The sequence below is a fragment of the Lygodium microphyllum genome, chromosome 1 (assembly GCF_053477565.2).
Source record: "Lygodium microphyllum isolate KBCC chromosome 1, Lygodium_microphyllum_v1.1.10, whole genome shotgun sequence".
NCBI lineage: Eukaryota > Viridiplantae > Streptophyta > Polypodiopsida > Schizaeales > Lygodiaceae > Lygodium > Lygodium microphyllum.
Window position 1 is genome coordinate 23,746,222 of NC_141135.1, and position 72,089 is coordinate 23,818,310.

At 42.4% G+C, this 72,089-nt stretch overlaps 1 pseudogene across 1 annotated transcript; it reads right to left on the minus strand.

Moving 5' to 3' along the window:
- Positions 1 to 7,827: 7,827 nt before the first annotated feature.
- LOC148040920 (pyrroline-5-carboxylate reductase-like) lies at positions 7,828 to 42,363 on the minus strand (annotated as a pseudogene). The gene is made up of 8 exons (XR_015690303.1): positions 42,041 to 42,363; positions 9,906 to 9,954; positions 9,697 to 9,788; positions 9,521 to 9,593; positions 9,322 to 9,442; positions 9,073 to 9,178; positions 8,403 to 8,481; positions 7,828 to 8,288 (listed from the first exon to the last, which is right to left on the minus strand). The product of XR_015690303.1 is annotated as a pyrroline-5-carboxylate reductase-like (transcript).
- Positions 42,364 to 72,089: the final 29,726 nt, after the last annotated feature.

Here is a 72,089-nt window from a genome sequence, read left to right on the forward strand (position 1 = left end):
TGCTTTGTGACAGTCATTATGCATATGGTCTATGCTTGACCCTTTGGTACATGCTTTGATGCATATGTCAAAAACGCATGCTCTTTACATTATCTGTGATTGATTGCCACTTGGAGCTTCAGTTGTGCATTCATTTGCATAATTTGGAGCTCTTGGATGCTTATTTGCATTGTCAGAGAATTGACATTAACTATTACATGATCTATCGGATGTTATAGGTGATGCTTGACCGATCCCTTGCTCTAGATACTCCATTGATATACGGTCTTGGCTCCATGATGCCTTATGTATTCACATGCTATCTTTGAGCTTGGTTGCCAGTGGGAGCTCCATGCTATCTCTTGATATTATAGAGCTTGTGGTCTATGCAATTGAGCTTCTTGAGTAGATGAGACTAGGATCTCTTACATGTCTAGGCTCTTGATAGATACATGTTTGCATTGGATGCTTTTGGGCTGATTTGATTTGTCTTCTCTTTGAGCATACTGTCAGGTCCTATCAGTATGGCTCATGGTTCTTCGCTGCTACAATGTTTATTACATGCTCGCTTCATGCAGGATCTGACCTGGCAGTCATACTTGACTTTTGATCACTCTTAGCTCATTGTTTGCTCTCTTTTTTTATTGCTGTGATTTATTCAACAAGTTGTTTTATGCGGACTGTGATGTATTTACTAAGCTGAATGGTGTTAGTTTGATGTACTTTTGGTACTATTCGGTGGACAACTGGCCATTTTAGCAGTTTCTCTTATTTTCAGCATGTTTTGGTAGTGGTTTTGGCATGTTTACAGTTGATTACACCAAGCAATTTTTTGCATAGTCCTTTGTTTGACTCATTATGGCTAGTCATCTCAAAGATACAACGCCAAGTTGGATGGCACCAACTATGGCTACTACTGGAAGTCTCAAATATGGCAGGTTTTGGTGCAAAATTTGCAGATTAAACCATTGACTTTGCATAGATTTTAGAAAACTCAATAAATAGATGGTCAAAGATTGTTATCCATTGTCATTCATTGATCAAATTCTAGATCACTTAGCAGGTAGGGATATCTATTCATTTATGGATTGCTTTCCCGGTTATAACCAAATGGCTACCACATAGGAAGATAATTTGAAAATAAAATTTATCACTGTATTTGGCTTAGCGTATCATGTTATGGCTTTTGGATTATGCAATGCGCCAAGTTCTTGGCAATGTACGACTAATAAAACTTTCGGTGGTATTTTCCCAAAGGAGCCGAAGGTCTTCATTGATGATCTGGGGCCAACCACCAAGGAGAGACATGTGATCATTTTGAGAAAATATTTTGAGCATTGTAGGCAATTCTATATTTCTCTCAATCCAAGAAAATGTGTCTTTGGAGTGCCCTATGATTGCTATTGGGCCATGTAGTTAGTTTGGTTGGTATTGCGACCAATCTTAAAAAGATAAAGGTTATTGTTTCTATGAGTCCACCAAGTACTCCTAGAAAAGTACATAGGTTTTTTTCATTGGTCAAATATTATTGATGATTTATTAATGCAGAAATAAAGGTATTAAACCCGAGAGCATGGATGACAATGACTAGGTTGATTTAGATGCAATATGCAAGTCCACTGTCATTTTATCACTCTCTGAAGAGGTCCACAATAATGTTGTTGAAGATGAAGATCAAAGTGCATGGAATCTATGGGAAAAGATTCAGGAACCTTATGCAAAGTAGAGCCATGCTTCACAGTTGTATTGGCTTAAACAATTGATAGATCTGCACATGAAGGAGGGAACCCCATTGTCTTCTCACTTTAGCTAGTTTCATTCTATCATGAAGAATATACTTCAACAAGGTATTGAGTTTCACGATAATCTGCATCCTTTGTTTCTGCTTGGCACTTTACCTGAGTCTTGGGACGTATTTCACACTGTGATCGGTACCAAAAAACTTGATGGGATGAAATTGAAAGATGTAGAGAGTGCTCTTTTGACTGAAGAAATTAGCATGAAAAGCAATTATGCTTCCCGTAGTTCACATGCTTTATCCGTTAGAGGTGGTAGAAGTGGCAAGAAAAATAATGATCATCATGGAAAGGACTCTCAAAAGTCCTCATCTAAGTCATGTGGATGCAACAAGTCTCATGGATGTAAGTCTGATCTTACATGACATTATCATGGGAAACAAGGACACATACAATCATAGTGCCATAAGATGCGCGATAACAAGTGCAAAGAAAAGGGGAAAGAAAAAGTGTAGGAGAAATCCAATTATCGCAATATTATACCTACAAAGTCCAGCGTAAAGATTGAGGAGATAAATGTCATACAGCGTGAGGATTCCGATGGTGACTACATCTTAGCAACCTCTTCATGTGATGCCTCTCAGGTGACCGAGGCTCAATCTATGCATGCATGCACAGTGTTGGCTCTTGGATTCGGGTGCATATTTTCATGTGACCCTCTACCATGAGTGGTTTCATACCTATGGCAATGTATCCAATATTGTGCGCTTAGGTGATGATTGGTCTCTTGCTATTGTTGGCCTTGGTGATGTCACTCTACAGTTTTCCTCTGGTAGCACTTTTGTTCTACATAATATACATCATGTACCCGCCCTGATTAAAAGCCTTATGTCTGTTGAGTAGCTTGATGATGCAGGTTATCATATATGATTTGGTGATTATGCATGGAAGATAACTCGTGCTAGGCTTGTTCTTGCAAGAGGTGCCAAGTCTGGCAACCTCTACCCCTTCGTTATATCTAGTAATATTGACCATGTTTTTTTAATGGGTTTTATCCCACATATATCTCTCTGGCATGCTCGTCTTGGGCATATGTTGCTTAAGGGAATGAAAATCCTTAGTGCTTTGTAGTATCTTCCACCTTATGACTACTCGCATTTTGAGTCATGTGATCATTGTTTATATGGCTGGCAGACTAGGAATTCGCATAAAAAGTTTGGTATTCCACACATGGGTAAGCCTTTGGCTCTTGTGCATTCAGATATATATGGACCCATGCCCTGTCAATCATTAGGGGGTGCGAAGCACTTTGTCACATTTATTGATGATTATTCACGTAAGGTTTGGGTTTATTCCATAAAGCAGAAATCCGATGTCTTGGCTGTCTTTCAGTGTTGGCTTGCTCTCGTCGAGTCTGGGCACAAGCTAAAATGCCTAAGGATCAATAACGAAGGTGAGTACATCTCATGTGCCTTTGAGCAGTTTTGTGACGAGCGGGGTATTAAGCGTCAGTTCACTGCCTCTTATACCCCTCCCTAGAATGGTATGGCTGAGCATATGAATAGAACTATCCAAGAGAGGGTCCGTAGTATGCCTAGCCAAGCAGGCTTACCACAATATTTTTAGGCTGAGGCAGTCTCTACTGCCGTGCATCTCATTACTAGGTCACCTTACAGTGGTATTCACCTCGAGGTTGTAGAGGAGATATGGACAGGAAAGCCTCCTGCATATGCTTATTTGCATGTCTTTGGATGTGAGGCCTTCTGCCATATGCCCAAGGACAAACACAATAAGCTGGATCCTAAAAGTGTGAAATGTGTTTTCCTTGGCTATGGAGATGTAGGTGAGATGGGATATCATCTTCAGGATTCACAAGCATGGAAAGTGATCCTCAACCATGATGTTGTGTTCCCTGAGGACAAAATGCATATGCAGTTTGAGAAAGTTATTGAGGTACACAAGGTATCTTTTAGGAGGAGCCCCCTGCTCCCACATAGCCAGCTAGACATCATGCACCAACAGTCGATCCTCATGGCCAGGATGTTAGACAGGATGTTTGACAAGTAGCACAGCCTGCATTGAGGCGTTCTACTAGAGATAGACAACCTCCTTGACCATTATGAGTCCTCCATAAATTATGTCTTGGTTACAAATGCAAAAGAGTCTCTCACCTATGATGAGGCTCACCCCAGGCCAACATACAAGGCCAGATTGGTAGCAAAGGGTTTTTTGGAAAATGTTAAATTCTCGCTATTATTGTGCATGAAAATGTAGCTTGCACATAAATCTTGCAACCCATTGTAGTACTAAATAGGATAAACAAAGTAGATAGATAGATGAAATATCTACTTAGTGACCATGTTGTTGTATGTCACTATGCTAACATGTCCATGCTTGTCATTGATTCCAGCTTTATGAAAATAACGTAATAGTTTCCCATTTGTAAACATCAACTATTGGGATGCTTTGAGGTTACATTAGCAATAGTTTAACCCTAATAAGATACCGACCTACTTTGTTTGAGCTCGTGTCATGACATTTAGGGAAATCGGTACTGAAATTGGTGTTAAAAATAGAGGAACTACTAAAACTTGCACCTTTAAAAATATAGCCCCACAAAGATAAAAGAAAGAGGTAAAAACAACAAAGAATCACATAGTGGCTACAGTGTAAATAAGACATTGTTGCATAACACCCATGCCTATATTGAAGTTATTGTTTGCAAGTTTAAGCACCCATTGCTCCAATTTTGACCCTTTTTCAACTACTGAATGTAGCCATTCATATTGATTGTTTAGGTGTAGATAGTGGCGACAAATGCAACCATATTCGATTCCCTTTCAACACCAAAAAGAGTTGATTCAATATGACATCCACATACACCTGCAGTGTCACCTATCCAACCAAGTTTTCAGCTCTAACAGCATCTCTGAATGTCTCATGAATGTGGTCATTAACATCCGTGAAAGTCATCACCCAAACCATCACCAAGACATATCCAAAGGCCAACCAAGATGAAGTGCCCTTAATTGGCATCTAAATCATGGGCATCCGCCTTATGGCCATGCCCTATTTCTTGCCCTTTAATCACATCACCACATGACTAGATTTAAGCATGGGTAGTCAGGATCCCATGAGATTACACTAAAATTGTAAAACGTCCTTAACCAACAACCAACCACAAAGGTCATGGTACGTCCTAAGCTATCCTCCAAAAGAGCTATGCATATCCTCGTCATTGGATTTGAATCATCTCTTACTCTTATCATCAACACTACCATCCAAACAGCTTCTATTCTCCCATTGGATCCATACTAATCCAGATCAAAGCACATTAGGGGATGTTTGGACTTAAAAATGGGCTCTCTAAGGAAGTCAATGGTTGGATAGAAAATTATAAACCAACTGCAAATTTATCCAAGCTTGTAAACTTATATTCTCTTCATCACAAGCCTCACGATGATATATGGGCTAATAAGGTTGGATACAAGACAATGATGTTACATAAAAGATCCTGTTTATACTTAAAACGAATTGAACTATTGTTCACAACAAGCTCTTACATTGCTTGATAAGAATATCAACATTGACACTAATCTTCCTAAAGATATTTTAAAAATCATTTGTGTAATATCATTGTCCCACTTCCAAACACTATTGACCCATTTACACATTAGTATTCGTACGATGACCTTATGAAAAGGAATCTTCTAAGTAGCATCCTTTCCTGCATTCTAGATTTCAAACACTGTGACAATTCATATATCACCATGAAGCCCTTGAGGAGTAGATCTAAGTTTGGGGGGAGGAGAGAGAGAGAGAGAGAGAGAGAATGTGTGTGTGTGTGTCTGTGTGTGTACGTGTGCGTGTGTGCACGCACGTGCGCATGTGAGCAAGCAAGCGAGAGTGAGTGAGTGAGAGATTGCCTCCATCAAAGCACACTCCTAAGTTAGACATGGACCTTGGGAAGAGCATAATCACATTGGAAGCACTTGCATGGAAACCAAACCGCCAATTCTTGCTCATATCCTCTTCGATAATGAACCAACCCCTTCAAGATCCTTTTAACCCCTCCATGAGTTCCACAACGGACCCACATATTCAACCAATGAGGTAAATGTTACTATGTTACTAGATATGTCAAGGAAAGAGAAGAGAGGTATAGGGACCAAGCAAATAAGAAAACATTAGTTGAAGAACCAACCCCGAGATGCACTAGAGAAAGTCTAAGGTAAGGAGTTAAACCAAGAGGCAAAGAGCCAAAAAGTATGATATACAATTTCTAAGAATATTATAAGTATTGTAAAGTAGAATGAGTGCCCAAACTTCCTCTTGTGCAAGTTGTAACAAACTTACAACCTAAACTTTGAAACTATGTGTGCACTTGATATCTAAAATTAATAAAAGGTCCAACATAAGTGAAATGTCCCACGAGTATGCTCTAAAGGCCTATGAGCGATGTTGTCACCTGTGGGTGTTGTAGAATGAGCAAGATAAGTGGAAAGAGTTGGGGTTAATGCCCAAGAAACCTTGTGCATTTGAAGCTTAAAAGTCAACAAAAGGCACCATTTGTGTGGGTGCAGTCTACACTTCTACTCTCTATCTTTTTCTCCTCTATTCTCCACCATAGCTTGAGTTTCAAAGTGAGAATGAGTAAATGCTAACGAGGGAGTGAGCTTGACATAGAGAGAGCATCGTCTCCCATATTAGCTTCCCCTTCTCTTCCCTTCCTCTAGGCTGCAATGTGGAGAATGGACAAATCGAAAACAACACATTGAGAAAAGCTTTACGAGTATTCGCAAGGATCAAAGGCTTCCACGAGCTTCATACTGAACCATTGAACTATAGTCGTGAGAAAGGGAGTCATGTCAAGCTCCCTCTTCTTCTCATCTTCTTCTCACAAATAGATGTGCACATTGTCAATCAGTCCGATCATGCATTTACATGAGGGGGTAGGACAATGGCCATGCAAAATATGGCAAGTACATCGTACAACAAATTTACTGAGATGTAAAGGCCTATTATCAAGTTAGATGTTGACCTAAGTACCTTAGACAATAAGATTTAACTTAAATAGCTTGATTTAATATGTTGATTGGAATGGCCTATCTTGGCAATGAGAGGAAAACGAAAGAGCAAGAGAATCATTGTATAGCTTGTAGAGAATACAAAATAGAAAATAGATACTCATCTAGTAACATCAGGCTTTAACAGCTTTTTGGAGGGTTTTGACATGTTCTAGCAAACATCAAGATTCAATATGTAGCGATCTGTGCAACCTACTACGTGGACTTCTAGTTGCCTTTCTCACACTCCACATGCCCAGCTCACAAGACTGACCGAAAATGAGATACACTTGATAAGATGCATGCAGCTCAGGATGGAAAGGAAATATCCCCCCTCTCCTAGGATAACAATGAGCAAAAATTGGCATTCTGTTGCACTGAGGGAGTCTCAGAACTGATCACTGGGAAATATCCCCCCTCTCCTAGGATAACAATGAGCAAAAATTGGCATTTTGTTGCACTGAGGGAGTCCCTCTTAATATGCTACAACCAACGAACCAAACTCAGAACTACTGGGCTTTGAAAGCTTAAGAGAAGATCTGTGATGTGGGTATCACTCCTATATGCAGGGATGTTAAATATCAATTTATCCTCTGGTACGAATTTCACTTGTTTGTGCAACCTCATCTGAATTGACCAAAACAGTATTGGGCCATCTGTCTTAGTTGACAAAGACAGATCCAAACAAGCATCCAGCAAATCAAATGTTGTAGAAATATACAACACTGCAGAGGCTGTGTATTAACCCACCAAAACAAATTCAAATTGATTGTGTGAGGTCATTAAATGCCACTTTCAGGTTATAACCCTAGACTTACATCATAACCATCATCCTCATACATGATAAGTGCAGGCTCAACTTGCATTGCAGATCATAAACTCATCAAACCATGCAATGCTCATCGCAATATGCAATGGCATTTCATAAACAAAGATTATCAAGTAGTCCATTCACGGCAACAATGATTTTTCGAGTCATGAATATTTAGACATGCAATCTTGTAAGAACCCTCTATTGTTTTAACAAATCTTTGCATGAATCCTCCTTTAAAAGTAAAGCATTTCTTGTTGCAGCCTTTTCGTCTGCCTGCTAAATGAATATTTCCCTGCAGTGGACTTCAGGATTTAAGGGTGCCACACTGAATTGCATAAAGGCTGACATAACAGGGCCCATGCTCAGGCACATGTGCACACAAAATCTGAGGGAATTCTTTACTTCCTAGTGAAGTACAATTAGAAATATGCAAGATTCCCAGAAAGCAAAGCATCTTGTGAGAATGATGTCTGAATGATATATGAAGACTATAACTCAAAAGCTTGAGTTGGCAAGTCCCTCGTTGCCATACACATTAGAGCTCGAATCACAAGTCCCTGAAGATTATTAGTATGAGCCAACTCTACATCTTTGAAAGCTCATTGCTCCGTTTGGCAGCAGAAACCACAGCATCCATTAACGTTGCTCGAAACCCTGCCTTTTCAAGTGCCTGTATTCCAGCTATAGTGGTACCTGCAAAGAAAGCACCAGTTACTTTGACAGATCTATTCCAATCGAAAGCATATCTAAACCCAGTCATTCACACACCCCTGCCTCTTCATGATTAAAAAAACATGTTTCCATTACCTGCAGGTGATGCAACCTCATCTTTGAGCTGTCCAGGATGTTTCTTTGTTTCCAACACCATCTTTGCAGCCCCAAGAACCTATAGGCAACAGAACATGGTTATGACCTGCTATGAGAATGATTCACATACATAAACTTCGTATTCACATACAAAATCCTTCAAACATAGTGGAATTAGGCAACCATAAGCAGAAATGCTACTGACAAGCAAATTTTCTGGCATGTGCATAAAATTTGCCCACGGGTAGTAGTGTTAATTTATAAACAGTCGCTAATAAGGCTGTAACATAAATCTAGACACATAGTACAATCCCATTATTGAGAAATACTTCACCTATCAGGTGTATCATGCTGAACAGTAGCACTAATCACAAGCACCTGCCAATCAGCTTCAAAAATACACCTAGATCCACAGTACAATCCCATTGTTGAGAAACACGTTCCTATCAACTGAACCATGCTGACATGTGGCAGCTCTGGGCCATCTGTAATAAGCGTATTCCCTTTTTTACCAGCAGATAATGAGCATAAACACTCTTCAACATGCTTTGCACGCATTGAAAAGTAAGAATTAAGGTGTGCACACATAACACTACCATGCATGATTGCAGTGTAACAATGTCAATCAGATACTAGCACAAACAAAAAATAGCAGCTGAGACAACATTACCGTTTGAGAAGCAAGAGCAAGGGACAGATCTCGTGGCAGCCCAGCTGCTACACCACCATCTGCAAGAGCCTCAATTGCCATGTATATATAAGCTGGGCCACTTCCACTGTGCATATCATTCAACATCAGAACCAGTGCACTGATTACATTAATAATCCAAATCCACACCACATTAAACATCATCAAGACGTGTTAATGAAGGCCCAACTAGAAAAATGTAGGCATGGATCGCTTTCAACAAGCACATACCTCAAGCCTGTTACAGCATCAAGAAGTTTCTCATCTGCTGCATGAATCTTTCCGACAGCTTGAAAAAGAGTCTTAACTAATGCCGAATCTTGCAAAGTTGCTTGATCTCCTAAGCTCATAACTGCAATAACAGAGGTAAACTTAGTATTGAAATCAAACTAAATGTTTGCTCTCTTACTCAGTTATAAGCGCACTTTACCTGCTGCTGTTTCGCCTACAAGACAAGGGGTGTTGGGCATGACCCTCACCACCCTTGCATCACCTGCCCATTTCTGTAAATTTAAAAACACAATTGTGAAAGAAAGTCAAACTGAAAAGACTAGGAAACCAAACCACTTACATAAAGACCTTCATAGATAATGTTCATTTGATTACCTGTAGATTCTTAAGAGTGACTCCAGCTGCAATTGATATTAACAACTTCTCCTTTGTAAAATGAGGTTTGAGTTCCCCAAGAACCTTCTCTACTGCATAACATCATCCAAATCAAAGCTAAAGCATGAGATCATCCATTGTATGAAGAAGCTATAGGAAGTGCAATCTTCAAAATTAAGTGAAAATGCAAATTAGATCGGAAATCGCACCAACTTGTGGCTTGACAGCAAGTATGAGAACGTCACTTTTCTCAATGACCTGAAGAGAAAACAAACATAACACTTAGAACAAACGGAATTGACAAAGTTCAAATACACACACATAGCCCCAAACACCAATGAGAAAAGATCCTCCCCTTAACATAATGTCAAGACATCGGGCAAGAGACACACTTAAGAGATATTGAATTTCCCCTTGGAAATGACTATTGCTACCATGGAGGTTAGAGGTTAAATCAAATTGATGTCCTAGACTAAGGTTTATGGAAAGTTTCAACACATTCAGGTTCAAAGAGGTTAGGAATTTAATGTTGAGGTTGGGCACCATTTACAGTTAATTAATGAAGGCAAAGGCCAAGGACTGCTCAAATTTGCATGTGGAGGCCCCAATGAAAATGGAAATTTGCCAAATGTCAAGATTGGGATAGTTTTGGGCCACATGCAATTAAATCTTCCATATTGGGTTGTTTCTCTTCCATTCTGGTCTGTTTGGGGCAAGCATGAGGGTGGCGAATTGAGTGTGGGCTAAGAGAGAGCAGTTGAGCCATCAGGGACAACAAAGAGGCCTGATCTACAACACTTTCTAAGGCTGGAACAACGGGGAAACTGTTGTGCAAATATTTCTGTCTCAGGAAAGTCGGAGAATTTTTATAATTTGCATCTCTTCTCCCTTAAGAGAACTAAATTTTTCCAAACCTAATTTGCTGGTACAGCTCTGAATTTCTGCAAAAAGTAAGATTTCTCAGCATGCCATCAAATCACAACCATGCAACAAAAGGATTTGCTAGAAATATAAGAAATTACAGCAAATCTGAGAAAGATTGCTCATCTAAAGCCAAGGTGACTTGCGTGCAAATTCATGCCTGTATGTGCTTCAAATCAAGGAGCGAATCAGGATACAGCCAAGGTGACTCTCGCGCAAATTCGTATCTATATGTGCTTCAAATGAAGGGGTTGATTTTCTCTAATTTGCTGCTCATCTCTTTTCAACAGCAACACTGAATTTTCTCAGCCCTAATTTGCTGGTACAGCTTTGAATTTCTACAAAACTCAGGGTTCCTCAACTATCTTGAGAAGCAAACCATCAAATATCAACCATGCAATAGGGAGATTTGCTGGAAATCTAAGAAATTACAGCAAATCTGAGAAGGATTGCTCATCTACAACCAAGGTGACTCATGTGCAAATTTGTGCCAGTATATGTGCTTCAAATGAAGGAGCAAATTTGGGGATTTCGATATTGGTCACTACTTGACAACTAAAATTGCAAAATTCTCTCTCTTGCTTCTTCTTTCACATCTAGACTTAATGCATGTGCCACTTGGTCAAGGAAATTCGAGATTTAAGCCTACAATTTGGAATGTGTGCATACATGCCTATATGATTAAGGAAAGGTACTAATGCAATTCTAGTAAGTGGAAAACAAAATAGGAGATATTCTGGATTGAGAAGAGAGCTGATTTGCATGCAGCAACAGAGGGGCGCTTCATGTGGCCGGTCATTAGAGACCTATGTGCAAGTGTTCAAGACTCAATTTTTTCCCACATGCCCTTGTAATCCAAGGGCAATTTGGGACTTGATTCGGCTTGTCATTGGGACTTGCATGCAAGTGTTCAAGTCCCAAACGAGCATCATATCAAGGGGCAAATTGAACTTGGTGATTGCTGGCTACAAAGGACAGCTTATTATTCCAACTGTTGTTCAAGAACTGGCTTGGTCAATTCTTACTTGTGCAATTGGTGCTTAAAATTACTGTGAAAAGAAATACTAGGAGGGGCACCAATGTTTCAGGGCCAATCAAGTGTCAGCATCTCAATTTTCTAAGGGGAAGTAATAAAGTGTCAATTTTTCTATTCCTCATTTATTTTGTGAATTTAGTACTTGCTGTACATTGTCGTAAATCAATACATTTTAGGGTTCCACCACCCTTCTCTAGAAAGGAAGGTTGGTTTCAAGTAAAACAAAGACAAGGGCAAAGTAGGTTCTTACACATTTCTTCAACGCTAGCTTTAGAGCTAGCTTACCAAACAATACCACTTCAGCAACAATGCCGCATTATCCAAGAGTCGAAAGGGATCACAACAAACCAGGCGACCACATTCTACAAAGCACCGCACCTACCATCCCATTGCCGTGCCTGATCCTTACCTTTGGTGAATTCGAGCCATCATCACTCGCCATCATAGACAAGTACATCCTCTCGATAGACTTGTTATCTTGGACAACCCCATGACACATACTCTTGCCTTAAGGAGAGTTACGTATTTCTAGAGTCCTATTGATTAAGATGGGACTCTAGAAGTCAATTGAAGAATCATCGAGAAAACATTTTGTACATGATGGTAGCCTACGCATACAGTCCTTAGGATTATAAGCATCAACATAGTTACTTTCATTTTCGTTGTTATCCTCGAGTTGAGAGACATGGTTAGATGCACTCATTTCTTTAACTCATAGGCCATTCTACCTTTTCGGAGACATACCTACCTCTCTCTCTCTCTCTCTCTCTCTCTTTTTTTTTCGTAAAAGGTAATTGTATTAATTACGAAAAAAGTACAAGATTACATGATTACACGAGTACAAGAGGCACGAGGGCCATAGGCCAACGTGTGGGAAATCCCCGGACTAGGGTACTAAAAAGTTACACCAATCATGGCAAGGACCCAGAGGCAATTGCCAAATGCCAGGAATACAAATCCTCCCGAGGGAGCAAGTCAGAGTGCCTGATGAGATCTAGCTGCCAATGCAAGAGCCCTTTAAGCCTTGCAATATGTCACGGTACATTAGAAGCCGAATCAAAGAGAAAAGCATTTCGGGTGGTCCAAATGTGCCAGCATCCCCAGTATCTGAAAAAATGGAATAAGATCTTCATATGTAACGGTGGCAGTGTGGGATACTTCGGGCGCACAAAAACCCAATCGAAGGGAGTCAGTGAAGACCCCACCACCGCGTGCCAGATTCGTGACAAGAGTGACCAGATATTCTTGGCGAGCGGGCAAGAAAGAAAACGATGTCGGGCCGATTCCGCCGAAGTGGTGCAGAAGAAGCAAGTGCCATTCGAGATTCGACGCTTGGAAAGGGCCGAGGCAAGAGGAAGACCACCAATCATTACCCGCCACAGAAAGACCTTGCATTTGAAAGGTGTCTTGTTCTGCCATCCCTCCATCAACGTTGCCTGCCACCATGACAGTGATTTCCGCAGGCCCCAAACAGCATTAACTTTCACGCCCAACCATTGGTGATCTTTAATGAGAAGATGATACACCTGATTAGTAGAGGCCTTTTCCAGACTCAACCGGCCTGCAAGGTCCCAGTCCTGCCAAGGGCGATCCATAGCCAGGGCAGGAAAGGGTTGCCTACCCTAAAGTTCCGAGGAAAGCTTCCCCCATAAATCACGGTATCCGCGCGGGATCCTGAAAAGTCTCCTAGCAGTCCGAAATGATGCAAGGACATTGCGAGTGGCAAGGGTAGCATCCGCAATCAAAGTCACACCCAAACGGGCCATGCGGTTAAATCTGGGTCTGAGCTGATGTTTATCTTCCCATGAAAGTAATGTGGATACCGCCAACAATTCCAGCTGAAAAGAATTTGTCTGCACGCAGTCCCCTACAGGATGCCAACGGGCCTTTTGGAGCACCACTTTCCAAGAGCCGACCAAATGCACTAACAAAGCAGAAGAGGGACTGGAGAATCGAGCGTCAGCATTAAGGACATGCCACCATGAGGCTCGAAGCCGTGTGTTACCCTGGCGGAGGCCGTTGTCCTCAAGAAAATAACGGGCTATGACAGTCCACGGGTGATGATCCACACACATGGCACGAAACAGAGACCAACGAAGAGCCAGCATATGAGTTTCTGCATCCAAAATAGCTCCACCACCCATGCGCTTAGGGGTACATGCATGTGACCATGAAATCCAGGAAATGCCTGCCTGCAGTGAATCTTTCTTCCATAGCATGAAACGAATGGGATGAGTAAGAGCCTTCAAAGTACTGGGCGTCCATGGCAGTAATGGTAGGAAATACGTCAGCATTGGTAGCATAATTGTCTGAGCCACTTTGAGGCGGACATGGAACGGCCAGGCTTGCGACTTCCAATACATAAACTTCACGGCCAGTTTGTGTGAAATCCACTCCAGCAGGGCCTTTGGCCGTACATCCACCCCCAATGGGTATCCAAGATGCCTGACAATCGAGCCACGAGAAACCACCTGGCCCTGCCAGCCTGAAGAGGGACTGGAGAATCAAGCGTCAGCATTAAGGACATGCCACCATGAGGCTCGAAGCTGTGTGTTACCCTGGCGGAGGCCGTTGTCCTCAAGAAAATAACGGGCTATGACAGTCCACGGGTGATGATCCACACACATGGCACGAAACAGAGACCAACGAAGAGCCAGCATATGAGTTTCTGCATCCAAAATAGCTCCACCACCCATGCGCTTAGGGGTACATGCATGTGACCATGAAATCCAGGAAATGCCTGCCTGCAGTGAATCTTTCTTCCATAGCATGAAACGAATGGGATAAGTAAGAGCCTTCAAAGTACTGGGCGTCCATGGCAGTAATGGTAGAAAATACGTCAGCATTGGTAGCATAATTGTCTGAGCCACTTTGAGGCGGACATGGAACGGCCAGGCTTGCGACTTCCAATACATAAACTTCACGGCCAGTTTGTGTGAAATCCACTCCAGCAGGGCCTTTGGCCGTACATCCACCCCCAATGGGTATCCAAGATGCCTGACAATCGAGCCACGAGAAACCACCTGGCCCTGCCAGCCTAATGACTCTAAATCAGGCTCCGTGCAACTGAGAATGGCTGACTTGAAGGCATTGATGCGAAGACCAGAAGCTTGACCAAAGAGCGTCCAAACATCTAATGCCTTGCGAATGTTATCCCTGTCCGCCTGCAAAATCATAAAGGAGTCATCAGCCAAAGATTGGCTAATGAAGTGCTGCCCCAAAGGAAAAGATAACCCTGCCAGCTGGGCAGAAGCCGCCATGGAGGATAACATTGAAAGGACCGGGTGAGTCGCCAAGGCAAAGAAGAGAGGACTCAAAGGGCAGCCTTGTCTGAGCGAGCGTGCAAGGAGAAATGGCTCTGTGACCCCACCATTAAGCATAACTCTTGAAGAAGCCTCAGTACTAATGGTGTAGATCAATCGGGACATGCGGATCCCAAAGCCCATAGCAGACATAAGCTCTGCAAGGAAAGACCAGTCCACACAGTCAAACGCCTTTTCCAGGTCCAGTTGAATCAAGACCACTTGCTGATTGGAGTGCCTCGCATAATCAATAGCCATTTGCACATTCAAGATATTGTGCAAAATGTTGCGTCCCTTAATGAAACCATATTGGAGGGGGTGCACAAGAGCTGGAAGGTGCTTGTGAAGCCGATTTGCCAGCACTTTGGAAAAGATTTTATACATCACGCCCATCAACGAAATTGGCCTCCAGTGTTGCAGCTTTGACGGCGAAGGGACCTTGGGGATCAGTTTGATAAGGCCTTCTTTCCATGAAGAAGGCATGACCCCTGTTTCCCAAACCTGCTGGAACATGACCACTAAAGGCTTTACCAACTGTGTGGCTGAGTGCTCAAAAAATTCATTAGTGAGACCATCCCAACCAGGACTTTTATCCTTAGGCAGGTGCAACAACACATCCATAACCTCCTCTTCGCAAATATCCGCCTCCAAAGAGGCTTGCATATCAAACGGAACCTGCTGGTGGACCAACTGATAGAAGACCGAGCGGGCATGCGTAACCTGGCTAGACGGCAAGGAAGAAGAACCAAAAAGATCCATAAAATAATTTCTGCACATATTGATAATGGTCTGCGAATCAGTGACCATGCGACCTTCCGAGTCCTGAAGTCGAGTCATATTTTCGCGAGCCGGAGAAGCATGCAAGGCGCGAAAGAACTTATGAGACTGGCAGGCATTATCTTGCAATGTGTCAGTCAAGTTATGCAACTTAGCCTGCTGATAAGATTTCAAGCTAAAGACTTGAATAAGATGGGCCAAACGCCGCTCCAGTGACAGCAGAAAATCATCATCTGGGGAATCCAGGAGCAAGGAACGGACCAAGGCCAATAAGTCCTATGCTGCAAGTCGACGGCGGCGACAAAGAGAGGCAGTGTGAATCCCATACTGCCGAGCAACCCGCTGCACATTAGAGAGCAGGCGTGCAAACGAAGCCAAGCCCTCAGAGGCGAAGTCCAATAAGAACCTCTCAATCAGTTGCCGCATATAATCCTGAAAAATTGGATGCTTCAAATAAGAGAAGTTGAAGCGTAAAGGGAGCTTATCCAGTAACTGCATAAAAGGTGCAACAGATTGTGCCCGCATCTCAAGCTGGAGGGGAAAATGATCCGACAACGCATATTGCTGCAAGACCTTCATCTCCAGCATCTCGGAAAGAAAATCATCCCCCTGCATGATATACATTCTATCCAATCGCGACCAAGTGGTTGCATATTGCGCAGAATGAAAAGTAAAACCTGAAACAGAAGGGTGAAGCCATGACCAAAGATCTTGCTTAAGTATGTGCAAAGCAAAGGAGTTCCACATCCGGCTTTCTGGCGTCTCCATTACCGAATGCCCTGAGGTGGACTGAGAAGAGTCAACACACATATTGAAATCTCCCATCAAAAACCCTCTGCGGCCAAGTGCCATGGAGCCCTGCAAAGTCAACCATAGATCCCGTCGGGATGCGGGATCATTGGGAGCATAAAGTCCCAGCAGCCATAAAATCTCGCCTTCAAATAGGACTTCGATTACCAGAAAGCGGCCGTGCACATCATTTTTAACAAGAACAGGCTGGTATTTCTCATGAACAATCATCAGCACGCCCGAATAATGCTTAGCATGTGTCCCTGCATAAAACAGACGAAATCCAAGACAATCCACAACCTTTCCTGCCTCACCATGACTTTTGTGCTCCACTGCACATAATACATCCCACTGATTCTCATGCAAGACAGACCACATGGTATGCTGCTTATGGCGAGAGCAAATGCCTCGCACATTCCACGTGGCAATCTTCATATATTTTCAAAAAAAGGAAGTCAGGAACGAGGCGCCTGTTGCCTCGATTGCATCTTTTCCGCGAGGGCATCCAAGACACCCTCATCCAGAAAATCAGCCAATACTGCAAATGAATTCGGGCGACCTGCTTTAGAGGTAGAAGGGAAATCCACTACCTTGGGAGCAGGGCGGGGATAACGCCTATCCCAAGGAGTAATCACATTGCCTTTTGCATCAAACGCCAGCTTAGCAGGTGGGCCCTTGGGGCCCTCGGAATAGACTTTCCTTGAAGACGGATTGCGGGGGGCTGACGGGGCCATGGTACGCGCAACCTGCTGTGGGGTGACCATGTCTTTCCTGCGCGTGTACGTGCGCACGGAATCCGGGGAAACATGAGGCCCAGGATCTACCAAGCCTGCGTCCAACTTTTTACCTTTTTTTTGTCGTGCCTCAATCCAATCAGAGCTAGGAGAATCCAAAGCTCGGACCTGTTGTTTACCTTTATCCATGACAGTAGGGGGCTGAAGGGTCTCCTGTGTCTAGGCATCAAGCACCATGTCATCCTTGGGCTGCACAACCTGCGCCTCCTCAGAAGACAGTTGCCGTTCCGGGCATTCGGCTACAAAATGCCCTAATTTACCACATGAAAAGCAGTGTCCGGTAAAATTGCCCCATTTCAGGCGAAAATGCAAAGGATGCATGCCAGAGCAATTGAGGCGAAGCCACGCAGGCCTTTTCCTGGCCGTATCCCATAACATGCATAAACAGTTTCGGTTCATAGCCCTGAGGCTGGGGGGGACCAGCACTGTGCCCACAACCGCCATCGCGTCCTTCAACAATGGCCAATATACTGCTGGACAATTTTCCACTTCCACCCACACCGGGCATTCGCGTTGAAGCAGACGCTGGAAGTCAGCCATAGGGCGCCATGGTACCACATGGACCAAGCGGCGGTCAAAGAATAGTGGCAACTTGGACAGTAGCTCAGCTCGATGCGATTCCGATTTCAACAGCACCTCATAAAAGCCGTGAGGTCCAAGGAAGATCTCCTCAACATACTCCCCTTGCAATAAGTGGTGCATCCACTGGCGAATATGCGAGAGCACTGGGATCCTGCCGGTGAAAAAAAGTATAACTGCACGGTCATAGAACACTGAGAAGGACCGCAAGACTGATTTTGGGTCCACTGTCGCTTCCAGCACATCATCCGCAGCCGCAGCAGAGAAGGTTTCATTATTATGCTGGACATAATCGCCAAGCAGAGTATTGGCAAAGTCCAGCAAATGCTCCCAGTCTATTTCCTGCGAATCCACAGGTTCGGAGGCAACCTGCGCATGCCGACGGTCCTGAGGACCCATTGGCTCGTCTGAAGTGTGCTTAGAGCGTTTGCCTGCCGGCGGCAGTTCAGAACCCGGAGGCGGCTCCTCCGTACATGGCACCATATCCTCCGGCTCCTGTATCAAGGGCCAAGGGCTGCCACCGTCCGGTCGAGATGATTATCCAGGCCATGTCTATCTGCCTGTCCCTAAACTGTCGTGTCCCGGCCTGTGCAGGGACGTATTCTGCAAGCACACCCTTTGATCCTGGCGATTCTCTGGTCAGGGCTTCCACGATGCAGCGCAGCACGGTTACAGGTAGACAGTGTGCAGGTCACGTTGGCGCGCCAGGTAGGCAGTGTGCAGGTCACGTTGACGGGCGCCCAGGGCCAGCGCAGGTGACAGCATCCCCGATTCGCTTGCTCTCTCTCTCGCTTTCTCTGCCTGAGCCCTGCGCACAGGGGACCACGCAGAGTTGCACAGGCCTGTGCACGTGATGCTGGTTGCGCAAGCAGGCAGGGGCGCAAAGCTGAAGACGAGTCGCTGTAGCGAGCTAAGAGGCGGCGCGGCCGAGGACGATCTGTGGCGAGCAGACAGGCGACAGCGCCCAGGCCTGACAGCGACCACCGACCAGGACCCGCAGGTCAGCCAAGCGACGACTGCGACGAGGCCTGCAGGTCAGGCGGCCGGCAGCCGGGCGGGACGCTCGCGCGGCGACATCCTCTCTTGTGTTCTCTCTCTCTCTCTCTCTCTCTCTCTCTCTCTCTCTCTCTCTCTCTCTCTCTCTCTCTCTCTCTCTCTCTCTCTCTCTCTCTCTCTCTCTCTCTCTCTCTCTCTCTCTCTCTCTCTCTCTCTCTCTCTCTCTCTCTCTCTCTCTCTCTCTCTCTCATATCTTTTAATTTCATTGTGATAATTGATCGAGTGGTTTGCTCAAAATATCATTCTCACGTTCTTCCCAACGTTGGCATCCTCCAACATCAAAGCTTTAATGGTGTGCTACTCCAAGATCTTCTGAAGGCCATCCCTACTCCAAGATCTTTTGGAGGCCATCTCAATCGACTCCTGCTGCTCAACCAGCTCCTTGAGAGACAATGGTTTGAGTTTTTCTCCGCTCTTTGGTCACATTGTATCATTTACTTCATTCAATTATTCCTTTTGTGTTTTGTATTTTTTGAGTCTCTCTAAGTTGAATTGTTAGTCCTCTTCATACACGTTTTGTATTTTCTCAACAAACCCTAGAGTGTTCTCCTCAAACATGCAACCTAGGATTGAAGATTTTCCTCTCTTCTTCTGCTTATCTTTCCCCTCGCCCCCCAAGTCAATCGATACCTCTACTATGAATCTAAACCAATTCAACAATGAATTTGCCAATTCAGACCTGATTTCAGCAGATATTGGGGTTCGCATGGTTGTCTTGGAATGCATGCCAACAAATCTCAGCCATGCATGAAAGTTGTTGCCTTCAGCAGATATTGGGATTTGCATGGTTGTCTTGGAATGCATGCCAACAAATCTCAGCAATGCATGAAGGATGTTGCTGCAAATCTGAAGATTTGCAGCAGTTTTGAAGAGAATTGGTCATCTACACTAAAATGACTTGCATGCAATTGATGAGGACTCAATTTGGCTCCCTGCGCAATCAAAAACAAGGGGCAAATTGAGGATTAATATTGCTGCAGTTTTGAAGAGAATTGGTCATCTACAGTAAAGTGACTTGCATGCAATTGATGAGGACTCGATTTGGCTCCCTGAGCAATCAAAAACGAGGGCCAAACTGAGGATTAAAATTGCTGGCTGTACTAAACAGCAATTGGTTCCAAATTCGACAAAGATGATGCTCCATTTGGTAAGGAATTGGGGAAATTTATGTTTGAGAACTTAAACATATGATGAGATCTCGGCTGAAAGAAATCAACGTTTTCTAAGTTCATGGTTTGGCCCTCTAATCTCTCGGAGCTTCGGGGCACCGACTTTGGGGTCAATTGCCGTCAACTCTATCATTTAATTGGAAAGCCCTCAATTTGTTCATTCATAATTATTTGCTTGCTATTATTTACTTGTAAATCAAGGAATACACCATCCTTTCAGTCAAGGAAGGGTGAAGAGACAATCCAACACCAATTGGCCTGAAACCAATGTGGCAATTGGGGTATTTCTTTGTACTTTATTCCAGAAAACGAACGATTTACAATGGAGATAGGGCCGAAACTCTAAAAGTAGGAGATCAAGCTGAGATCTTGAAATCGCTCCAAAATCTATCAACTAAAATCTCCCTCGATTCTAGCAAATCAAGGCTCATTCCCTGTCAAAACTAGATATAACTTGCTATCTACAGCAACCAACAGCCCTAATCCTCAATTTGCCCCTTGATTTGAGAGCGTGAGGAGCCAAATTGGGTCTTGTCCAGTTGCATGCAACCCAATCTTGTTGTAAACTGTCTACTATTTTCCAATTGCTTTCAATTGACAGATTCCAATAGCAATCTTCACAAATAACTAAGGCATGCATGCACACATCCCACAGCAGCCATGCAAACTTTAATTATTGATGATTACAGCCCCAAAGAAAGAAAAATGTCAACAATAACACTTCAAGTCCACGAATAATGCAGTTTATGCTAGTAGAGTACATCTCCTAGGCATTTGAGTCTATACTTGTGTGCATTTCACTGTTTATACTAAAGATTTTGTGACTGGACGACCTTTATTTTGGGCACCAAATTTGGCTAGCCAACTCATATTTTCTTAGGACATTATTTCAACCTATGTCTAGGCTGCCCCTCACCCATTATCATTCACCTATCAAATACACATCCTACAACATGATTGCTTCTAGGTGGAAAGAGGGACACTACTACACACTACCAGTGACTCATTGCCCGTGCCATTGTACTATTCTTGAGGCTTGGTATATGGATTCCATTTCCTGAGTCTTTTCTCTTTGAGATCTTGTGTTCTTCTTGTTCTCTTTTATGTTCTTTGTGTTCATTGCAATCTATATTCATAGTGTCTCTTTACTTCTGTTGCTCCACACTTTTTGACATGGTATTAGAGCCAATGCTTCTTGAACTTGATGCTTTCTATTGCTTTTGACAATTGTTTTCAAGCCGGATCTATTAGCAGAGTATGTCAACTCATGTGTGAGTTTGAGCATGTATTATGACTGGGCACATTATGTAGATATTTTAGGCATTTTAATTGTGTAGCATTTTATGCTTTGGGGCATTTATTACTACCAGTCGGCCAACATTAAATGCCGGTCGACCTGACATATTTTATGGCATTATTCATGCCTATATATATTTTGGGCTCCTCCTCCTCAATTAGTTCAGTGCACCACCTGAAGGTCCCGTGGAGAGAAAAGCCGGTGCTAGTGCCCACGCCTAGTGACTCACTGTTGTATGCGACAGTCTCGTGTCTGATATATGGACTTCGTTTCTCGAGCATGCATCTGAGTTCTCTTCTATATTGTGTTCTCAATGTTTTTTCTTTTCTTTTCTCCTTCGTCTTGTGTTTCAGCAATTTATTACATCATATGTTTACGCTTCCATTGCTACTCCACTTCTGACATGGTATTAGATTTCAGGATTTGTGCTCCTACTGTGTTTTCTTGTTGATTTCAAGACTGTTTTCACCCTTGCTAATCAACTGCTGTTGCTCCATACAGACAACCTGTTTTACTTGCATGTAAACTCTTGCTTCTTGTTTCTTATATTGGTCAAAATTTGGGTTATACTATATGTAAACTCTTGCTTCTTACAATCTATGCTCGTGTTTTGGCTGTGTTCCCTCTCCAAATACCTTATTTTCTCTACTTCTCTTCTAAATCCTCTCCATATGGCTCCTCCATGCACATCCACTGATGACCAGCTCCATGGACCTGATTATCTTACATGGAGTGTTGTTATAAAGGCTTGGTTTATACAGAAGCAGTTGCAAGGGAGGCTTTCATTAGGTTCTAGTGCAGCTCTTATAGCTTCACAGAGGGGTTCAAAGAAGAAGAAATCGAAGACCCAGTGTTACCACTGTGGGAAGAAATGCCATTTACGGAAGGACTGCAAAGAGTTAGCGACTTCTAAGAAGAAAAAGGAGCAAAAGACGAAGCGGGATGCGGACTCCTCCAACGAGTCATCATCTGCCTCAGATTCCAACTCAAATCCTCTGGCCGGCCAAGGCAAACTCCAAGGTACGGAAGGGATCCTCTTCTTCGGATCATGGGAAGGGCTTGCTGACCCCTTCCTCAACTGCTTTCTAGTGGTGGTGATGAGGTCATCCCTCACGACTCTCTAGTGCTAGAGAGGGAGTGTGAGAGGGTGGTGAGATGGGGCAATAGTGCCTCATCTATATTTCTATACAGATGCACAGGATCCAAAGAGGGACACACCTAACACATCAACCGAAGTCTAGCAAGTACAAATCCTGGAGCTAGGATTGACATCTAGGTTCATGATGGGCTGGTTACTTGACAAAGAACGGGTGGCTTTCATCTAGAGCTCACATGAGGAGACACTTTGGCGGTCTCGCCAAAGGAGGGGAATTCGTGGTCATTTATGCGTTGCGGCATTGGTGACAAGATGGTCACGTGTGCTACATCAGAGGCATCGTTAACAGACATTGAGAGCTGCTATGATCTTCTCTATTTTCAGGAGCTAGTACAATCAACATCGACCTCAGGTTCTCTCCGAGGTGGTGGCTTGATCACCCATTGCCTGGGTATCCATGGTTCTACTTGGTGGTTCTCTATTGTACGGACTATGATGAGTCATTTATCATTGTCTCATTGTATTGTATCAAATCATCCATGATCTGAGAGAGGGTATTAGCAAAGTATGTCAGCTCATGTGTGAGTCTGAGTATGTATTATGGCTGGGCACATTAGGTAGATATTTTAGGCATTTTTATTGTGTAGCATTTTGTGCTTTGGGGCATTTATTGCTGCCATTCGACCAGCAACCTGACATATTTTATGGCATTATTCGTTCCTATATATATATTATGGACTCCTCCTCAGTTAGTTCAGTTCACCACTTGGAGGTCCCACGGAGAGGGAAGCCAGTGCCAATGCCCACACAGCCAGTGACTCACTGTTATATGCGACAATCTCGTGTCTAATATATGGATTTCGTTTCCCGAGCATACATCTGAGTTCTCATCTGTATTATGTTATTCAGTGTTCTTTCTTTTCTTTTCTCTTTTTCTTGTGTTTCAGCAGTTTATTACAGCATATGTTTACGCTTCCATTGCCGCTCCACTTCTAACAGGATCGCACTCTAGCTGCTGCAACAGCTTGTGTTTGCTGCTGTCTATATCTGGATGTTAGAGATGGGAATTCCCTGGACAAGCAGGAGCAGCAGGTACAGCAGGCGACACGTGCAGCAGGAGTGCCGCGTGGCAGTTGACGTGTCAGGCAGATAGCCAACTGATAGCTGGTTGGACAGATTTGCTGTCCAGTCGGCTGCATTTAATGCAGCCGACCTGGTATTTTTGGCATCTTCTTGCTGGCCTATTTATTGGCCTCGATTTTTGCAGTCTTCACTAATTGTGCTCCCAGTTTTCAGGCTGCAGACCATGGAGACTGCCCAAGGGGGTGCTTTTTGTATTTTGTGCAAGCATTGTAGGTGAAGATGTCTTTTGAGGCCGAGACAAAGTTTCAGGCGATCATGGACTAGAAGGTGCCCGTCTTACCAGCTCTTCCATCAAATTAAAAGCTCAATGGCAAGAATCACCGCATTTGGCAGGTAATGATACTTGCCATTTTGGAGTCCTATGATTTGGTGGAGCTTGTTATGGAGGCTATTCGTTGTCCTTCGCAAGACGAGTCCAAACTCTCTTCCAGTGATAAGGTAGAGTCAGCAAAGGCTCAGGCACATTGGGACAGAGACTCAATGCTCACATCCACTCATTTTTATTTCTTTCATGTACTACAATTGTTCTCTCTCATATTGAGCACTTGACAATGGCCCGGGAGATATGGTTGGAGCTTGATTAGATGTACAATCGTATGACCGTCATGAAGCGAGTTTCTTTGAAAGTACAAATGCGGACCATGAGTGTCAGCAAGTTGTCTTCCATGCAATAACACATTAACAAGCTGAGGCAACTTCAAATGCAAGTACAAAACACAAGGCAAGTGATCGCTTCCAAAGACATGGCGAAAACTCTTCTTTCACAGTTACCGCCCTGTTTCAGTGGTTTTTCTTCTGCCTTCCCTGCTTCAAGGCGGTCTGAGACTCTTCGGTGGAAAGAGTTGGTTCCTATGGTCTCAAACCAAGAGGAGCAGTTGAAAGGTACCAATGCTTCTAAATCTAAGGCTTTGGTCAGTCAATCCTCTCAGAAGAAGGGGAAAGACCAAAAGAACAAGGACAAATCCAAGAAGGACAAAGAAAAGGAGTCAACTTGTCACATCTATGGCAAGACAGGTCACTGGAAGAAGGATTGCCCCGACAAGGAGAAGAAGGACAAGGAGAAGAAAGAGAAATCTTCAAATGATTCCGGAGCAGTGGCTGCTCCTTCATCAGCTACTTTCCTCCACTTGGAGGTGGCTGAGGATTCGACCCTGAAAACTTCTAATGCTGCATAGACGGCCCCTACGCTCAAGAGTGGATTGTTGACAGTAGTGCCTCGTGGCACATAACTCCTTCAACTGTTGTAGTTGCTCGCTCATTTGCGGCCACCTTCACATGGCCAAATTCTCATCAGTGATAGTTCGTGTATTCCTATACAAAGACAGGGAGACATGCATCTTATTCTAGATGGACGAGGTGGTGTGAAACCAGTCTTCCTTCTTGGAATGGGTGGTAATAACCCGATTTAAGAGTTAATTACAGCAATAAATAAATGCACATAAAATGAAATACACACTTTACCATAACATTCTTGGACAATAGACACCCTATTGGCCCCAAATTGACGCCCCTTGCGGTATTTCTTTAGATTTCATTCAATTGGAAGGAGTACAACTTGAGATTCTTTAATCTCCTCCTGCTAACCAATTGCTCTTGCTGTCATAAATGACCAGCAAGCCTTTTGGGTCATTTGCCCCTTGATTCACCCAAGACTTCTTCTCCAATTTGGCCCTTGGCTGGCCAAATACTGCCCCAAATCAATTTGGGATGGGCTGGCTCCTGAAATCCCTTGATAATCCTCAATTATCAGCTGCTGATTTCAGTCCCTTGAGCCTTCAATCTCTAGCACGGATCTCAAGGTGGCTGCTAAACCCTAATTTTTGCTGTAAATTAGGGTTTACTGCAAAAATTACAGATCAGCCCACCAAAAATGGCTGAGAATTGCTGAGAATGGCTGAGCATAGGCTGAAGGAGATGAGAGAATGCTGTAAAGAGAGAAAATTTTGAGATTTGTCGCAAAGAACTGATCAAAATCAATTGCCGCCTTGCTGTACCAGCCCCAAACGGATACAGCACCAACAATAGGAGCATCAAAGACTGTGATCTTCAAGAGAAAGTGCAATTGCCAGCTTCCCAAGATCAAGAATATGCAATCTCCATCACCAAAATGGTCTCCAATGGCTGGGAAATGGCCCCAAAAGCTGGCAGCAACGGTCCAACACCTCTTTCCAAAAGCTCCAAAATGAAAAAACGAGATTTTCCTCTCCCTTCAGCCCTATTTAGCCTTTCCCCCACTTGCATGGGAAAGTTTTGCCAAGTGGCAGCTTTCTTAATCCATTTTCAGCAATTTTCAGCCATTTAAATAATTTTCAAAATTAATTAATTCTGAAAATTAATTCACCCCTTAATCCATGCCCAAAAAATTGACCTTGCCCATCCAAAAATTAATTAGCTAAGCCATTTGCAACCCAAAGTGGTCCCATGCATTAATTGATCCTTGGACAAGCATTAATCCATTAATTAATGTCTAGTCCCTCTCTCTCTCTCTCTCTCTCTCTCTCTCTCTCTCTCTCTCTCTCTCTCTCCACGTTAAACGCACAAGCATTAATCCCACAAGCATTAATCCATTAATTAATGCTTGTGTGTTTAACATGACGGGCGGCAATGTGTTTAACGTGACGGGGCTGGCCGGCAGTGACGGGGGTTGATGGTCAATAGTGACGGGGGAGAGAGAGAGAGAGAGAGAGAGAGAGAGAGAGAGAGAGAGAGATTGATTGCTCGGGCTAGAGCTAGGCCCTTCATACCCACATGAGATTGTACCATTTGAAGCTCTATGTTTTACACATAGCCATAGTTAGTTTCCTTTCTTAATTTGCTTTGTGCTACATATTTTGCCCAGACAGTTGTACCATCATACACATGATTGTAACTCATGGTCTCATAGGTCATTTTGGCCTTTTGTAGATATTAATATATCATTTCATTTCATTTGTTTGTTTGTGTGTGTGTGTGTGTGTGTGTGTGTGTGTGTGTGTGTGGAAAACTTCCCAAACATTTTGTATGTAGCCTTTTGGTCTCATAGGCCAACTTGGCCTTTTGTAGACGTTAATATAACTTTCTTTCTTTCTTTCTTTCTCTCTGTGACTTGTGAGTGACTAGTCATGACTCATGGCTAGTCAATTTTGATTCTCTACCCAAATCCAAATAAATTTGTGTGTCCCAAATGTCAAAATTTTGCCCCAAAGCTAAACCAAATTTTTCCCAAATCTTGAAAATTTACCCCAAATCTGAATAATTGTTCCCAACTCCCAAGTCTTAAAACTTCTAAATAATTTTACAACCAAAGATTTTGGGCAAGATTGAACCCCAAATCTGAAAATTTTGGTTGTTTCATAGATTTAGCCCCAAATTTGAAAAATTTTATCCCAAATCCTGAAATTTTATTCCAAACAATATCCTAGATGTGAAGAATTTTATTCCTGATCTGAAAATTCAGTTTGGGGATTATCCACAGCTTTTCCATATCTTAAATTTTGTATATTCTAGCGTGCTTTCTAAATTCTCATAAACTATTTGTTTATTTCTTCTTTCTTTTGCAAGTTCAAGATGGTTAGGGGAAGTGCTTGCGGAAACCAAGCACCTGGTATTCAAGCCCCTAATGTTTGGCAAGAAGTAATCATCATCAAACAGTATCCCAGATCCAGCTCAAGAAAGTGGGTATGCAAGCATTGTAGAGAGGTGCTTGCAAGTGGTGTCACTCGAACAAAGGCCCATTTTACATGGGTAAGTGGTGAGGGAATAGGTGGATGCACTAGAGTCTCTGAGGCTATATTTTTGGCCTATGGTGGGGACCAATAACGATGGTTGAGTATCATGAGAGAGCTAAAAGGTCCTATCAAACAGGATAGGCTCAACATGATTGTAGAGAGAGAGAGAGAAGGCGATTGTTAGATGCCAAGTTTCTAAGACTCAAACACAAGCAAGTGGTGGGATTGAGACTGTAGCTACATCTAGTCATGAGCTTGGCTCTCCTAGCACCATGGATGTGTCGTCAGTTAGGGCCGATACTCCATGTGCTAGTGCTAGGGTACCATCGGTTACTAACACCCCGAGTGCTAGTATTGTCCCTAGAGCACCTCCAATGCCTACAGGGCAAGGCCCTTCTAGAAAGCGGGCACGTGTATCATCATGCCCAAACACATTGCAACAAAGTTGGGCACCTAGCTTGAAGAAGAAAGCTGAAATTGCAAAAGAAAGATTTTTTTATCAGTGTAACATTGCCTTTCATGTTGCTCGCACAGGTGCCTATAAGAGATTAATCAATGTTGTTTCAACTACAACTGCTGCAGGAGCCCCCATCACTCCTATTGGTTCAAAGGCTCTAAGGGACACCAAACTCAACCACGAGGTTGATTTGATTCACACGAGCCTTGAGGGCCATTAAGCATCATGGGAGAAATATGGATGCACAATCATTTCATATGGTTGGAAAGACACCCACAAGCAACACTTAATGAATATCTTGGTATCTTCTTGCATTGGAACGATGTTTCTTAGATCTATAGATCTATCTGGTCGTGGTGTATGGATCATAGGTATCTTCTTGTTTCAACTTGTAATTACACTTAGTTTTTTGTAAATTTTATATTTATCCAACCATCCATAGTCCATAACTTATCTAACTACTATAACATACCAGGAGAGGTTATATTTCAGCATATCAATGAAGCAATTCAAGAGTGGCCCCAACCATGTTGTACAAGTTGTAACAAATAACTCAAGCAATTGTAAGAGCATGGGAGACCAACTAGAGACCCGATATCCGCACATTGTATGGACACCATGCGCAGCCCACTCCATTGACTTAATGATGGGAATGATCTCCTAGCCTATAGGGGAAACGGAAATGCACAATTTGCAAGACAAATAGCAAAAGATGAGGAGAATCTAGCTCTTCCAATATCTTGATGGGAGAGGTTTGAGTGATTAACTCCGACTCTTCAAATGGTAGCTTTGCGAGTATTATCACAACCTGTCAATTCTTCGGCAACCAAGCATCTTTGGAGCATTATGGGCAATATCCACACCAAAGATCACAATTGATAATGATAAATATAAACCTTTGAAATAAGCCAGTGACTTAAGAAGTAATCTAAATATTATAACTTATATGTATGCCCTTTGATTTTGCAAGCTTAGCACTAGCCAATTGAATAAGTTGGCATACACAAATACCAACCTTCGAGTTCTTGAGAAAATAGGAGCTTTGGATCGTAAGGGGTCAAAAAGTTGGACACCAAATCACCTTGACCCTAGGAAGATTGTTGTGATGGCAACTAATATGACTATGTTGCAGCCCCAAACCCCTGAGGATGATGTGTATGACTTTATCTGTGAGGACATTGAGAGGATGAGGTGCCAGACCCGATCCTCTACACATCAACATCGCAAAGTTGTAGAGTCATCTCTTGTAGCTGTTGCTCGTGTTCCTCATTGCCGTGCACGAAGAGGCCCTGAGCCTTCTAGATTGACACCAAGTTTATCTAAGGGTGACAGTGAGAGTAATGATAGTTCTAGTGAGAGTGCTAAAGTCTAGACAGTAGTGCTTTTGGGATTTGAGAATTAGAAATTAAGGATTCTAAACTATTCACTTTTTAAGAAATGTGTGCATCACTGCATTGTAATTTGTATTCGATGATTGATCATGATTCATTGATTTCTCATTGTCAAGACTTGTATTCCTCATTGCCGTGCACGAGGAGGCCCTGAGCCTTCTAGATTGACACCAAATTTATCGAAGGGTGACAGTGAGAGTAATGATAGTTCTAGTGAGAGTGCTAGAGTCTAGACAATAGTGCTTTTGGGATTTGAGAATTAGAAATTAAGGATTCTGAACTATTCACTTTTTAAGAAATGTGCGCATCACTACATTGTAATTTGTATTCGACGATTGATCATGATTCATTGATTTCTCATTGTCAAGACTCTGGAGTCTTAACTTGGAACTTTTATCCTAAGTTGTAATTTGATGTTGATGGCTATTATTCATGAATCATGATTTGTATTCTTTGGGCCTTCAAGGGATTTGTGAATCAAATTCACGATGCATGTAAACTAGTTAATTGCCTGCAGCCTAATTCTTGAACTTGTAACTGGTTTGATGTCTGGGTTCTCGAGTCTCAACTCTTTAGCTTATGATTCTTATAGATTGTTTATTAGTGAAATTGGATACTTGTACATACAATATGATGCTTCTCAAGTCTTAACACTTGTATAAAACCAATATTGATACTCGTAAAAAAAATATATCTTATATGTATTATTCAATCATTTCAATTGGCATTTCACTTGGGACCTTCTCAAAGGTGAAATATTTCGAGGTGAAACACAACATTTCAGTGGTGAAACGTTTCGCTATTACCATGGAATGGAGTCTATAAGTTGCGGTCTTCTTTTGCCTTGACTTCTCTTCTTCTTACCTCCCAAACCCAGTCCGAGGTTCGACATGCTCAGTTTGGCCACCTCAACTATGATTATCTTCGGAAGGCATCCAAGGGACAACTTGTTCGAGGTTTTCCAGATATCATGGTGAGCCATTAGTCTTGTGTATCCTGCATCCGTGGGAAGCAGACTCGTGATGTTGTTCCTAGCAAGCCTTCAAGGCAATCTTCATCGCCCTTTGAACTTACTTCTGTCTATCTTTATGGACCGATGAGGACGGAGTCCCTTAGAGGGAGCTTAATTTCATGCTAATTGTGGATGATTACAACAAGATAACATGGACTTATTTCTTGAAGCTGAAGTTGAAGGCTTTCTCCAACTTTAAGGATTGGTTGCTCTTTGAGGAGAACTGACCGGGCCAGAAGTTGAAGACCTTGCGATTAGATAAGGGTGGAGAATTTGTTACTAATGAGCTTGCTCGTTTTTGTGCAAATTGTAGTATTCACCAAGAGTTTGCCAATACAAACACCCCTCAGGAGAATGGCATCTTGGAGCGGAAGAATCGCATTGTGATCGAGATGGCCCATAACATGATGTCAGATGGAGCATCGTCAAACACCTCAATGTCTATGGGCTGAGGTTGTGGCTACTGCACTTCCCAATCTTAATCGTTCCCCTACTTCTGTTGTTGGCAATATGTCCCCGTATGAGGCATACTTTGGGCCTAAGCTAGATGTTTCTTATTTCAAGGTTTTTAGGTGTGATGCCTATGTTCACATCTCGAAGACATAGCATAACAAATTTGAAGCGGCTTCCAAAAGACGTGTTTGTAGGCTATAGCTCGCAGTCTCAAGGCTACTAATTGTATGATCCCATTAAGCAAGATGTCTACACGAGCTGTGATATTAGATTCGTGGAAGTTCCAACCTTAGAGGGGGGTGAGGAACACCCTGTTCTTGGAGATTCCGATGATAGCTAGGTGCCAGCGATTGTTTCTCTAGAGCCTGTGCCTCTTGAGGACTCTTCTTCGGAAGCTTAGTTCTTAACCATCAGAATCATCAATTACTCCCCCGCCGTCGAGGAACCTTCTAGAAACTTCAACAGAAGGAGAGCGGCGAGGTGACATTCGGCCTCCTTGTTGGGCTCGTGACACTCTTCGTGATGCAGGGATTGAGGTCTCTGAGGAGTGGCGGCCGTAGGATGGGCCGTGGCATTCTCAAAGAAACCAAGTACACCACATTGAGCTTGTTTACAATAATTATTGTTTGATGACTCGTGTCATGCAAGATCGTGAACCCACCTCCGTAAAGGAGGCTTTACAGCTTGATCATTGGCGGAAAGCGATGGAGTAGAAGCCGGAGTCAATTGAGAGGAATGGCACTTGGTATCTTATGCCAAAGCCTCCTCATAAGAGGATCATTGGAGTCAAATGGGTCTTCAAGTCCAAGTACCGTAAATTTGGCACGTTGAACAAGCACAAGGCCCACCTTGTTACTCGCCTTTCGGCTTGATCTTAGGGCTTGACTAACCCTCCGTGGACAAACCTTGCAGAGAAACCCTTAAGATTTCGAGTTTTGCACAATGCCCAAGCATTGATTTCCATGATACCTTTGCCCCAATAGCTCGGGTAGCTACTATTTGTATAGTCCTTGCCTTGGCTAGCCATATGAGATGGCTGGTCTATCAACTAGATGTGAAATCTGCCTTCTTGAATGAGGAATTGGAGGAGGAGATCTATGTTGAACAGTTTCCAAGCTTCGGTTCTTCTAATGGTAAGGTGTACAAGTTGAGGAAGGCTCTCTATGACCTAAAGCAGGCTCCCCGTGCTTGAAATGAGAAGATTGACTTGTTTCTCTAGGCGAAATTGGAATATTAGCATTCCAAAGCCAACCCCTAGCTTTATATATACACCTCAGGTGGAGGTCGTGTGTTGTTTGTCCTTTATGTGGATGACTTGATTATGACACGTGACCATACTCAAATGGTAGAGCAAACGAAGGCAGCACTTCATGAGATGTTTGAGATGACGAATATGGGACTTCTTCACTTCTGTCTAGGTCATGATGTAAGAATCGATTAGGCACGAAGATCGAGGCAGATTGTCGTATGCGTAGTGAGAGATAGAGAGAGAGAGAGAGAGAGAGAGAGAGAGAAAAAGCAAAAGCAAGCTGTATAGAGTGTGAGCACGTTTTTGGTACAATGACGAGTGTACCACTTTAGGTTTTTAGATAGATATATATATATGCAAGTACAATGTGCTAAGGGTGTGTTCACACCCGTACACATATAAAAGGCACGATGGCCCTTTATTCCCAACAATCTCCCACCTAAAGGCAATGTGCCTTGAGAGAATAAAAGAATCAGCTAAGTCTAGGTATGTACAAAGCTTAAATAAATATATCTATCCAACTCCCATCATCTGTCGGCAATGAGCAAACCGCTCTGCTGGAAGACCCTTTGTGAGAAGATCTGCAAGATTATCATCTATATGCACTTTGACAAGCTCAATGCTCTTGCTGTCAAGTACATGTCTAATGAAGTGATACTTCACCTGTATGTGCTTTGTCTTTGCATAAAAGACCGGATTCCGTGCTAGCATGATAGCACTTTGACTATCAAAATGGAGAACACGTAACTCTGTGATGCTAAGCTCTCCCACTAGACGTGAAAGCCATAAAGCCTCCTTGCATGCCTCAGTGGCAGTCACATACTCTGCCTCTGTAGTAGACAATGCAACACACTTTTGTAGCCTGGAGATCCAAGAGACTGCTCCTCCTGTGAACGTAAACACATACCCAAAAGTGGACTTCCTATAGTCTGCATGACCAGCATAGTCTGCATCCGTAAAGCCAACAACAAATGCCTTCTGCTTTCCAAAGCAGATGCACAACTCCTTTGTGCCTTTGAGGTATCTCATAATACCTTTCACTGCATCCCAATGCTTCTAGCCAGGGGTTGCCATATATCTGCTAACCACTCCCACTACAAAGACAATGTCAGGACGTGTAGCAACCATAGCATACATCAAACTGCCAACAACTGAAGTATAAGGTAGCTTGGCCATTTCAGCCTTCTCATCATCAGATATAGAGCTGTCCTCTGCACTAAGTTTCACATATGGAGACAATGGAACCCCAATGGTTTTCCCCCCCTCCATATTGAAACGCTGCAAAACTTTAGAGATATACTCCTGCTGAGATAGATAGAGTAAGCCTTTTGATCTTTCTCTGAGTATTCGCATGCCAAGAATGTGATTTGCATCACCGAGATTCTTCATGTCAAAGTTGCCATGAAGACTTTGCTTCAATCAGTCCAAGGCATGAGTATCCCTGCCAGCAATCAGCATGTCATCAATATACAAAACCAAGATAATTAGGCTGCCATCTGCTGCCTTCTTGGTATACAAGCAATGATCCACTTGACTTCTAAGTTCTATGAAAGCCTTGGGACTGCATGAATGTATCAAACTTATGATACCATTCTCTTGGTGCTTGTTTCAGCCCATACAAACTGCTTTTGAGTTTACATACCATTTTTTTCTTTCCTTGTTCAACAAACCCTTCAGGCTACTGCATATATATGTCTTCATGCAAATCACCATGTAAAAACGCAGTCTTTACATCCATCTGTATGAGCTCCATATCCTCAACTGCAACCAAGCCTAAAATGGTTCTCAATGTAGTCATCTTAACTACAGGAGAGAAAATCTCATCAAAGTCAATTCCATGCTCCTGCTTGTACCCTTTTGCAACCAATCTTGCTTTGTACTTTGGTGAGGAAACCAAAAGTGACCTTCATTTTGTAAGCCCATTTGCATGGAAAGGTTTTCTGCCCTTTAGGCAACTGCACCAAGTCCCAAGTGCCATTTTTTTCAAGAGATTCCATCTCTGACAACATGGCTTTGTACCATTTCTTGTTGTCCTGCCTGTCCATTGCTTCTTTGAAGCGAGACGGTTCATTAGTCTATCAACATGACATAATCAGCCATATAATTGCACCAGGAACAAACCTATCAAGTTGTCTAGTAGCCCTAGACGATTCCTAACCCAATGGTCATTGTTTACTGGCTGTTCCTACAAATTTCCATTTTCAGCATGCTGTCCTAGCATTTCAGCCTGCAAATCAGCATTAACAGCTTGCTGTCCTGGCTGTTCCTGCACATGTAATGGCTCATTTTCATGGACAATAGCTGGCTGATCATTTCCAACATCATTTCCTGCATTTACAGGTTCATTTACAGCAGGTATTTGCTGCTGTACAGAGGGCACATTTTACTGTCCAAAAGGTATTTCTTCCCGGAATACAACCCTACGGACCTCCTCAGTCTTTTCGGGCTGTTTGTGCATACGATCTTCCTGCAAGATAACGTCATTGCTGCATACTACTTTCCTTTTCTCGGGATCCCACAATTTATACCCCATTTCACCCTCATCACCATATCCTAGGAAAATGCATTTACAGGACTTTGATTCAAGTTTGCTGCGTTTTTCTTTACAAATGTACACAAAAGCCTTGCAACCAAACACTTTCAGATGAGCTCCCCCACCCCCCCCAAAGACCTGTTTGGTGACCGATTAATCAAGTGAACGGCTGTCATAATAGCCTCTGTCCAAAAACCATGGGGTAATGCACCATGAGACAGTATCGTACGGACCTTATCTTGTATGGTCCGATTCATTCGCTCTGCAACTCCATTTTGGGGCGAATTATGAGGGGCAATGAGCTCCCTCTTTATCCCTTTGCTGTCACAAAATGTCTAAAAGGCCTTGGACACATATTCCCCACTATTGTCAGAGCGACAACACTTAAGTATCTTATCTGTCTGATTTTCAGCCAATGCCAAGAGTTTTTTAAACTTATCAAGCACTTCATCCTTCCTACGAATAGGGTAAACCCATACTTTCCGTGTAGCATCATCCACAACATCATGGCTCCTCTGGCATCTCCTACAGAAGATTAGCATACAGACATTCTTTACTCATCTACAAGTGTTATGTTGGAGACTTCTTGTGTTTATTTAGCTTCAAGTTTTTGTGAGGATACTCTCTCTTGGTGCTTCAAATGTTCCAGTTTTAGAGAGGGGTGCCATATGACAGAAGAAGTTGTCTCAGTGCTATTTTTGTGGCAAGAAGGGAAGCCTCCAGAAGGACTACAGTACATTAGCAGCTTTACGAAAGGAGCAGGCGTCAATGGTGACAAAGGGTGACGACTCTCTCGACAAGTCTTCCTCATCTCCAAGTCCAGGTTTAGGCTCCAACTCTGTGGCCCCAGCAATGGCTGCAAGGGCCTCCCTTTCACGTTGCTAGTGCACGTGCTGTGGTCATCCCTCACAACTCTCCAATGTCAAAGAGGGAGTGTGAGAGGATGTTGATGGGGCAATTGTGTCTCATCTATATAGCTATATAAGTACACAAGTTCCAAAGAGCGACGTCCTTGATGTATTGACCGAAGTCTAACAAATTTAAATCCTGGAGCTGGGATTGACATCCAAGTTCATGATGAGTTGTTTGCAGAGAGCGAGCTTGGCTCCTAGTCCGAGTTCACGAGGGGACACTTTGGCAGTCTAGCCAAAGGTGGGAAATCCATGGTCATATATGTTCGGATGCATTTTTTGCCAAGATGGTCCTATATGCTACTGTGAGACATTGTTAACAAATATTGAGAGCTACTATGATTATTCTCTATTTTCAAGAGCTGGTACGATCGACATTGACATCAAATTCTCTCCGAGGCATCTTAGTGGTGGACTGGCCACTCCCTTCATATCTGAGAGAGAATGTTAGCAAATATATCAATTCATGTGAGTTTGTGCATGCCATTTAGAGTTGTGCACATTGTAGTTATCTTAAGCCTTTTTTGTTGTAGTTATTTCTGTGAGAGTGTGCAACAGAAGAACACGAACACAGAGGAGGGAAGAGAGAAAGCAGAGAATGAAGGAAGAAAATCTGCACTGACTGAAATGAATGCTGAATACACTGAAATGGACTGATCAGTCCCTGCACGCAGCCCGAAGCGTCAGTGAGGGCACCAGATCAGGCTGATGATGATGACAGCACCACCACGGGGGAGGAGTGTCGGAATCTGCAAGACAAGTGATCAAGTGGGGAGGGGGGCTGCCTATAAATAGGCAAAGGACAAACCCTAACCCTAACCCTAAAATGGGCGCCCCACAACAGTGACCAAAAAAGTGGCCGGGCAGCCAGTGGCTGCCCACTAAAAGAGGCCAAAAAGAAATACACATCCTAAGACAGCCAATCAAGAGTGACTAGCCTCCCCCATCATAACACATGACAGACATGTCAAAGCTCCTAATGTCCTCGTCTGACTCAGACTGAGGCTCACAGGCAGGAGATGACAAGGCATGACAAACATGACTGCTAACACCCCCTCTCAGATCCTGGATGTGGCTGAAGGCCGAAGAGGAAATAGATCCTGGGGTGGCAAGAGGAATGCCAATGTCGATGAAGTCCGTCGATGTAGACTGCCGCTGAAGGAGCTCCTCACAATCCTGGGAATCCCCCTCTAAAACACTAGGGGCCAGGGAATCCACAACCGCATCACCGAGATCATCCCCCTCGGAAAGGGATGGGGGGTACGAGGGAACCACCGGAGGAGAAGGTGGGGGATGGGAAGGAACCTGTGGAATAGAAGGTGCATAAGCGGGAACGGGTGTAGCAATAGACTGCCGCGGAGGACCCTGCATCAAAGAAGGGGAATATAGCCTGTAAAGCCCGCTCTCCTGCCAACCTGTAGATAAGACAGCTCCTGTAGAAGAATCCTCAATAACAACGGCATGCTCGGTGAAGATCACTCGTGTGCCAAGCCTCGTAAGGCCATAAACTGAGAGGAGGGGAAGGCCCAAATCCGGAACATGTAGGGCCTGTGAAAAGGAGCTCGAAGGTCGGTCGGTAAACAAAGGCAATGTGCCAACACCACTAATAAGCACCGATAAAATATCACCAACAGTGACTGAACCCTCTGATGGACGGAGATCCTGTAACAAATCACCTCGGGGAGTCATATGACTCGAAGCACCACTGTCCACTAACCAAGGCTGTGCAGAAGACACTGCAGCCACCGAAGAAGGATCCTCCTCCAAAGCATGGATATGAAGGAACACTGACTCATGGGTAACAACTGGTGTAGAGGTAGAAGAAGGCTCCGATGTAGATCCACCCGTCGCTCCCGAACGAAGGTGAGGGTACTTCTTCCAGCATTTCTCCTCGGGATGTGTCCCTTTCCCACAGCGTGGGCACTTCGGGCTCTCTGAATCTGTATCAGAGCCTGAAGAACTGTCCTTCTTCTTAGCCTTTGACTTCTTCTTCTTCTTCTGTCCTCCCGAACTTGCAACAAAGGCTCTAGTGGAGTCGGATCCACTAGCACTGACCTCTCTGAGTCGCTCGTCATGCTCCAAGACAAGCGGGGATAGCTCCTCCCATAGAAGCTTCTCACGGGTCCTCGATGTAAGAAGGCTGGTGTAGAAGACATCAAACCGAGGCGATGGCAGCTGAGTCAAGAGAATCATAGCCATGTCTTCAAAAGATATCGTCCGACCGAGGGATGCAAGCTCATCCCTCATATCCTGTAATCTGTTGATGTGGTCCTTTAGGGAAGGACTATCATCAATAGCAAGCATCCGCAACTTCTTTTCGAGAGATATCCGGTGGGCAAACGTCTTCTGATGGTAGAGAGACACGAGCTTTCTCCACACGTCTGATGTAGTCTTCAACCTGTGAACATGAACAAGGACAGAATCCTGCAAACTCAGAAAGAGGAAAGATCTGGCTCTAGAATTGAGCCGATCCCATAAGGCTGCATGATCCATAGATGTCCCATCTACGGGATCCACCTGAGGCCGGGGAATAGGAACAGAAACAAGCTCCCAAAGATCGAAGGAGTCCAAGATACACTCCACCTTGCAGGACCATAGAGAAAAGTTGGAGCCATCCAACCGGTCCTCTTTGGGCAGCTGAGGAAGTACGGGTACCTGTACAAGGGGTACCAAAGGCTGCATCTTCGGCCCACTGGAAGAGGCTCGCCGAGATACATGAATAGAAGGGGGATGGAAAAGAGAAATAGACTCCGGATGACGGTCCTCGTGATAGAAATCACGCCTCCGTTCAGATGAGTGTCGAGACAAAAGCTCGTCATCTGAGTCATCAAAGCCCGTAAACTGATGAGAAGACATCTTCGATATCTGCAAACACCAAAACACAACAAGGGAAGGTTGCCGATGCCGAAACACAAACACCAGAAGCTCCTAAGCCGGCCACCTTGCACAGAACGCAAGGATGATGTCAAACGCAAGTGCTAACGATGCAATCACCACAGAAAAACAACCGCCTGCCTCAAAACGCAAGTAGGAATGAGGTCGCCAGCTTGGAGGAGTGCCGCTAGAGGTTGAACGCAGCCACAGAAGCTGAAAACGCAGTTTAGTGGAGTGTCGCCCAGCTAGAGGAGGACCGCCCAGGCTGAAAACGCAGATTTGGGGATGACGCCATCAACAAACGCAAATAGGTTGACACCAAAACAGGCCACCTTGATCAAGGAGATGGTGCAGAAGGTGACGCCTCAGCTGTTGGAGACGTCTTGACCAGCAAACGCAAGGTTGTGGGTGTTCTCCCGCGTAAAACTCAGCTCCTGTACTCTCCTTCGGCTCTGATACCATGTGAGAATGCGCAACGGAAGAAGAACACGAACACAGAGGAGGGAAGAGAGAAAGCAGAGAATGAAGGAAGAAAATCTGCACTGACTGAAATGAATGCTGAATACACTGAAATGGACTGATCAGTCCCTGCACGCAGCCCGAAGCGTCAGTGAGGGCACCAGATCAGGCTGATGATGATGGCAGCACCACCACGGGGGAGAAGGAGTGTCGGAATCTGCAAGAAGACAAGTGATCAAGTGGGGAGGGGAGCTGCCTATAAATAGGCAAAGGACAAACCCTAACCCTAACCCTAAAATGGGCGAGTGGCCGGGCAGCCAGTGGCTGCCCACTAAAAGAGGCCAAAAAGAAATACACATCCTAAGACAGCCATCCAAGAGTGACTAGCCTCCCCCATCATAACACATGACAGACATGTCAGAGCTCCTAATGTCCTCGTCTGACTCAGACTGAGGCTCACAGGCAGGAGATGACAAGGCATGACAAACATGACTACTAACAATTTCATGTCCGTTTGGCATTTTTTATGCCAATCAATCAGCATTAATACTAACCAATCAACCTTTATTGAAGGCATATTTTATGCCTATATATTGGGGCTTCTCCTTAATCATTGTCATTCACTTCCTTCAAATTCTAGTGGAGAGAGGGAGCCAGTGTTGGTGCCTTTGTAGAAATTACAAGATGCAACGGATAGAATCTGAGCAAGGAGTACAAAACACATAGCAAAATGAGAGGAATAGAAATTGTTTTCATTTCAAACGAATTGATACAAAGATTGCTCTATCCACCCATGCGCCTCCATTGTGAAGCTTAGATGGTGATCCAAACAGATGATTGACAAAGAGCTTAAGGATAGCTGGAAGAATTCTCAGTAGGTGAAGATAGATTGACAATGGCTTTGGAGAGGTCTTCCTTTTATAGCCCGGGAAGGTGGTCTAGTCAACCTATTCGACCACATTATGAACCTTCCCTAATCGACCAAGAAATATTCCAAGGAATATTCCCTTTACCGTCAAGCCAAGGCAACAAGGGCTTGTGCCAAGGGCCGCTTCCGCAGCCCTCAAACCCCAAAATAACAATCCCTGACAACTCCCACACCCCGCAACTCGATGCTTTATGCCTGGAGTTGCTACCAACATAGCTACTCTATCTAACCCAAAGGCTAGATTCGCAAAGGTCACCTTTTTGCTATCCCATCACATAGACCTCATCTGACATACAAGTTAGGACCCAACCAATATCCGTGCTCACACATGGCTTCTCCTCATAATGAGAGCCTTACAAATTAGAGCACCATGGATCATTGGTGGCACCATATGAGGGTAGAGCATTGAGCATATCGTGACTCATGTTGAATTTATGCTATCTCACATCTTAGTATATGGATTCCATTTCCCGAGTATCTCCTTGCTACTAAGTTCTTTGTGCAGTGTTCTTTTCTTGAGTCTATTACGGCAATTTTCCACAAACCTTACTCCTGTAACTACAGTTAACCCAAGTAATATGAGTTGCACTACTTGAGTCTTTAAGAGTAGCCCAATGGACGCATGGTGGGTCCTAACCCACATGCCTTAAGCCCCATTAATGCTTGTCTTCCCCAATTTTTTCTGAGATGAGGACAGCTCGAGTTCTCTAAGGGGGAGAGGATGTAATATTCCCACAGCCCATAGAACCCCTACCCTTTAACAATCAAAATTAGTCGAAATTTTTTTACTCCTCCCCTATCAACGCCGCTAGCTGGCAAAGAGAGGGGGAGATGAAGCACGAGATGAGGACAATGGAGCTGCTGATGTAGATGGCGTTGTGAATGACGATCAAGACAAAGATGACAATGAAATTGATGGGGGGAGGGGCACACGTGTGCCACCTCTTTCCCCCCACGAAAACTACATTCCATCACTGCATCCACCTTTAATATATATATGCTTCATTTCTCTCATTCTTGTATCATCACATTCTCTTGCATTCTTGAAGGAAGACCAACAGGCAAGGAGCCTAGAGATAATGTTGGTCATCCTTCTGTCCATACCTACTAGCATTGTACTGCACATCTCATGCTTCATCTTCTAGATCCCAATGCATGCGAATTCTCAATTCTTGTATTCACATCTTTTTTCAATAACGTTTTTGCAAATGTCCATACTTTCTCTTTTTGGCTTCCAATCATTCATGCATTTGCACAAGTTAAAACTACACTTCTCTTAATTCTTTATTATTCTCCTAACACTCACATTAGCCCAGGCCCCATATACATTGATATTAAGACTTGTATTTAAATAATATTTGAAGCTATGTCTTCGGAATCACAATATCATCATTAAACTAGATAGGTGGAACATGTTAATCCTAATCAAAATTGCATCATCCGCCATCTATTTTAAAACTACATTTTCAAATTAAGCATGCCTTACCTTATGCTTTCTAAGACCACCATTTGTAATGTTAGCTCTTATTTGCTCATAACCAAACTAATGCTCCAATGCCAACACTGTATGTGAAATACTTGACAAGAGATGTAAGTCTTCAAAGTGGACCTGCTTGGGCTAACAAGCCCTTTCTCCCCCATGTAAGTAGTTAGTATTTGTTTGTCTTCTTTGTTGGGCGCAAAAATGCAATTTGTTTATGGATTCATCCTTATCTCAAAGAAAATTGAAGTTCACAGTGTCTCATAAGCACATGTCAAGACTCACCTATGAAGCTCGGACTAAATTGACTCTGCATAAATCATAAGAATTCAGCGATCACTCTTGGCATTATTTCCAACCTAACTTAAAAGGTTAAGCCAACAAGAAAGCTCATGGTGACTCGTAAGCACATGGCCAGGCACACTTCAATCAGTGTCACCAATGATCCAAGTGTCTATGTGTGTATGTGAATTTGAGGATCAAGATTAGCTAAGCCTTGCTTTGAAAAGGGATACACTCCTCATTTCCAATACGGCTGGAAAGGCCTCGGTTCCCCCATGCAACGATTTGTACGGAGGATAATATGTCAGAGGGATACTATCAAGAACACAAGTGCAGCAAGCAGCTCACCGATTGTAGGCAAAAAATGACAAAAGGATGTCGCTTTCAATAAGGAAAGGACATGTGATTTATCCGATTTACAGGCAGCTCCAGCTAAACTATTGAGCACATGTACTTCTTTGTAAAATTCTTCTAATACCTCTGATTTACAGACAGCTCCAGCTAGACTGTTGAGCACAAGCACCTCTTTGTAAAATTCTTCTGAGTAATCTAATTAGCCACACCTTTTGTTGGGGGAAAGAGCTAATTACCTTTAGATAGAGCTAAGTTATGAAATTCTGTGTATTTTGAGAATCCAGAGATGACAAACCTGAGAGTTGGATTCGCAGACAGAGGCGCCAAAGGAACGGAAGACCTGGCAACGCTGCGCGCTGACATCTGAGGCGTAGATACGGGAGGGGGGAGGAGGCCCGCACGATCGAGGCCTCTCGCTATGGCCTCGGCCATCTGGCCTGCGCCTAAGAAGCCCACACAGGTGCTCTCCAAGGGAGGGTGCGCCATCTCTGTGTGTGTGTGTGTGTGTGTGTGTGTGTGTCTGTGTGTGTTTTCAAATCCTGCTACCATCAATGCATATACGCGCGCACTGCGACTCTTTAGGTAACATGCATGACGCATTTATGCTCCCCTCAAAAGCTTGTTAACCTTTTACCGTTTAAAGAGGAGAAACTAGGTTGACACGTGCAGCCACTTTTAGCACTAAGGGTTTATGTGTTCTTTCTCCAAGTATTAAAGGGTTTCTTTTAATATTTTACAAGAGTGCGATCTACCTTTTATTAGTCAAAATAAAAGTTAAATATAAATTATATATTTTAAAAGTATAAGCAATTTATAAATTAATTAAAATCAAATAAAAGTAACATATTCATTTTATAGATGTCAAAAAACTAGGTTGATATGTGCAACTCAATAAAGGAGTTTGAAATTCCCTATGCAATTTTTGCATGTTGTGTAACAGTTTTATTAATGGTGTTTAGATATGTGTCATATTTCAAAGCAAAGTACGTCTGTAGATAAATTTTTGCGTTGTTTAAATACATGGAGGATGTTGAAAGGAGAATATGTATATATATGTCTTTTGGTTGTAGGCACCATGGCCAAGTAGGAATAAGAATAGAAACAGTGCATTTTCCAAGGTAATATCTAGGCAAGGTGAGGTTCTTGCAAGCAAGCTGTCCATCCTGAACATCATTCTTCTTTCAACGAGATGGTTATTATTCCATAATATGATGCATGTGAACTCATGCTAATCGGCTCTTTGGAATGCCTGTCGGCAGCTTGGCTCGACTACATTTTTGTGCAAACTGTAACATCTTTCGTTCTCGTGATCTGCTTGGAGCATTGTGTCGAATGGAGAGCTTTCATGATGGAGCTCTATAATCCTTTCGATGAATTGCATGTTGTTGAGGATGCAAAGCCCTATCTGTGGATGTGGATGTTCTGTTATAGCTATGTACTTTTGGATTAGTGGATTATGTGGCATGTTGAAAGTAAACACATCCACAATATCGGATGTAGTCAAGTCAATTCTAGTAGATGGTTGTTGTGAAAGCGATACATCATTCTAAGAGACTAGAGGGTTATCGAGAATAGATCGACGGTCAAGGTTCCATTCACAATCACTCATCATTTTGCAGACTGAGATGGATGTATCAATGATGCTCAATAGTTGAAGCTGTAGCATCTTTGCATTGAGAAATCGTTTTGTGTAGTCTGGTAAGAATGACACCACGTATTTGTTTCTCTCTTTCTTCGCAAGACATGGTTGGCATTTAGTTATCATCATGTTGACTTCGTGTTGTTGGCATGCACAGATGAGAATAATGCTTGACAAAGCCATTGTAACTTATATTTCTTCTGTAGATGGATCGTTCTTTTGCAAGTTGATAGCATGATGTTGCACTGTGACTACAACACTATGCACACATTATTAGTCTTCCAATGATGCTTTCACATTCTGTCACCCAAGATAATTCGAAAGTTTCTATGTTGTACCAAGTTGTAGCAAACAGTTTTAGTGATGTTTTTCTAGAAGCTTTAGTTTTCCTTTTTCTAGAAGTCCTAAAGGATGCTTTGTGACCTTGTTTCTTCGTAGTAGCATCCATTGATGCTGATGAGAACAATATGTTTTTATCATAAAACTGTAGTACACTTGTTTACGGAAAAACATGCTATACTTTGTAATTTCATTTTTTTAAAGATTGTTCATTTTTTGATGTGCAAGAAGATTATGATTTTTTTTCTTAATAGTAATTTTAATGAAATAAATAAATAAAATCAAAATTTCAAAAACTTAAAAAATAAATGAAATGAAAAAACATTCTATATATAGCATGTCAAAGAGTTGGCACAAATCTCTTCGTAATTAAATAATTATGGGAGAAGGTGTCATTCCTCCATCTATGCAAAATATCCGATTTATTGAAGTTTTACATTTTTGTTTTTTTTTGTACATTCAAAAGTTCGTTACACTTTCATTTTCGCCATACATTCAAAAAACCATTTCTTTTAATTTTTATTTCACTACTATTTACTAATCCTAAAAAGAACGAATGACAAAGATTTGAATCTAACCATGAATTGATGTATGCATCTCCACACACTTCTGTGTGACCTTCCTCTCTCCTCAAATAAGAAACGAATTGCGTAATGAAGAGAATGGCCCATACTACTTAACTCTCCCCCCTTTTTATAGGCTTCCCAATGTTCAAAGCTTTGCTTTAAGCTTTTGTAGTTTACAAACTTGAAAAGCCTAAAAGCTTTCAAACGTTTAAGCTTTTCTTCAATTTTGGGGTGTACGCTTATGTTTTCCTTCTTTAACCCAAAAAAATAACAAAAAATATACTTACAAAATATTCATAATTTTTCAAGTCACAAACAATCCAGAAAGTGAACAACACCCACATTAGATGAGTTATTTTTAAGCCATGCATTAGATGAAAGATACTCGCAAGTTTTGAAGCTAATCAAATTTGACTAGAAATTTATCATACAACCTAAGACATAATGTTGATAAAAAGTACCTTGCAAAACATAAAACCAAAAATCGAAAAGTTGCTTAGTCAAAGTCTAAGATATGGTGGCTTTCACATTTCACTATTTTTTTAATTAAAAATTAACTTATTACTTCAAAAAAAAGCACAAATCTCTTTATTGTTTCATGATTATGGGGGAAGGTGCGATTCCCCTATCTTTCAAGAAGATATGCACTTTTCTTTGCTTTTCTTTACTTTCTTTTGCAATTCATTATAACAAAAAGGGAAAAAAGTAAATTCTAACCTTGTGAAAGATTGTACCTATTGAGATTGAAGTTGCCTTTGCTAAAGCAAACCCCGCAACGATGAGACAAAATCAATCGAGCAAACTCTACAGATAATAATGACTAATTTTTCATTTAAAAATAACAACCAAGAATGATTCATTTAATAATAAATCACCAAGTAATTAGATAACTACATATCTCTCTCTCTCTCTCTCTCTCTCTCTCTCTCTCTCTCTCTCTCTCTCTCTCTCTCTCTCTCTCTCTCTCTCTCTCTCTCTCTCATTTGCAACACTAAAGACTAGCTAAGTGACTAGTTAATAAGCCAATTATTAATCAATAGAGTGCCAAATATGAAGGATTCGTATTTTTTGAAAAATAATAAAGACATAGCATGGGTATTTGAGGTGAGGATTTTAATCCATAAGGTACTCAACATTAAAAGCTTTTCTTGTGGATTTTAATGAATGTGAGAATTGGACTTAGTCTTGTGCAAAATTTAATACCTTTTGGAGCCATGGTTTGTATTTTATTTTTTATTCATTCTACATGTGCAGAGACCCACAACAATAAAATGAATATTTACAGGAAAGTTAATCTACTAAACAAGTCATATGACTATGAATTTTAGTTATAAGACTTGAGAAAAGAAGCCAAGGGCTAAACTATTCCTTTGAGAAAGCCTACATATATAATGTGAAAGTGAATAGATAGTCTCATTCTTGAGTGTATATTTTGATTGTTCAAGCTTTTTCTTCACCTCTTTGGTTTGACCATAGATCATGCTTAAGAGAGTGTGAGAGACTAAGGGAGCCCTCTCTTATTTCTAATCAGATCATCTCAACTCTAGCCATACATGTTGTTATTGAATGCCATCACCACCAAAAAGACAATCTCAACTCTAGTCGTACATGCTCCTAGTGAATGCCATCACTACCAAAAAAACAATTGCCTCCATTGAAATGTATTGGACACTTGCACGTGATCGGAAAGTTAGTTGCCATGTCAACCACCTTTCAACAACTATCAACATCCTAGGCTTTACAACAAAGCCTTCTTCTCTAATGACAACAACCCTCTCTCAATTTGAGCATCAACTCTCCACGATGCCAAAAAAAGAGGCCCTAATCTGATTTATAGCTTCAGTGTTTATAGTTCAACCATCTTTTGTCAAAAACCTTGGCTTGACTTCTTATTCTCAATGCCTTTCTTTTTTTACATGATGCCACCTTGTTAAGGTTAAAGTTTGCATTAGTATCATTGCTTTTTCATGCTTTTTTTATATTTCTCGACCTTTCCCGTGACTTGTGCTTTTCTTCCTTTTTAAAAAACCAAAAAGTACAATAACATTTCTACTTTTTAACAATTAAATGATTCCTTTCCAAAAAATAGAAAATTTATAAATTGAAAGCTTCATTTAGCTTTACATCTAAAAAGAGTCTTGTTAACCTTTATTGTTTAAATAGGGGAAAAAAGATTATGTGATTATTTTCTTGTAGCACACATGTAGTGAGGTTTAGAGGGCCTTCACATGTAATATGTGATCATAATCTTATGCATTTATTGTTGTATCATTCTTATTTTACCACAAAATTTATACCCTTGTTATCAAGCAATTCCTCATTGGGGTGAAGTTTATATCTTAATGCACCACTTCTAATTCTTGAAGGGGCAAACAAGGTGTATTTTGGTAATGTTTAGTATTCCAAAGGCAAGTTCTAGTCTTATTTCTTTAGTTTTGAATATTGACAGATTGAAATTTTGAAAATTGTGCTCTTGTTTGCTACATTCAAGCCTATGATCATGATAATGAACCAACTCATCATGCTAACATTAACCATTCTACTAACTAAACCATATTAATAAGTGGTTAACACGCAAGCCTCAAGCTCAAGTGTATCATTTTAGTACACTACCACAAGCCACCATCCCAAAATCACAATAGAGAACTTATAAGAACACATCACTTGAGCACACTCTACTGCTAGAGCTCACTTGAACTCACACACTATAGAAAATGAACATTAGTTCATTGAACACAACACTATAAAACACAACCATTAGAACACATGAGCAAAATACCCTAACACCCAAAAGCTAAAACACACGATAAAGCATATATATACCCACAATACACAAACTCAAGCATATAACACTTTAGCACACAAACACTTTACAATGGTACACATAAACTTACTTTAGAGCATGAGCACATAACACTAGCACATACACACACCATACGCTAGTATGAACATAAGCACATACCATGAGCTAGTGCACATAATATACACTTACTCGTGAGCACTACCATTAGTACATGTAGGATATTATAGGAAAAAGAGCTAGTTAAGTGAAAAGCACAAAGGGGAGTGTTGGGGACACAAGATCACACTCCACTCAAATACAAAGTTTGGAGCCGTGCTAAGGTGTGACAATCAAAGTTGTATCGCCATTGCCAAGAATCTAGTGTTTCGTGAATGCACAAAACATATAGAGATCCAGTATCGAGGATGGGATAGTGTGAAAGGTGAGAAGGATCGAAGCTTGCACACGAGCTATGGTGGGAGAGCAAGAGCAAGAAAGAGAGAGACAAGAAATGGGAACTCCAACAGTCACAATGTGTGACCGGGCCTTCCTTTATTTACTAGTCACTAAAAAAATGAATGTAAAGAATAAAGTGACGTGACGGGCGCCCGCCACCTGCAGTGTGCAATGGCGGGTATTGTCAGTGTAGTAATACACGGGGCGGCGTGGCGGAGGCGCCTTTACCCCAACAACCTCCCACTTAAAGGCGAATCTGCCCCAGTGAGAGAGAAAGAAAAGAAAAAAAAACAATACAACTGTACATAGGTACAAGGGATGAGGAAAGGCAACATCTCATCCAACGCCCATCAATCTCTTGAGGAAGGCAAAGCGCTCAGTAGTGAGGCTTTTCGTGAGCAGATCTGTAGGATTCTTGTCAGTGGAGATCTTGACAAGGTCAATAGACTTGTCCTCCACGACACCACGTATGAAGTGATACCTCACCTCAATGTGTTTTGTCTTCGCATGGAAGACTGGATTCTTAGCCAACTGAATGGCACTCATAGAATCCGAATGCAGTGTAGGTATAGCATCAATCCCAAGGTCAACAACTAGACGGCCTAGCCATATGGCCTCCTTGCAAGCCTCAATGGCTGCAACATACTCGGCCTCAGTGGTAGACAAAGCCGTACACTTCTAAACCCTGGACATCCAAGAGACAGCACCTCCAGCATAGGTGAATACATAGCCAGAAGTGGACTTCCTACTATCTGCATGTCCTGCATAATCGGAGTTAGTGTACCCCACAACCCTTGTATCCTGGCTACTATAGCAAATACACATATCTGTTGTGCCCTTCAAGTACCTCATGATACCCTTCACGGCATCCCAATGTTTCCTACTAGGTGTCGCCATATAACGTGCCGCAACACCAACTGCAAAGGCAATATCTGGACGAGTGGCTATCATGGCATACATCAAATTGCCCACGGCTGAAGCATAAGGGATCTGGGCCATCTCACCCTCTGCTCATCTGTCTGCGGACAATCGGCCTGTGATACCTTCACATAAGAAGGCAATGGACAACCAATAGGCTTTACGTCCTACATGGGGAAGCGCTCAAGGACTTTATGAATATACTCCCTCTGTGACAAGTAGAGGAGTCCCTGATGCCTGTCGCGTCTAATGCGCATACCAAGTATGTGAGAGGCCTGCCCCAAATCCTTCATCTCAAAGCTCTTCTTCAGCTGAGATTTAAGAGCATCTAGCTCATCATGAGCTTTCCCTACTATCAGCATATCATCCACATAGAGTACCAAAATAAGCAATGAACCATCACGGGCTTTCTTCGTGTAAAGACACGGATCCATAGCACTCCTGCTGTAGCCCTGTGACTGCATAAAGGCATCAAACTTATGATACCATTCCCTAGGTGCCTGCTTCAAGCCATAAAGACTTTTCTTCAACTTGCACACTAGGTGCTCCCTGCCAGGTTCTGCAAAGCCCTTAGGCTGCTCCATATAGATCTCATCATGCAAGTCTCCATGTAAGAAAGCCGTCTTGACATCCATCTGATATAGATCTAAGTCAAGCTAAGCAACCAAAGCCAAGACCAAGCGCAGGATGGTCATCTTAACCACAGGAGAAAAGACCTCATCAATGTCTACACCATGCTCCTGCTTAAAACCCTTTGCTACCAATCTAGCCTTGTATGTCGGCTTGGGGTGTCCAGAGGTACTTTTCAGCTTGTACACCCACTTGCATGGCAAAGCCTTCTTGCCCTTAGGCAAGGCAACCAAATCCCAAGTCTCATTCTTATGCAGGGAGTCGATCTCAGACTGCATAGCCCTCTCCCAGGAGTGACTGTCACCCCTGCGCATAGCCTCATCATAAGTGAAAGGCTCTCCTGCATCTGTAACCAAAATATAATGCATAGAGGGCTGAAATCTATCAGGTGGACGTTTGTCTCTAGTAGACCGTCTCAGTGCAGGCTTTGCTGCCTGCCTAGCTGCCTGTCCAACACCCTGACCATGAGCATCTGCTGCAGCTGTAGGCTGTCCAACTGGCTATGCAGGAGCTCTAGGCTCCTCCTGAAAGATCACTCTGCGGATCTCAACCACTTTCTCAGGCTGCCTGTGCATCTTGTCTTCATGGAAGACTACATCATGGCTGCGTACTATTTTTCGCACCTGCGGATCCCATAGGCGATAGCTCATCTCTCCTGAATCACCATAACCAAGAAAGATGCATTTAATGCTCTTTGGATCCAACTTACTCCTCTTGTTCTTGGGCACATGGCAGAATGCCTCACATCCAAAGACACGGAGATGTGCATAAGAGGGTGGCTTACCAGCCCAAACTTCCTCTGCAACTTGGGAAATCCAATCCACTAGAAGGCGATCGGTTTATGACATGCAATGCCATACTAACTGCCTCAGCCCAAAAGCTCTGTGGTAGGCCTGCATGGCTAAGCATAGAGCGGACATTCTCCTGAATATTCCTATTCATGCGCTCAGCCAAACCATTCTGGGCGGGGGTGTAAGGGGCGCTCAACTAACGCTTAATACCCTTGTCATCACAAAACTGCTCAAAAGCACATGAGACATATTCTCTCCCATTGTCAGTCCTAAGGCATTTCAGCCTATACCTAGTCTGGTTCTCAACAAGAGCAAGCCAACACTGAAAGACTGCCAAGACATCGAACTTTTGCTTTATGGGATAAGCCCACACTTTCCTAGAAAAATCATCAATGAAGGTAACAAAGTACTTCGCGCCACCCATAGACATACACGGCATGGGCCCACAAACATCTGAATGCACCAAAGCCAAGGGCTCACTCATGCATGGCCTACCCGATTTCTTATGCGTAGACCTATTCTGCTTACCATAAAGACAATGATCACACGAGTCAAAATGTGCGTAGTCCAAAGGCGGAAGATACTGCAAACCAGATAATATTTTCATTCCCTTCAAAGACATATGCCCCAAACGGGCATGCCAAAGTGATACATGTGGGATAGAGCCCACTGCCAAAATATGGTCTACAGAAGACCCAGATACAACAAGAGGATAGAGGCTACCAGCCTTGGCGCCTCTAGCAAGCACAAGTCTGCCTTTGGTAATCTTCCAGGCAGAATCCCCAAAACAGACATGAAACCCTGCATCATCCAACTGTCCTGCAGACATAAGACTGCGCATAAGCGTAGGTACATGACGTACATCCCTGAGCAAAAAGGAACTGCCAGTGGAAAACTGCAACTGAATATCTCCACAGCCCACAATATCAAGAGACCTGTCATCTCCAAGTCTGACTGATCTAGATACAGTACGATAAGAGTGAAACCACTCACGGTAAGGCGTCACATGGAAGGACGCACCTGAATCCAATAACCATCACTGTGCATACATACTATGTGTCTGAGTCAAGTGTGAAGCATCAGAAGAACTAGCTGCAAGTATGAACTCATCACTACCCATCGGAATCCTCGGTCTGCATGACATTAATTTCTTCAATCTTGACACTGGACTTCGCAGGTACTATGCTGCAATCAGAGGACTTCTCCTGCACTTTCTCTTTGCCCTTATCCTTGCGCTTCTCATTGCGCAACTCATGACACTATGGTCTGATATGGCCCTTTTTCCCACAATGATGACAAGTGACATTAGCATTGCGCCCACGCGACTTACTACGCGACTTTCCACGAGATTTAGACCGACCCTTTTGTGAGTCACAGCCACGGCTATTACCACGATCATTCCTGTCATTCCTGCCTCTAACTGTCAAAGCATGTGAAACACGAGAGGCATCCAAGTTTTTGCGATTAACCTCTTCTTGCAGAAGAGCACTCTCAACATCATTCAGTTTCAGAGTAGCACTAGAGGCACATAGGGCAGTGCGGAATACATCCTATGACTCATTCAGAGTCCCAAGCAAGAAAAGAGGAGTTACTTTCTCTCCAAAGGTGATATCCTGCGAAGTCAGGTTCTTTAGTATAGCATGGAACTGGCTCAAGTGAGCAGACATAGTCGCATTATCCTTCATGCGCAGATCCATAAGCTGCTTCAACCAGTACATCTGACTTGCCGGACTTTTCTTATCATAAAGATTCTTGATCTTATTCCATAGATCCCATGCGCTCTGTGCTTTCTCAAATACATTATAATGTACCTGTTCAGTGAGAGAAAATACAATCGTGGACTTACATAGCTCATCAAGTTCAAGCCAGTCGTCATTGTCCATAGTTTCAAGCTGCTCCCCACTCAACCGAAGTGGCTTAATCTGAGATTTCTGCACCAAGACCTGCCAAATTTGACTCTTCCAATAAGAGTAGTTGGTACCATCCAACTTCGTGATGTTAAATATGGCATTATCAGTCGAAGAGGACGCCATAATGCAGGCTAGAAATGCACAGACAATGTAAAACTGCTGGCTATTTTATTGCAGAAAATGCCCAAAATCCACTGAAATGAGCTCCAAATGGCGAGAAAAGTGTGCCAAAAGATGCTGCCCACTTAGTACTAGGTGCGATATACCAAATCAGGATATTTCAGCATAAAAAATACTGCTCAGTCCACCAATAAATGCTTGCTGTAATAAATTTCAGAATTGCAATAATGAGAGCAAACTGTCCCAAAACTGGATCTAATGTAAACTAAACAATGCTAGGTCCAAAGCCGGCATAAAGAGGACAAAGCAAAGCCAAATGACTGTGAAAAAACATGAGCATAACACCGAGAGATGTCAAATAGCATCTGCCAGTAAGAGGCACACCCCAGACAATCTAGGCAAAATATAGAACCAACTAACAAAACTTGGCACAAGTAGGTGTCGCTCAAAAGAAAATGGATCCAAAATTGAGACTCAACTCATAAGCATCCTGTGAACCAAGTCATATACTCAATGCAACATCCAATTGTCGGAGTATAATCCCAAAGTCTCAATACATCCATAACTTCTCAATGACATAGACTACTCCAATAGCATGTAATCCCTGCTCAAGGTCAAGTAAGCATGCAAGATGCTCCCACTGGCACAAAAGGCGTACAATCGAGTTAAGGGCTCAAGCAACCCAAGACAAAGTACCAGTGACAAGTAACCAAGTCAATGCGTCATATGCTTCCCAAGAGCATGACATACATGAAGCAACTGATGTAGCAACCACTAAGCAAGACATAATCCCAATGGCAAGATCTCTGTCAAGTCAATACATCCAGTAGCAAGCCAAAGTCAATATCCCTGTGAGTCGGAAGTGCTCAAAACATCCAAATCGGAACTCCAAAATATCTGTCAAGCATGGAAGAACTAAGAGGCATCAACCACGAACCAAAGCATGTAATGCATAGAGCTTATCCGTCAAGTACAGACAATAGGTATAAGCGGCCCAAATGCCAGTCAAGTCGACCAAACTGCCAATGACAAACCAATAACAACGGAGCAAATGCGATGCTCAAAAGCATTCTAAAATCACGATCATGAGTTCAAAGTCGATCCCCAAAGTGTAATACATCATGACATAACCCATAACATACATCCGGTATCAATAGAGAAGCAATACATGTGACAAATGAGCTTCAGCCCACTCATGTACAACAGCTCTAAATAGTCCAAAACTGTCAATTTCTAGCCCAAAAACAATGCCAAATCATGGGCAAATCTAATGCATACATTCCCAAGACATTAGGCATCATGTAGACCGCATACGGGCATCAAACAAGGTAACCGGAGTAGAGTATAAGCATCAAATGCCAATGCCAAGTGTGGCTGCCCTGTTTCCAGCACTGTATAACAGTAAATAACAGTCCCAAATCAACCAATATTTCAGGCCAAAATCATGGCATAATCATGTGCATACATTCCCAAGGCACTAGGCATCATGTAGACCGCACACGGGCATCAAATAGCACAATCGAAATGGAGTATAAGCAACAAATGCTAATGCCAATGGTGCTGCCCTGTTTTCAGCCTGTTATGACAGTTTATGACAGTCCCAAATCTGAAGAAATCAGCCCCAAATGATCAAGACCAATGCCCAAAGCTTGAATGACATCAAACATGAAGTCTATAGCCCTCTTGATCAAGGTAGAGAGCAAGAAGCAATGGCCAAGTGTGGAGCTGAAGTAGACGAGTGCTAACAGCCTAGAAAAAAATGGTGCAATCTGCCCTGTTGGTGCTGAACTTGCTGCTGCTCCACATGGGCAGAAAAGGGGGTAATGGGGGGCTCAAGAAGGGCCTATCAATGGCCTATGACAAGCCTCTTTGAGCCTTGATAGGTGTAAGGCACAATATGAGGGGAATAAGCTTCAAGGGTTTGAAGCCATGGCTGCCCTTGTTGTTTGCAACCTGTAGACTAAAATGAAACCTTGAAAGAATAATCAAATACCTCAGTATCAATGCCTTGAAGGTGCCTCAATAGGTCGGGAAGGTGCTCGGGAAGCCGGGGAATGACAGGAGCTCGGGGAGATTGGATATGGCTGCCGGGATGGAGATCCAATGCGTGAAGGGAGTCGATGCGAAGGTAGAGAAGCACCGAGTCGAGCTCGAGCAAGAGGAAGCCAAGCTCTGATACCAGTTGAAAGGTGAGAAGGATCGAAGCTTGCACACGAGCTATGGCGGGAGAGCAAGAGCAAGAAAGAGAGAGACAAGAAATGGGAACTCCAACAGTCACAATGTGTGACCGGGCCTTCCTTTATTTACTAGTCACTAAAAAAATGAATGTAAAGAATAAAGTGACGTGACGGGCACCCGCCACCTGCATGCAGTGGCGGGTACTGTCAGTGTAGTAATACACGGGGCGGCACGACGGAGGCGCCTTTACCCCAACATAGTGGAGCTTGTCTACTATCCAATAGAGGAGAATGGAGCAGATATCTTCACCAAAGTACTCTTGAAAGACTTGTTCTTTAAGTTCATCTTCAGAGACTCAGCATTGGGCAAGGAGTTAGTCACCTATGGGTGACATTGAGGGGGGTGTTAGATATGTTCAATGTCCTACCCTCATACAGTGCCACCAATGATCCATGGTGCTCAAAGTTGTAAGGCCCCCACTATGAGGAGAAGCCATGTATGAGCCTAGACATTGGTGGGTCCTGACTTGTATGTTATATGAGATCTATATGATCAGATGGCCAAAAGGTAACAATCGTGGGTCTAGCCTTTGGGTTAGGCAAAGTAGTTGAAGTTGGTAGCAACTCAAGGCACACTACATTGAGTTGCAGCGTAAGGAAGTGTGGGTCTGAGGTCCCCGAAAGTAGCCCTTGACTAGGGATAGGAAATATTTCTTAAAACATTCCCTGGCCAACTAGTGGAGGTGCACATGGAAGGTCAACAGACACATGTCCACATGGAAGGTCAACAGACACATATGCATATGGAAGGTCAACACACACATGTTCACATGGAAGATCAATAGACACAGGAGCATATGGAAGGTCATTCGTCATGACCCCCTTCACATGCTATAAAAGGTAGACCCCTTCACAGCTTTCATGATCCATCCTTTCACCCAGTTAGAGTTATTCAAGCTAGCCTTAAGCTCTTTGCCTACCTTCTATTTAGACTACTATCTAAGCTTCACATTGGAAGTGCACGAGTGGATAAAGCCATCTTTGTATCAGCTTGTTTGGAGTGTTGTGTACTCTCTTTCTCTATCTCTTACTCAAATTCTATTCGCTACCCCATGTAATTTTTACAAGCCTAATCAAATCAGGAAGAGAAAGAGAAAGAGGAACGTGTTATGTATATGTGTATGCGGTTTCATTCATGTGTACACAATCGAAGTACTAATGTATAAGGATGTTATTATAAATTGTGTGCAAAGAATTGAGGAGGGGAGGGGAATGTGAATGTGATATTGCTTGTGTATGCCTAATTGAACCACTAATCTTGTGATATTATGAAAAATAAGCATATAATCTTAATTTTGTGATGTAAAGAAGGCAAGGAGAGAAAACTACAAATCTATTGTTAAAGAGAGAGAGAGAGAGAGAGAGAGAGAGAGAGAGAGAGAGAGAGAGAGAGAGAGAGAGAGAGAAGCATATCATGGATCCCCAACACACACGCACACACGCACACACACACACACACACACACACACACAGGGGGGGAGGGGGTTCTTTTATAAACAAATGCATAACTTCAATCCATATGTAAGCCTGCTCATATGAGGAAGAGACAAAGTAAGAGAAAGAGAGAGAGGAATGCGTAAGTGTATATGTATGCTAGCATGGTGATAATATTATAAAAATAACCACATAAACTTAAATTAGTGATGTAAGGAAGTTAAGGAGAGAGAACTACAAATGTGTTGTGTTATATGTGTGTGTGTGTGTGTGTGTGTGTGTGTTATTGAGGGGAATATCCATTGTTGGTCCCCAATATATGGAGAGAGAGAGAGAGAGAGGGAGAGAGAGAGAGAGAGAGAGAGAGAGAGAGAGAGAGAGAGAGAGAGAGAGAGAGAGAGACTATATTGGTGGCATTATTAGTTGTGGTACTGATGTGAGGAGGGGGCAATCGAGATGTGTTGGTGGTGGCGGCAGTAGAGGAGAAACATTGGAGGTGGTGGTGGTGGAGGATGAGGAGGTGGTGGTGGTGGTGGAGGATGAGGAGGAGGTGGTGGTAGTGGTAGTGGTAGTGGTGGAGGTGGGAGTGATGGAGGAGGTGGTGGTGGTGGCAGTGGAGGAGCAACAATTGTGATTGATATAAACCCACAAGAAAAAGAGGACCAAGTGGACTATGTGAATAGAATTGGAGATTGCCAAAAAAAAGCTTGCTCCAAAAGTTCATTTCTCACATGCACTCTATGCCTTCTTATAAGCCATATCATATTCTTCTTTGTCAAACTTGAACTTATGAATTCTTCTTATTCTTTTGATGCTATAGGAATCATATACACTTAACTCCAATGTCAATTATGTGCTCCATTGGGAGCAACCCATGTGATCGAATTGAAGGTATATAATGAGCTTGATTAGCATATTTGAGGTGGCCAAATCACCAATTAGATGCTCAAAGTCAAATGGTTGACTTGTAGATGATTCAAAGCGGTCATGTGGGCATCATAAGCACAATGATGACTTATCAATAAATGTGTGCATGATGAGCACTATGCTCGAGTTCTTAATAAGGAAAACCATGTATGCAATTATTGTGCTCAAGCTAGCACTCATTCTCTTGAGCGAGATTGTGTTCATGTGATCAAGGAGCTCTTAATGTGCTAGAGTTGTGAAGAGAGGGTGAGCTCAACTAGGCTCGCATGCTTGATTAGAACTTGTGTGATCAACATTGACCATTCATGCTTGGCTTCATGCTAGCCACATGCTCAATTCATGTTAATCGTATGTACTCAACCTTGTCGTGCTCAATCAATCCACCATGTGCTCAATCTCATAGAAACCATGCACAAGAAAAGGAAGCTAAAGAAAAAACAACAATAGCAAGCAACTGTAGAAGTGCCCACAAAAAATAAGTTCACAAAGTTGAGCAAGAAGCCAATAGCCTTGACATAAAACCAATCTAGTGATATCTCCATGGCCCCGCTGCTCCCAAAAGCATTAAGCCAATGAATGCTTTCAAAGATCCTAAGGATTCCAAGCAACAAGTGCGTGTGAAAATAGAATAATCACACAACTATTATACCTATCACATCTAATAAAGATCAAGACATGGTAGCCACGGAGCCTCTGGATAAACAAAAGAATCCTAAAAGCACAAGCAACCCTACACTCCTCCAACTTGTGCGTCTCGCACTAAACCTCCCACCATGTCAAAGCCCAATAGTAAGCTCTCTTAGAAAATAGAAGCACCATTGAGTGTCTTATAGAATTGGATGCTAGGTTGAAGTTGCTTGCATGCATCTACATCCACGCTAACATGGACATGTTGCCTAAAGAACATGAGGAGTACCTAGGATATATGCTAACTTGGGAGGAGCCAAAGCATCTTGATGAGCACTACGATGGGCTTCTAAACAACATTCTATGACACATCTCAAATGAGGAAGTTGAAGAGTGCTGCTTAATAGTAGCATTTAACAAAGTGCTTTTTCTACATTATGTATCCAACATTGAGGAGTTCAAGCAATAAGTTGAGGAATCAAGCTTATTTGAGAAACATTGGTTTAATAATCAAGCCTTGATGGGCTGAACTCTAAGACCAACTAATGGAACTAACGGCTATCTTGGAGGAGTGATAAGTTATATGGCAATCTCAAAGAAAACTGACCTATGTAGCCCCTACTTTCTTCAATGTACTTGCTACTACTGCTTGTGGTATGGCCTTAGCGGAAACCATCCTAGATTATCCCTTGCTTGAAAAAAATCTAATAGAAGAGAAGTTGCATGTTGCTATAGTAGACTTGGACAAGGAACAATGCTCTTCAATGTTACACGATACTTATCCTTCTTAGTAAAGTTTCCACAGATCCTTGATAAGCTTGTGATACACTAGAATATAATCCTGAGTTCTACAATTGGCTTCTAACATTTCAGAGTGACATGGATTCATAGATTATAAACACTATGTAAATCAAACATAGGTTGAATAATTATATATAGATAAAACTTATTTTTAAATATAAAAGAAAAACTTTCTCATCTTGCAACAAGAAATGATTGTTGAGCAAAGGTAACCAAAATCAAGGTCAATACAATTGGACTCAAGTAAGTGGTACTACTTCCAACATATCCCTATTAATGAAGTTTGGAGTATATTAACCACATATACTCTCATATTTCTATCAAGTGGATGCAGGAGAGTACAAGTGATTAGGTGGGCTGGTAGATCAAACATTTGAAACCACTAAACACTATCATCCCTCAAAAGAATTACCAAAAGCACCACCAAGAAATGAAGGCCTGCCCAAAATATCTCACTGGAAGAAACTTTAAGGATCACGTCTACAAGGATAATGCTCTAAACACAAGTGTTCCTCCTTAAGCATGCTCTTAGCTACTCTCTTTATGGACAAATAAGGCACAATACCAATGAGAAGACAAGCTCTTGTCAATGGTAAAAACTCCTTCATCAACCAAGCCATAATTTCATGACATCCAGCCTCGAGTCCCATGAAACACTCCATCATTACTTCTTCGACATCAACCATGTTATCACTCCTTATGTCTCTTGATCTTATCATATCCTTCTCACTGAGATTGGATGGTCCTTTTGTAATATATTATATTTCAAAATAAAGAAAATAATTTTTAAAAAAGAAAAAATACGCACACACAAACACAACACTACACCTAGGTGTCCTTGAATTAGCTATGTTAACCTACCTATGTCAGCTAGGATTTATTGCTGGTTGACTAGCATTTATGGCCTCTTCTGGTGTAGATCGGCTAGATTTGGGCATTTATGGCTATTTATAGCTAGCCTTCCACTTGGCACACACATGCACTCTTCAGTCTTCAGTCTTCCCTTTGCAAATGCATACTCCAATACTCCGCCTCTCCATGCTTGGTGTTGCCATCATCATCAACCTAATATGATGTCCTCACTGATGCTTTTTCTACATGTAGGGATTGATTAGTCCATCATCATTGTACGGATATTCTTCTTCAATCAATGCAATATTATTCCTTCATCTTCAGCTTTATCTCTTTCTCTCTCTTTACTTCTCTCTATATTTATATTTCTCTTCTGTTACACACTCTAACATGGTATCATCACCTAAGTGAGGACACAATCAGAGATTTCTTGTGCAAGAGTAGGTTTTCATCACAAAGGAGCAACCTAGATCTTCAAAACACATATTTTCAGCTTGTGTTTATTGCATTTATAGGCCATACATGTGGTCCCATTGCCAGTCCAACCTTCTTGGCAATTAGGTGACAACCTCCAGGACCTAGATGGCAACATTCAGGGATCAAGCAGCATCTATTTTTGTGTTTTGAAAAAACACAAATTTGCATTTTTTGTAGGTGACCTCTTCTTGGTGTAGACAACAACATCTTACTACACACGATAACATCTTGTTGTAGGTGACAACTTCCTAGGTATAGGCAACAATTCTCTACTATAGGTGTCAACTTTCTATGTAGGTGATAGCTTCCTGATGGTAAACAATAGTCGTTTTTATTATAAAATGTAATTTTTTGAATGATTGCAAGATTGAAGATATCTTAAGAGTTCATGAGGTTTGATGACTCAGAGGGGGAGCTTCTTTCCCCAAATACTCTTCTAAGTGGAGACACAATTATCACAATCATACTTGGTGTGAGAGGAATCCCTTGTTCACACCTATCCCCTTTCTATTCATATTTTACCAAAGTCTCCATCTTCATTGAAGTGCCGCCCTTGATACCTTTGGTGTTGTAGGTGCCTGTTGTACCTTCATTACCCAAAGAAGACAAACTTGATGGTTCAAACTATTTGTTGGGGTCATATAAGGTGGAGTGCATACTCGACACCTTCGATCTTTGGGGTCTTGTTTTAGATTCCATCCCCCATCCTATGGAGGATCTAGCAAATGAGACTTCTATGGACCATGTAGTGTTGTGGGATTGGTTCAACTCTTGAGCGTGATCCTTTCTCTTTATAAGTTTGTAGGATTCTAGTTCATGTTTGCAGGTTGAAGACTACAATAGAAGTGTAGAAGAAGCTTGCATCTTTGTATTAGCACAATACATTTTCCCACAAGATTTCCCTTTAGAATAAGTTGTTGATGCTCTTTCTTGATGATTCCTCCTCTATGGAGCACATCATGAAGATGGAGGACATGAGAAGTAAGCTTGCCTCTCTTGGTCAGATAATATCTCGTAAAGACATGGCTATGATCCTTTTGACTTAGTTGCTATCTCCTTGGTTCAAAGTCTTCTCTACCAGTCTTATCACATCAAGGACTTGCAAGACACTCTTATGGGAGGAGCTTTCACCACTTGTCTTGAAGCATGATGAGCAACTTAGAGAGGTTAGGGACATTGGTTCAAGATCCACCGAGGCATTTATTGCAGGTACATGTGGAGGAAAGAAGAAGAAGGCACATGCCAAGGGTAAGAAGTAGGAGGATAAGAAGGATGAGAAGAAGCCCAAGTGCCCACACTATGGGAAGGGCACTCTGTAACAAATGCAGGATCTAGAGCATGGCAAAGGCGGAAGCTATGGAGGATGGAAGATGAAGATACTACTCATGTTGGCATTGACAAAGAAGACAACTGTTACACAAGTGAATTAGGTTTCAAGATTGAGACTTGAACTCATAAACACAATCTTGTGTAAGACTGACAATGACACAGAGACTTGACAGAAAGAGACAATTACTATTGCATTATCATCATATGAAAGTGATAGTCAAGTACATCATTATATAGGATTGCTTGGTAGCACATTTCATCACTGTGCCTATGGGATCTGTCTCTCTTCCTAGAATGAACTGCATCTTCCTAGCCTAGTTGTTCCATACAAAGGGGCATACATAGGGTGTGATTGGCAGATTCTCAACACCCCTCCTCAATCACAACCTGAAAGTACAAAGTGTGTAGAGGCTTTAGTGAGAGCAGCACCTGCAAAGTGTGGGCATACCACAAACATGGCAAAACACCAGAGGCTGTCACAGAAAAGGCTAAGTGTGGGTACCATAAACATAGTGGACATCGAGAGGCTGTAACAGGGGCCTCACAAAGTGTACAGAGGCTGTAGTACAAGGCTACATGAGGAGTTTTTTTCAAGCTTATGAAAGGAACATTAAGGCAGGTACAATGCTTTTAAAACAGAAAATGAGAGACAAGGACCGATAGGCCCTTGTGGTCTTTTTCAGCATATGATTTCTCTTTGTCAGCATGGAAAATCTTCTTGTCTTTCATCTTTGGTTCTTCAGCTTTGAATGATGTGGTCTTTTGGTCTTCATGGCTGATCTTCTTATTGTCCTTCTTCCTTTGCTCTTTGATCTTATGGTCTTCTTGGTCTGGTTCCCCATGGACTTTGCTTGCAGCTTTAGTCTTCATGTAGTGTGGAAGGAGATCAAGAAGCTCCAAGGAGGCAGGGTGCAGTCCTGGCTATGGCAGACAACAGTTCAAGATGAAGGTCAAGAAAAAAATGGAGTCATGAGCTGACATTGAGCTGGATTGAGGTTGTGAGAAATCAAGAGAGGCTGGAGAAGCAATGCCATGCCCAAGTGGGCTCTGGTACCATGTAACAAATGCGAGATCTAGAGCATGGCAAAGGCGGAAGCTATGGAGGATGGAAGATGAAGATACTACTCATGTTGACATTGACAAAGAAGACAACTGTTACACAAGTGAATTAGGTTTCAAGATTGAGACTTGAACTCATAAACACAATCTTTTGTAAGACTGACAATGACACAGAGACTTGACAGAAAGAGACAAGTACTATTGCATTATCATCATATGAAAGTAATAGTCAAGTACATCATTATATAGGATTGCTTGGTAGCACATTTCATCACTGTGCCTATGGGATCTGTCTCTCTTCCTAGAATGAACTGCATCTTCCTAGCCTAGTTGTTCCATACAAAGGGGCATACATAGGGTGTGATTGGCAAATTCTCAACACACTCATCTTGAGGATAAGTGTTAGCAAAAGTACCCCCATTTGAAGCCAAAGGAAAAGGATTCAAAAGTTGCCTTGGCGATGAAAGAGTTCCTCTTTGTGCATGTACTTGTTGAGGAGGATATAACTCTTGCTTATTTCACTTAGAAGAATCCTTGGCTTGTTGCAATGGGGCCTCTTCTCACATGACCTACAAACAAGATTTGCTTCGAGATATGAGTGCCATAGGGGGCACAATCACCATTGGTGATAACTCTATCATTTCCATTTGAGGAGTGGGGACTATTCCTTTACTACTGCTAGATAGACAATCTTCTTTAGCCAAAGTTCTCTATGTATTGGATTTAAGTTTTAACCGATTCTTTGTTCATGGACTTACACGACTTGGTACCCGTGTGGTATTTACATAGGATGTGGTGGCAGTGGAGGATGCCTCTACAGGTGCTATTTGTTGGACAGGATCCTAGGAGGGTGGTCTTTACACATTCACAACCTTAGCCACAAGGACTTTCCACGAGCTTGGGCTACTTTGGCATGCTTTTTATGGTCATCTCAATTTTGACGCTATATGATGGGCTTCTCAGAAGAAGATAGTGGAGGAACTTCCTAACTTCCCTCATATTCACACTTTGTGCCCTAGTTGTTTGAGGGGCCAATAGCACATGTAACCCCATCCCCAGGTTGCCACTAGGAGGGCTTCTACCTTGCTTGCATTGGTTCACACCGACGTTTGCAGACCTATGGGCATGGCCTCCCCCAGGAAGGCCAAGTATTTGATGCTGATTATAGACAACTTCAATTGTCACGTGTGGCCTTATTTTCTAGAAAAAGAGCGAGGTGTACTCTCACTTCTACAAGTGGAAGGCATTTGTGGAGACATAGACTACTTCCAAAGTTCGTAGTGGCATACGAACAAATCATGGTGGGGAGTTACTTCTAATCTATTTTCTAAGTTTTATAGGGATCACAACATTCAAGTGGAGTATACCCACCTAAACACACATTCGGAGAATGGTGTGGTGGAGCTTGCAAATCAAACTATGCTAGAGATGGTTCTTTTGGAGCATCGGGGTCTTCCTCATTCCCTTTGGGGTGAGGCAATGGCCATTACAATTCACATCTGCAACTATTCCCTAACTTCTACATTACAGAACATGTCTCCCTACGAGGCTTTCTTTGGTTGAAAGCTCTCCACGTCTCACTTCCACATCTTTGGATGTGATGCATTTGTCCATGTGGACAAGAAGATGAGGAAGATGAAGCTTGACTCAAAGTCCAGGAAGCTTATATTTGTGGGCTACAATACTACCACGAAGGGCTATCGACTCTACAACTCGAAGGCACAAAAGCTTGAGGTGAGCAGGGATGTGATCTTTGATGAGGCTTCAGCCTATGAGGATCCTCTTAGTAGTTTTATTACATGTGATTTTTCATCATTGATTGACCCTTCCCCACCCTTAGTTCCTCCCCTTCCCTTCAAGTTGCCTCTTCGCACCCCTTCCTCGCCTTTGGCTCCTCCCCCCTCCTTCTCCACCCTTTAATTTGACTTCCCTAACACCTTTGACAAATGCTTCTAAGGCTAATCAACCATCTGAGGGGGAGTCTTGATGCCAGGAGCCATATTCCACAGTGGATTCCGTGAGGTTTTGCGGTGGATTATGTAAAATTTTATTTATTGCCGGGGCTCATACATAAGGTGGATTCCTTGTGTGAAAAGTCGATGGGGACGCCTGTCCTTTTCGGGCGTCTTGTTAATTTATTGTGCAAGTGGGTGATTCCATAGCGGGTGATTCCGCAAAATACATATTTAAACTAATAGATGTTTATGAGTTTAGAGTGCGCACTCATAATAAATTAAGGTTAGGATTGAGTTCTAACCAATTTATTTATTTTGTAGTTGAAGACTGCTAGGTATTCACTTTTGTCGGTTTAATTTTATTATTTTCTAACAATTGTGAATGCTTTAGTTTATGTGTAGAGTAGGCAGCGGTGGCGTTGGGAAGCACTAGAGGATAGCGTGTATTCAAATTATTATCATTTTTTATGGGCGTGCATCTTAGGCATGGCGCCAATATTTTGACGTGCTTGTTTATTGAAGCTCTTGACATTTATTTATTATTTTTGTATGTGCATGGGTGCACGATTTAAATATTTGTATTGGACATTGTATTTGGGTACCGCACGACTCCTTGGGCGCCCAATAGCTTTAATTCTTTAGTGGGACAAAAGCAAATACAAAAGCTAAAGTGTGTTAATTGTAAATAGGGCTATTTTTTGAGCTTGGAGATGAATAATATATCAAATACATGCTTTGTGAAGCACTCGCACAACGCATGGGGGAAAATTGTACCCAATTAGTCTCTTGCTTCATGTCGTGCAAGCTTTCTTCCTTGTTCTTTGTGAAATAGTAGAGTTCTTTTGTTCTTGGGGACCTTCCAGCGCTCACTACGCGCGCATACAACGTCCGATCTGTGCACCAAGTCTCCTTTCGCTGAGGAGGATTTACCTTCCCTTGGTGAGGAGGAGTTCCTACCCCCTTTCCAGGTGGATTATGGGTACTAGAGGCTACTTAATCTCCCTCATGCTGAGCCTATTTGGATTCCCTATTAGTACTAACAGCTTATGCAGGATTCATGTGTTTCTCACATCCATGCTTCTCATATAGGTCCACCTAGATTAGCTTGATTACAAGCCCAATGGAATAGTTCACTTTGTGTGAAGTATGCTCTTATGTCACAAATGCTCCATGCTAGTGAGCCTACTACGATTGAGGAGTCTCTTGCACATGATATTTGGTGTTAGGCCATGCAAGAAGAGCTTGATTCTATTGAGCATAACCAGACTTGGAAATTGGTTTTGTGTCCCCCGAAGCAGAAGATGATATGTGTGAAGTGGATATATAAGATCAAGGACCTTGCACAAAGGGCTAGCACTAGATCAGGTTGACAACAATGATAGCACCAAGCAAGCGAGTCGGAGTGTCAAAGTGTGCACCTTCAAAGGGCAGATTGAAGACTAAAGAGTGTGTGTGTCTACCAAGTGGAGGGTTGGCTATAAATGGCCATAAATGCCCAAATTTGGCCAAATTGTACTAGGAGAGGCCATAAATGCTAGCCAACTAGCAATAAATGCTAGTCATTGAAGAAAACAATGCCTTAAAAAAATCCTAGATGATAATGACAATGTCTATCAGGTATAGTAGACTGTGGAAAGTAGTAATTGGCCTAGGAATGCATACAAGAAGCCAACAAAATAAAAAAATGCACCTAAATTGGTAGAGCTCTAGCAATAAATGTTGGTTATTGAAGAAAAAAATGCCAAAAAATAGGGGCGAGCTCAAAAAAACCCCAAATGACAATGACAATGTCCTGCAAGTGTAGGTAAACTATGGAAAGTAGTAATTGTCCTAGGAATGCGCATAGGAAACCAACAAATAAAGGAAGTACACTAAATTTCCAAAGCTTCTATGTCTTCATTAGAAGACTTTGACAAGAGATCACAACCAGGAGATGACAGAGTGACATGACTAACATAAGATGGCTAACAGCCCCCTCTCTTGGGAGTGTTCTAAGACCCAATAATCTCATGCAATGAAGTATAGAAGCCTGAGGCAAAGGCTTCATGAAGAGATTACTCGCATTGTCCTTTGTGGGATAGTACGTCACCCTAACTCGAAATGTTGGATCTTCTCTCAAACATAATGGTATGAAACCTCGATGTGCATCATGTGAGCATGAAACATAGGGTTCTTTACCAAAGCTAGAGCACTCTACTTGTCCACAAGTGGCTTCATGGGTCCAAGCTGAGGAAAACCAATCTATGCCAACATGTGATGAAGCCAAACTACCTCCATAGCTAAAGAACATAATGCACGATACTTTGCCTCTATAGAAGAAAGGGCCATAGTAGGCTGCTTCTTGCTACTCCACAAGTTAACTCTTAAGCCAAGGGAGAAGGCATAACCCGTAGTAGACCATCTCAAATCCACATCACCTACCCAGTCATAATCACTCCAACCAAAGAGAGTAATCCCCTCTCCATACATGGTATCATCACCTAAGTGAGGACACACTCTGGAGATTTCTTATAGAAGGTAGATTTTCATCATGAAGGAGCAGCTAGATCTTCAAAATGTAATTTTTTAGACCGCATTTACAACCCATACAATCGTTCCTTCCTGATAGCCAAGCAACAACCTCTAAGACCAAGGTGGCAGCATTCAGGCATCAGGCGGTATCTATTTCTACATTTACAAAAAACACAAATTTGTGTTTTACAAGTGACCTCTTTTTGGTGTTGGTGACAATATCTTGTTGCACGCAACAACTTCCTAGGCATAGATGAGATCTCTCTATTGTAGGTGATGACTTTTTGTGCAAGTGACAACTTCCTAGTGGTAGCCGATAGTTGTTTATTTGATAGAGGCATATTTCTAGGTGATTGCAAGATCAAATATGTCTTACCAATTCACAAGCTTTGGTGACTCAGAGGAGGAGCTTCTTTCCAGACACTCTTTTGAGTAGAGACACAATCATTGTGATTATAATTAATGAGAGGAGTCCCCCATTCACACCTGTCCACTTCTATTCATCTTTCATAGAAAGATTCATCCTTAGTGAAGATACCATCCTTGATACCCTTGGTATAGGTGCATGTCTTACTTTCATTATCCACAGAATACAAACTTGATGGTTTGAACTATTTGTTGTGGTCATGTAAGGTGGAGTGCATACTTGGCACCTTTGATCTTTGGGCTCTTGTTTTAGATTCCATCCTCCACGTCCTATGGCAAATCCAATAGATGGGACTTCTATGCATTGAGTAGCCTTGTGGGATTGGGCCAACTCTCAAGCCTGCTCCTTTCTCTTTATGAGTTTGTAGGATTCTATCCTTATGCATGTTTGTAGGTCAAAGATAGTGGCAGAAATGTGGAATAAGCTTGCCTCTTTGTATTGGCACAAGACGTTTGCCCACAAGATTTCCATTGAGAAGAAGTTACGCATGCTTAGTCTTGATGATTCCTCCTCTATGAAGAAGCACATCACAAAGATGGAGGACATGAGAGGTGAGCTTGCCTCTCTTGGTCAAATGATATCCTCTAAAGACATGGCTATGATCCTTTTGACTCAATTGCTATCTCTGCGGCTTGATATCTTCTACACTAGCCTGATCACATCGAGGACCCACGAGACACTCTTATGGGAGGAGCTTTCACCGCGTCTTGAAGTACAATGAGAGACCTAGAGAGGTTGGGGCAAGTGGTTCCGGCTCCACCCAAGGCATTTATTGCAAGTATAAGTGGAGGGAAGAAGAGAAGGCATAGGCTAAGGATAAGAAGTAGGAAGACAAGAAGGATGAAAGAAGGAGAAGAAGCCCACGTGCCCACACTATGGGAAGGACACTCATCCTAAGGAGAAGTGTTGGCATGTCTAGAGATTGCGAATGGCCCTCTATGGCCTGAATCAAGCTCTTGTGCTTAGTATGAGAGGATTGATCAATTCTTTCTATAGGGTGGCTTCCATCACTCAACTCATGACCTCGACCTATACTTTAAGGTTGAGGGTGACATGTGTGTTTTGCTCATCTTGTATGTGGATAATATTATTATTATAGGGAGCTCTCTACTTAAGAGGTTGATTGTACTCGGGAGATTTTGCGACACGAGTTTGACATGATAGATCTTGGGATTCTACATTTCTTCCTTTTCTTGGAGACCTATCAGATCACACATGGAATTTTTATTTCACAGCACAAGTACATTTCATAGCTTCTCTCAGAGTTTGGTATGGCCGATTGTCAACCTATTTCTTGCCCCATGGACTCTTAAGTCCAAAATTTTGGTAGCGAAAACTCCCCTTAAAGATGCCACTCATTATAGGTGTCTTGTTGGCTCCCTCATTTGGTTTATTCACACTTGGTTGAATGTTTCTTTTGTTGTGGCATTGTTGTCTTCTTTCAAGACTCCCACTAAGGAGTATTGGAGAGAGGCCTTGCACATTCTTCGTTATTTACAAGGGACTCGATCCTACAAGATCGTGTATGGAGAGGGGGTTACTCTCTCTAGTTGGAGTGATTCTGATTGGGCAGGTGATGTGGATTCGAGATGATCCACTACATGTTATGTCTTCTCCCTTGGCACGAGAGTTATCTCATGGAGTAGCAAGAAGGAGCCTATTATGGCCCTTTCTTCTATAGAGGCAAAGTATCATGCATTATGTTCTATAATTATTGAGGCAGTTTGGCTTTGCCACATGTTGGCAGAGATTGCTTTTCCTCAGTCTAGACCTATGGAGCTACACATGGATAACCAGAGTGCTCTAGCTCTAGTAAAGAACCATGTGTTTCATGCTTGTACAAAGCACATCAAGGTTCAGTACCACTATGTTAGAGAGCAAATCTAGGATTTCGAGTTAGCGGTGGCCTACTATCCCACAAAGGACAACACAGGCGATCTCTTCACGAAGCCTTTGCCCCAAGCTTCTATGCTTCATCACATGAGGTTGCTGGGTCTTTAGATAATCCTAGGATTTGAGAGGGGGTGTTAGCCTACCTATGTTAGTTATGTCAGTCTATCATCTCCTAGTTGTGAGCTCTTGTCAGATTCTGATAGGGACATGGGAGCTTTGGTAGCTTAGGTGCACTTTCTTTATTTGTTGTCTTCTTATGTGCATTTCTAGGCTAGTTATTGCTTTCCATAGTTTGCCTACATCTGCCAAACATTATTATTGTCATCTAAATTTTTTTGGGGTCACCCCTATTTTTTGGAAGTTTTTAATTTAGTGACTAGTATTTATTGCTTGTTGGTCAACATATATGGACTCTTCTAATGCAGATTTGGTGCAAGTTGGCTAAATTTGGGTATTTATGGCTATTTATAGCTAGCCCTGCACTTGGCAGACACTCATACTCTTTAGCCTTCGGTCTTCTCTTTGTACATGCACACTCGGACACTCTAACTCTTCATGCTTGGTGCTACCATCATCATCAGCCTGATCTGGTGCCCTCACTGATGCTTTGGGGTGCATGCATCGACTGATCGGTCCATCATAATTATATCAACGTTCTTCTTCGATCAATGACGTATTCTTTCTTCATTTTTAGCTTCCTCTCTCTCTCTATGCTTCTCTTTGTGTTTGTCTTTCTCTTCCATTACACACTCTCACAAGGTGTACTCGATGGTCTTGGTTGGCTGGCATAGTCCCTAACCCCCTAGCTTTGCTCTGTATTTCCCCACGTAAACTCAAGACACATCAAGGGTGGAACACACCTAGGGAACCTCAGTTCTTAGACGTGTCTCCCTAACCCACTCGTATAAGTTCTTCCAATCTTTTCCAATCTCTCACAGCTATGGCAATAATATAGGAAGTGCAACTTTAGCAAGTCAATTGGTACTTTTTCTCATGATGCCTCATTGACTCCTCTAAGTAACAACAATACTTTCCATCACCTACCCATCAGGTGGTGCTTGATTTCATCAATAATCCACAAATGGAACCCATTTGGTTGTCTTCTAACTATGTAATAGCATATGCAAGCATGTGCACTTATACAATAATTGCACAATAATCTATACATAGATTGGGTCCTCAATTGTGGGACGTTCCAAAAGTCATTGCATTAAAAAATAAAGTGATTTGAACAACACATGCCATTGATGATGATGAATCTAGCTTAATTGTGATGGTTGTGCAAATTGACTTGCAAATCAACGATAATTATGGAGCATCCATAATGATTCCTTTGCATCATTGGTACTTGATTGATCCGATTCCAACTATGCTTGAAAACTAATAGGGAAATAAAATGACTATAATAAGTTGTTTTAGTTAGACTTATGGATTTTCTTATAGAGTAGGAGTTTTGAAGATGCGGCCACCATTGGATTGGTACTTTTGGTAGGGTTGATGTCCAATTATGAGGTCAGAGAGAGAATTGCATGCCCAACTATTGTGGTTTTTGTTGGTGTGGGGAGGAGATTCCAAAATGGCCACCTTAGTTTAGAATTAGGCTACTAATTATGTTTCTTTAATAAAAGCTTTGAATGAAAGCTTCTAAGCTTTATGAGATTAAGCTTTTTTTGTTTTAACTAAAACTTCTACTTAAAAAGCCCTTAAAGAAAAAAAACTCTCCTTAACTAAAAACTTTCATTAAAAGAATAGGGAAAATAGTGACAAAAAGTGCACAGCACAAGATTGCATACTATCTCCCCCATGTATGAGCACCTCCCCCATGCATATATTTGTGAATTTGTGTTATCTTTTTGTGCTTAAAATATATTGAAAATGCATCTTTTTTGGGCTTCTTGCTTTCTTTGATTAAATGATGTGCTTTTGGTCTAATACATTTTAACTTCTATTTAATAAATTTGTTATATGGTTTATGAATAACAATCTGTTGAGAAATAACAAATGATGCATGCTCTAGGAAGAGATATCTTGAATCCCATATGCACAGTGAGGAGAGTGGAGAAGTTGGAAAGCTATAAAAGCATGTACTTGGTTCGCTTTTAAAAAAGATGCTTTTGTACTTTGTACTTAGAGTCTGTAACTCTATCCACTCAAGATTGTGTTTATAAGTCCAAGCTAATCTATCTTGGAACCTAATTCACTTGAGTGAAAGTCTGTGTCTAGTCATCAGTCTTCATGTCTCTTGCTTATGAGTTCAAGCCTCCATAGCTAAACTGTGTTCAAGATCCATGTTTCTCAACATGGTATTAGAGCCATGATGAGCTTAGTTTAGCTCTTCTCCCTGCTCCTCCAACTTCTCATAACTCAGCTCAGCTCAGGATAAGTGTTTGAGTTCATCTCCTACTTCATTCTCACACATCTCTTCTTGGCCACCATAGCCAACAGACTGCACCTACCTTCAGTTGAGCACTTAGATCTCATCATACAAGTGATTTTAGCTCGAGGTGTCTTCTAAGAAACTCTTCATCTGCTCCTAGCGCAGCTTCCTATCACATCAAAGTGTGACATTGTTCAACGTGGAGCTCGGCATTACAAGAATTCAAAGTCGATGTCTTGTCTGTGCCCGTTCTCTATCATACTGTTGTCGCCACCCACACAGTTCGCCATTTCGCCTGTGAGCATAGGGCAATTAAAGCTCACTATGTGGGCCATCCTCTCATTAAATATTTTTCCGAACGGTCCATGCATTCAGCTGCTGTAACTGAATACTCAATCGCATGCGTAACCCTAAATTCCACCATAGCTCATTTACACTAAGAATTCATAAAACTCCTCATTTTTTCTCACTCTAGTGTCTGCCACCTTGATGTGAGTTTGAACTCGGTCTCCAGCAAATATTTTAGCAAGAGGAAGGTTTGAGAAACCTAAGCATCAACATCAAGGTCTTCATTCAAGATAGAGTATCTATTGATACTCAAACAGTGCTTGAGTTTTCAGCTTACTCAAAAGTAACTCACTTTCTGATTCATGTCTCAAAGATTAGTCTCTGTTTGTGTAATGATTTAGAGTCACATTGATTAAATCCCTTGTAAATCTCAATCTTCTTGTAAAAGGATAGACATTGCCTGAGAATTCTTGTGGTAAGACCTCCTACTAAGATCACTGAAATGGAGCAGATAGCAAAGTTTAATGGTGAAGGTTTTCACACATGGAAGGAGAAAACCATGTACCATCTCATGAGGAAAGACCTCTGGGATCTCTTTGAAAAAGATAATGTAGATGACAAGAAAGAAGATGCTAAAGAGGAAGATGCTGTAGAAGACCAACCTAAAACAACGGCATGGAAGAAGATGAACAACAAAGCTCTAGGTATTATTGCATGGGGTCTATCAATGATGTATTACACCACATCTCTGGCATCAGGGATGCAAAGAAGGCATGGGAAGAACTTGACAGGATCTTTAGTACACAAGCAAAGAACTCAAAGGTAAAATTACTTATGCAATTTTATAAGTTGGATGTAAAAGACAGCTCATCTATGACTATAGACAATAAGTTCAAGAGCTTTTAAACTCAGCTAGCAACTCTTAAAAAGAACATTGATGAGGATGAGGCAATAGCAGTGCTACTTGCCAGTGTTAATCATGAACCATATGAGAACCTT